Source organism: Crocodylus siamensis, chromosome 1, assembly GCF_052110815.1.
Source record: "Crocodylus siamensis isolate JL-2025a chromosome 1, ASM5211081v1, whole genome shotgun sequence".
In the NCBI taxonomy this organism is placed as follows: Eukaryota; Metazoa; Chordata; order Crocodylia; family Crocodylidae; genus Crocodylus; species Crocodylus siamensis.
In genome coordinates this window covers 42631295-42703383 of record NC_143395.1, presented here as the reverse complement: position 1 = coordinate 42703383, position 72089 = coordinate 42631295, and the positions used below count along the sequence as shown (strand labels likewise).

The 72089-nt window shown below is 46.8% G+C and overlaps 1 long non-coding RNA gene, 1 other non-coding gene and 1 pseudogene across 2 annotated transcripts; 2 read left to right on the top strand and 1 right to left on the bottom strand.

The window, feature by feature from the left end:
• Positions 1–28147: 28147 nt before the first annotated feature.
• TRNAS-CGA (transfer RNA serine (anticodon CGA)) lies at positions 28148–28229 on the bottom strand. The gene has a single exon. It is a non-coding gene; the product is annotated as a tRNA-Ser (tRNA).
• A 2077-nt stretch (positions 28230–30306) lies between these two features.
• Positions 30307–42685, top strand: LOC149872740 (uncharacterized). Its single transcript, XR_016439798.1, has 4 exons — positions 30307–31298; positions 31390–31545; positions 31718–31876; positions 41171–42685. It is a non-coding gene; the product is annotated as an uncharacterized LOC149872740 (long non-coding RNA).
• Positions 42686–44009: 1324 nt separating this feature from the next.
• LOC149872739 (uncharacterized) lies at positions 44010–47599 on the top strand (annotated as a pseudogene).
• Positions 47600–72089: the final 24490 nt, after the last annotated feature.

The window sequence follows — 72089 nt, the reverse complement described above, 5'->3', positions numbered from 1 at the left end:
TGTAGGGGGTGCACAAATGTGCATGTTCACCCCTGGAGCATGGCAGTGCACGCCCTGCAAAAAGGTACCGCTGACAGTGTTGGTGGCACCTGCAGGTGGTCACCACTTGCCACCCTGCTACTAACACCGCCAGTGGCATCTGTGGGCAGTCCACGGTTCCCGCTGACCAATGCCAACGCTGCCAGTGGCGCCTGTGAGTGGTCACCGACTCTTGATGGGTGCTTGCCACCCCCCCACTGCCGACAACGCTGACAGCAGCTGCGGGAGTTCCCCCACTTACCGCTGCTGGGCTCCTGCCGCTGTTGTCGTGCTCCTGCTGCTGCCATGCTCCCCCCCACCAGAGGCATGCACTGTTCATGACCAAAAGGATCATAAAAGATGCACATGTAAAAGAAATGATGTTCTAACAGCATGCATGGACGTATAGGGCTTGTTTACTCTTCCTGCTTTTGGAACAAGGGAGTGTTATAACCCTCTGACACAGGGTTATAAAAGGATTTCAGTGTCTGAGGCTAAGGGAAAGGCAGAAGGAACCCTCCATAAGGAAATAAAATAAAACAGGAACAGCAAAATTCAGGATACACCTTAAGGTGAGGTTAAAAACTCACTGTTTCAATGTAGAGGCTTCTATCACTGTTATGGTGAGAAGCCTGATCCATTTTTTTTCTTTTTTGCAGAGCCTGCCCGCATCTCCCACAGCTGGGGGTGAGCTGCCAGCAGGCTGAGTGGCCCCTGAGCTGCAGGCGGCCCTGGTCCTTCCCTCCGCATTGGCAGAGGGCTGCTAGCAGGCCAAATGCTGCCTAGCTCAGGCTCAGGCAAGGGTTGGAATGGGATGGGTGCTGCCTCCAAGCTGGGGCAACACCCACCTGCTAGTCACCAGCTCAGGTGGCTCCAGGGGGTGTTGTCACCACTGCAGAGGAAAGGACCAGTGCCCCTCTGCAGCTCAGGGCCCATCAGCAGCTCATTCCCCCTCTGTGGGACAAGTGGGCAGTGTTTCATGTGACCCTGTATAGGTAATCAAGGGACAACTCCCTACTTAATATAAACAATGTCTTTATTATAACAGTTACTTACAGAGCTGTTACAGGGCCGACTGTTCTCTCTCAGCCTTCCTAGCTCTCTCGTTTTTCCTGTCTTCTCTCCCTCACTTCCTGGTCCTCCTTCAGACTCCTCCTTTCTGTTGCTGCTGGTTTTGCCTCTGAGATCCATACATATTGTTACAGCCATGCTCCATGAAAAAATAAAATAAAAAAAGGATCAGTCCCCTCGTTACTTTTTTTTTTTTCTGGCAGAACCTGCCCACGTGAGCTATCAGCAGGCCATGCAGCCCCTGAATTGTGAGGGGACCTGGTCTTTCCCTCCACAGTGGTGGCGCCCCCCGGGGCCATCCAGGCAGGGTGCAAATGAGCTGGGTGCTGCCCCAACTCTGGGCAGCAGTGCCCGTGGGCTTCCAGCAGGTGGGCCCAGGGAACAGTTGGATCCAGCAGGGTACTGCCTCCGAGCTGGGGCAGCCCCCCAACCTGGGCAGCCCCAGGGGGTGCCACCACCACTGAGGCAAGTACTGGGGGCTCCCCACAGCTCACGAGCTGCGCCACCCACCAGCAGCTCACGCAGGCAAGCTCCGCTGGAAAAATAAAAAAAATAGTGAGGGGCCCGATTCTCTTTTGCTGTTGTTACAAAGGCTGCCCATACCTCTCCTGTGGCTAGGGGGTGCGCTGCTGGCAGAGTGGATAAAAATCAATGATTTTGTAAAAAAAAATAAAAAAAATTAAAACTTTGGATTTTTTTATTTAATCAGATTTTTAATTTTTTTGAAAAAACCATCATTAAAATACTAAATTTCTCTCTCATTTAAAAATGACAGTTACAATTAAATGTCATCACAAACATGCTAAACCTACACTTACAGTCTTATAAAAGGGAATTAATGGCTCTGTCACACTCGCACATGTTGAGTTACCTACCAATCAAACATGGGCATTCATTTCAGTTTTTCATCCCATGAAAATGGCTGTAGTCTGTCTGTCCAGCTGTTATTGCTTGAAAGCTCTGGGCTTTCAGTTTCTGTTTCTTAGCAGACTAAAGTCACACGTGCAAAGACCCAGGCTGAATAGGACTGTTGTTGTTCTGTGCTTATGTGGTGGTGGAGCTGGGCCAAACAAGACAGAGGAGTTAGTTAAGACCCTGTCTTAAAGACAGAGAGACAGTATAGGAAATGACAGAGGCAGAGTAGAAAGGAGCAGTGAAGTGGACTGGAAAGAAAATGGGAAGACATTATTCAGAGTTACACACACAGCTTCCTGTATTCCCCCACACTTTTGCCACAGAAAAATGATGGCTTCTGGGTGCAAGAGAGACCCTGTGTAGAAATATTTTGAAGAAATTCCTTCCCTGGGTAAAAAGGGAAAACATATCAAGCGTAAGAAGTGCAAGAAGAAGTTGCAGGCCCTAGTTGCAACAATGAAACATCATAAAGAAAACTGCCTATTGGGAGAAAATGATGTGGACGAAGATGTAGATATGTCTGAAGAACAATGTGGATCAACTGGTTTGTAAATTAAATAATTCGCTTTGCAATGCATCATGCTTCAAGACTCTCTTTATGCCTTTTAGTATAAGTATGAGTTAACAAGTAAGTTCCCAAGCTGTTTGCTATGTTGGATGTTGCTAGAAAAAAAGTTTAGTTTAGCTAATCCTTATGGCTTGTTTAATTAGGTAACTAGGTTTAGAATCTGTCACCCAAGTTTATGGTATAGGAGTTGCAGTAAGAGAAATCTAGAGTTGCCAATTGCCACTGGGTGTCATTTTCTTATTTTATATTATATAATGCATGTCCCTTATTTTGGAACATCATGGCCCCAGACCATAATGGTGATGCCATAAATCTATTCCCTATTTTACTTCAGCATAACTCAGCTTTCCTAAGGGATCCCTGTCCCATACTTGTTTTCTCAAAAAAACAGAAGTGCCAGTGAGTTCAGTGGGGCTTACTTCAAAATTAAGTGCACTTTAAGTACAGTCAGTTTTAGCTTTTTTGTTAATTTGGAATCAGATATGAAGTCTTGCTGAAAAAAATGTAAATGATTGATTGAATAATAGAGTGAGAAGAATGGAGAAGAATGATTATTCAAAAATCATTTTGTTTCAGATTCCCATTTAAGCGTAAGAGACTTTGACTGTCTATCTGCAAGAACTTCAGAGTCATCCCTTGGTACTTTTAGTAGTAGTGCTGCAACTAAATGTATTTCAGACAACACAGTATCAGTATCAAGCAAAAGATTTCAATCACCATGTAAAACCACCACCATGGATGGGTTTGTAGTAAGGACCAGCAAATACCAACAAGACACCATAGATGAAAAAATTGCTTGGTTCACTTATATAAAAAATTCTCCTTTTCGCATTGTTAACAATAAACACTGCATTGATATGGTCAAGTCTTTACGCCCAGGCTACACTCCACCTGGTAGAGCAGACATTGACGGAAGGTTGCTAGATACAACAGTGTATGAGAAGGAACTTGAACAGTGTGCAAGAAATACTGAGGGGCAGTTTGCCAGTTTAAGCCTTGATGGGTGGAGCAATGTACACAAAGATCCAGTAATATGTGCCTGTGTGACAACAGAAGATGGGGTTGAATCTCTTTCAGAAACAGTAGATCCACTGGGAAATGCCCACACAGCAAAATATTTAAAAGGAATGGCAGTGAAAGCTGTAATAAACTGTGAAAAAAAATTCAATTGTCACAGGTGCAGTCTTGTCACAGACAATGCTGCAAACATGGCAAAGATGAGAAGATACTTAGAAGATGAAACAGAAGGATGCTCCTTAATAACATGGCTGCAGTGCCCAGTTGTTCCATAACAACTTCCATGACAACCATTTTGCTTCCGCTTCACTGAAGAGAGCAAGAGGATCCAAACTAATTCTCCCTCAAGATGCTCGATGGAATTCTGTGGTTGATGGTTTTGAACAATTTATTAAGAATTGGCCTATTCTCATACAAATTTGTGAAGAAAACCATGATAAAATAGACGGAAGTATTTCATTCAAAGTATCTAACATTGGATTAAAGAGGAATGTAGAGGATATGCTCAGTATACTGAAACCTATATCCATAGCCTTAAACAAACTTCAGATAGATTGTTGCTGCATTGCTCATGCTGTTGAAATTTGGAAGGCACTTCAAGAGACACTGGAGAAAGAAATATATAATCAGAAAGTTAAACTGCAGGCAATAAAAAAGTGAATGAATCAAGCACTAACTCCACCTCATTTTCTTGAGAACATTTTCAACCCCAGAAATAAAGGTAGATGCCTAACTTCTGAAGATGATGCTGCCATGGCAGGAGCATCTCAAAATCACTCCTCAGTTATGCTAGTCATAATAAATTTCAGGGCTGGCAGGGAACCATTTAAACAGTACATGTTTACTGATAATGTTTTGAACAAAGTCACTCCTCTGAATTGGTGGAAATCATTAGCCAGGCACCTTGAAACAGAGCTCCTTCAGTTGCTGAGTCAACTGTTCACAGCAGTAGCTTCCTCTGCAGGTACAGAGAGAATATTTTCATCATTTGATATTACTCAAAGCTAGGAAATCAACCAGAATTTGAAAAAGCAGGAAAACTCATTTCTGTTTCAGTCTATGAATAAAAATGACAGGGGGAGTGAGGAAAATGAGATCTAGTTGTAAAGATTTTAAGGACAGTGTACCTTTAGTGTTGTGACGACTTGTCTGTTATAGTTAATAACATTTGAAATTTAAAAAAAAAGAGTTTAAGGACAGAAGTTATGAAATGCTGTATTGAGTTGTAAATTAACATGTTTTAGTGATCAGATTTATGCCATGGTTTAAGAAATATGTGAAGAAGTATCAGTAGGAAACTTGATTTAAATCAGGGTTTTCTCTTTGTGGTTTAAATCAATGATTTAAATCACCTTGATTTGAATCGATCCACCCTGGCTGCTGGCAGGCCTTGAGCTGCAGGAGGCCCCAGTTCTTTCCTTTGCAGTGGTGGTGCCTCCCAGGGACATCTGGGCATGTGGCTAGTGTGTGGGTGTTGGGGCAGGAGTGGGCGGGTGCTGGGTGCAGCTTGGAGGCAGCACCCAGCCCAATCCAGCTGTTCTCCAAGCCCAAGCTGAGGCAGCATCTGGCCAGCTAGCAACCTACCCGGGCAGCCCCAGGGAGCAGCGCTGCCACAGAGAGAAAGACCGGGGCCCCCCACAGCTCAGGATCCACCTGGCCTGCCAGCAGCTTGCCCCCCAGCTGCAGGAGATGCGGGCAGTCTCCATGGGGAAAAAAAAAGAAAAAGGATCGAGCCCCTCACCACTTCTGCCTTCAGCCTGCCTCTCAAGTGGAGAGAGGAGGGGCGAGCTGTCAAAAGGCTGCAACCTTACAAATAGCTACATTGCAAACCAAACTACAGATGTGGTTTAGTTTGCAAGGTAACAAACTCATTTATATTGTAAGAAAACCCTGCATATGTATACCATGACACAGTTAAACCACAAGTGGGCAGTTTTTGTTATGTGTACAAGTGCCCTATGATCATCATAACTCTGAGTATGATGTTATGATTCTCAAAATCAAATCTCAGTATTCACTTAAAATTTTGTGGCAACAGCAGTGATAAAATATAGCACTTTCTCCAGAAGCAGTTTTCTGTTATTTGGACTCAATCATCTATTAGCAATATAGGGCTGAGAATTCTGTCTCTCATTTCTTTTCAGTAGATGGTATGTAGCAAATGGTTTCGTAACAATATGCAATACAGTAGCCCTTTCAGTAAAATTAGTTGTTCTTACCATTTTCTCACCCCCATCTTCTAAAAGAAGAAGAAAAAAAATGAGGACTTCCGTCACATTCAGCTACAAGGAAAGAGCGGAGAATCATAAACCTATTCCTGGATTTGCCTATGATTTACCTACAAGGGCTACAGCCCCCAGAAATATAAACCCCTTCTGTAGGTTATTACTACGGCAAAAGATTTTGCCTGATTGGTAAACAGTTCCATATCCAAAAAAAAAGGAAGGAGCAGAATAATCATAGTAATTCTCCCAGTAAGCTTTAGAATAACTAAATTAAGTTTTGCAAATTAAATTAAATCTACAATATCAGAAAAAGAAACAATGCAGAAGCTCATCTTTACATAAAGCTGATCACTGCTACTGGTACAAAGAGAAAATGAGGAGTGTCATTTATCTTAGAGGCAGATCAACTACAAAATGCTTCAGGGAAAGTAGTTCCTTCATTTTTTAGCCATTCTTACATAACTTTTCAATCTAGATTGAATTTAGAAAGTCACCTAGAAGCTTAAAAGGAAACATAGCTAGTAATTGTTTTCAGTGGTTTTCGTTATGCTATAGGGATCTTGCTCTTGCTCTTCTGCTCTGAAAGTAAGCTATCTGACCAACAGAGATAAAGCTCTTGTTTAGTAAATTCAGGGTGACCAAAATAACGGAAGTGACCAAAGTGTTTTTTTTTTTAATTTTTGAATATAAACAGGTGCAAAAAGGTTGGGAGGATATAAACTTTACTATTTTTACCAGCTGAGTGTAAGCAGAGTAAAACTAAACAATATATTTTCAGGATGTAAGATTCTGCTGCTCTCAAGTTTGTCTTAGTAAATCTTATTTGCTTACCTTCTAGAGGTGTTGTGACAGTTAATTAGTTAACACTGCTGCAGTGCTTTTCCTAGGCTGCCCTTATATCCTTTCATATGAAAGGTAAACATTTTAGCTCTAGTTTCATTGTTTCATGATGCTGTAATTTATTGTGAAAAAATGGTGCAGCTCTGTACCTTTGACCAGGAGGTCAGCTGTAACTGAAGTAAACAGGATGGAATTGTACATCGTCTTTAAGGAGGAAGAGCTTTCCTCTTATACCAATGCAATTTGCAACAAGGGAAGAGGAAATGGAGAAAGAGCGAGCTGGTTTCGGAAGAGTGGAAGAGCAGTAGGAAAGGAGCATGGCTGAGGTCCAGGCAAGTTTTGTAGCAAGGAAGTCAGTCTCTGGAAATGACTGTTAGATACCAAACTTGTTAAAAAACATTTAACTTTTGAAAAAACAATTATAACCACTTGTAAACTCTTCCTTTCCCCCGTCCCCAACACACCCACCTAAAAGCAAAAAGGCATGTTACTCACTAATTGCATTTATTAGAATAGCTAATTTGTACTCAGAAGTAAAGAAGCACTTATTGACCTCTTATTTAAGTTCTGGCAAGTCACCTTTCAGGAAAAAAAATGAACATTGCTGGTGCCAGCAATGAAGAATATAAAAGGTTGTTTACCAGCACAGTGTCCTAAATGCTTTTGACCCAGCCATGACATCCTGTTCACCTATCATGGAAGCAGACATAGTTTCATAGTTTGTAGGGTCAGAAGGGACCTGAGCAGATCATGTTTGTGTCTACACATTACAATAGTTGTTGTTGTGTCTTGCTTGTCTTTTACATAAATCAAAATATATAAATAGCTGCAATCCAAACAAATAGAACGTAAGCAAGAACCATATAAATGGAGCCACATTTTGTACGTTATAGCACAATAAAAAGTTAGTGGGGATGTCCTTCACCTTACTCCCCCTTCTGGCCCCTCTGCTCTTTCCTTTGCTCTTCCTCTTTCCATTTTCCTTTTGATATCCCTTGGAGTCCTTTCCTTGTTTTTCCCCCCTCACGAAAGCTGGTGGGAGGCTGCCTTCAGAGGCAGGAGCAGCCTCTTTGGAGAAATCCTCTCCAGATTCTCTCCCTTCTATCCCTACCCAGCAGGCTTCTCTGCTAAGACAGTAAGGCTAAGTACAGATATTCAAAAAGCCTGAGGCTGAATTGATTCAACCTTTGCAGGTTAGACTAACTTGCATAGATTGAACCGACAAGCAAGTGAATAGACATTCATTTAGACACATGCCTGCAGTAGCTCAGGCTAGAAGCTGAGGGGTGTAGAGTGAACCTTCTCTTCCCTTCAGGCTGGAGTGTAGCTGAGCTGGGAGGGGTGGGAGGTGGGGGGTAGCCGAGCCCCAGCAGGCTGAGTATAACTGGGGAGGTGGTTTAAACACCCACCCTGGCTTTCAGGGCCGCCAGCTGGGGTCTTCCTGGCTTTTCCCCCTGCTTGTGACTTAGCATGGCCTGGGACTCCCAGGGTCGCCCTCCCAGCCAGAAGATGATCCCACTGTGCCTTTCCAGCCATCAGAGTTTTACTTGAGGCAACCCAGGAGCAAAGGCCATATTGGTGGGAGGGAGAGCAAAATGGCCCCAAGCCAAGGTGGGGACATGCACAGAGGGATCACATGGGTGGCAGCTACATCCTGGATGTGAGCCAGGATGTGGCTGGGGTGGTGGCTACATCCAGGACATTAGCTGGGATGTGAGCCTCACTGAGCAGAGGGACCCAGGCTGGGGAGAGGGGCAGAGAAGGGGCTCAAGTGTGTCTGTGCTAGCCCAAGGCAGAGCCAAGACAAGCTGAGCATGCAGCTGGGGGAGGAACTTCTGCTCAGTGGCCCCTTCTACCCAGTGGAGAGCGGCGGCAGCCCCGGCCCCCACAGCAGCATGCACAGTGCAGACTTGCCACCTTAGCCCTGAGAACTACTACCTGCATTCCCCAGTCCACCAGGCACTGAGCTGAGTGTGCCCTGCTCACTCTTTCCCCACCCAGTGGTGGTGGTGGTACAGCATGGCTCTGTGTATCAGGCACCAGGCTGTACCCCTACAGCTTCCCCACTGCAACCACCATCAAGGGGGCATGCCTTGGCCATACTGGTTGGTGCCACTCATGCTGCTGAACTGTTGACCACCAGGCGGCTAAACAGTGGTGGTGGCAATGGCAGGGAAGCCAGAGGGGTGTTTATGCCTGGCACCTGGTACACAGGGCTATGCTGTGCCACTGCTGCTGAGAGGGGAAGAGTGAGCAGAGCATGCCTAGCTTGGCACCCAGCAGCCCAGGGGACACAGGTAATAGTGCTCAAGGCTGAGGGGGCGAGCCCACACTGTGCACCACTGTGGGTGCTGGGGCCAACCCAGGTGCCACTCTCCACAGGGTAGAAGGTGCTGCTGGGCAGGAGTTGCTCTCCTCAACGGCATGCTTGGCTTAGCTCTACCCTGGGATAGCACAGACACACTCAAGTTCCTTCTCTGCCTGCCTCCCCCAGCTTGAGTCCTTCTGCTCGGTGGGGCTCATGTCCAGGATGGAGCCTCCACCACATCAATCTCTGTGCATGTCCCCACCTGCACTTGGGGCTGTTTCTCTCCCCTCCCTCCCCCGATCTGATCTTTGCTCCTGGACTGCCCCAAATGTAACTCCAGTCTTGGCAGCTGGGAAGGTGTAGTGGGATCACCTTGTGGCTGGGAGCAGGGCTCTGGGAGTCCCAGACAGTGCTGGGCCATGAGTAGGGGGGAAAGCCTGGGCAGACCCTGGCTGGGGTCTCTGCCAGTGGGAGAGGTGAGAGAGCAGGGTTTAATCCCCATCTGCCTGAGCCTGTTGTCCAGCACCCCTGCCCCCTCCACTCCAGTGGGGAAAAGTTTCGCAGATACTGCTGAGCCTCTACAAGGCAGACTGAGCTGTGTCCCCGGCACACCCACCCCCTTGTCAGCCAGTTGCCCCTGCTCCAGCTAGAGAACAGAGGGGTGGGGCCACCTCTGCTCTGCTTCAGCAGACAGCACAGCCCAGCCCAGTGCTGCAAAGCATCCTGGGATGCTGGGGGACTGTTGTTTAACTTGAACCAGGAAGGGGGCTGGGTCAGAAATTCCATAAACTAGTTTGACCTAAATCAGTAAAGTCTGATGCTATGTTCAACCAGGTTTATCTTAAACTGGTTTTGGCCATTTTGAAGCTGGTTTATGGGCACTGAACTTGTGTTCTGTTGCGGGTTTAAATTAGTTTCCAATCACTTAAACTGGTTTATGTTTAACTTCTGTCCCTAGCCCAGAGAAAGAAGCAAGGAGAAACAAGTCCCCTTTGGCTCCACCTCCACCTCTGCAGCTGTGGTCCTATATCATAAACCCACATGAAATGGCAGTGTTAGCGCCTTCTTTTCAAAGCCTGGTGTAATCCTAGTATGGACAGATCCAGGATTTCAGAAAGAGGTTTGAGGGAGCAGCTTAGCCCACATATTGCTTGCCCTTCCCCTGCTTGTTGCTACCATTGGCACTCTCCCCAGCTGACCTGGGGACAGGAAGGAGGCTCTAAAGCCACCTGTGTCCGCCTGTGGAACCAGGCTCAGAGACAGTAGCAGCAGGTATGTTCCCTTCCTCCATGACTGCTTCTGGGCTGGCAGGAAACACAGGGAAGGGGGAACCTGTCCTCCATTGCCACTGTCCCTGGCTGAACCCAACTCCCCACTACCCCTCCCCCCACCGCTACCCCCAAGACAGCTGGAGACAATGGCAGTGGTGAATGAGTGGGGGTGGGGAGGAAAAGGAAGAGTTGGGAATGTGCCACTGAACATGGAGGTGAAGGGAGGGGGAATTCTTATTTGCTTTGGGGAGCTTAAAAAAAATCCTGTCTGCTGCTCCTGTGGCATGGTCAACTGAAAAGGGGGTGCATTCACAGCGCTGCACCCTGCTGGACCCACCCCTGAATCCTAGCCCTATGCTATAACACTAGTAAACTCAATTAATCGCACCTGTAAGTACAGACACATCGGTGCAGGTGTCCCACATGTCTGCAGGCACCCATATAGATGCCATAGCATCTTTTACATTTGATTCAAGCTTTTGTTCACAAACCTGAGGGATAGAGAAAAAGTTGAAATTATGGTTTTCATCATGTGAACCCTGGAGCTGGGACTCTGGGATGGCTGATACCTTTAGACAAAGTATCACTCAACACTCTTTATATACTATATGCACTGACATCAACAGACACGCTTTTCCCTTTCCTAAACAGTGCTCAAAGTTGTTCACCCCAGCACCAGTAGGCCTTGCCTGGGCCTGTTCTAATGGAAAGATATATACAGCTTTACCTGCCACCCTTAGCGCTGTACAATGTTTTCTTGCATCACTTTTATTCTGCCCACCTTTAAAAGCATCCACTGCCAACCCACCGAGCCTTTCTATAAAACACAGAGAAACTAGATCACATGCGCCAGTATGGAGTTCCCTAACTCATGGAGAAAAAGTAACTCAAGCTCTTAGTTGGGCCACCGAAAGTCTATTTGTTTGGGGAGTCGGTATAACAAAAACCCGCATTGCCCTAGCACAATTGGCTGAAGAAGTAGAATTATTAGCGAACCGCACAGCTGATAGTCTTTCCCTCTTTAATCAACAGTTACAAGCCACCTCCCAAATGACTATCCAAAACCGCCTTGCGTTAGATGCCTTATTACTCCAACATGGTGGCCTATGTCAATACCTCAACCTATCTAATGACCTATGTTACATTGCAGTTCCAAATGTTTCCATTCCACTTAACCAACAGGTTAATAGTATTCACGAAATAGCTACCCGTGGCAACGGCATTGCTGGCATTGGCAACAGTCTACTTTCTCAAGTCTTTAATGCGCTAGGTTTTAATATTTCATCTTGGCTATCTAACCTACTTTCAGCACTCCTCTTAGTATTTGTACCTATTATTATTTTCTTTTGTGTTTGTTCTTGTGTTATGAAGTACATCCAAAATCGTATAAACTCTGTAAGTGCCTTTGTCTATACCAAACTGTCTAATGAACCTAACGAAGAAAGGGACTATTCACCATCAACCTGTTTTTAAATGAAACCACCACATAAATATTTCACTGCCCCACGGCACGGGGGCATGTAACTATCTTATAGTTTTTTGCAAAGACTTTATATTATTTTCCCTTTTCTGTATAACTGCCGCATGCCACTCTCACATTTATGTAACCTTGAAGTCTTGACTGTTAATCAAAATGAACGCTTTGTACTTTTCTCCACTGGCATTAAGCTACACATGCGCATTCTGTAAATTTCATTTCTTATCTAGAAGTGTCGTTTCTGCAGAAATGAAACTTACGTAGAAAATCTGCCTAACAATAATTATGTAAAAGAAAATTATCCTATCTCTATATATTATAGTTAGTGTCATAGAGGCAGTCCAACAAACATCTATAAAAGAGGCAAAAAAGCAGGAAGCAGCAGAGACGACAACTGGAAAACTCTGTGGGCCCGATCACCCCACAGACCGGTTCTCAGCCTCCCCGCCTGGGCGTATCCCAGCGAAGACAAAGGCCTCGAAAATCCAACAACTGACAATGATTCACCGTGTTACAGTATTGCATTGTATTTCCCATTCATGAGCCATTGACCAGTTCTGGGACTTAAGGAGCTGGCAGCCGCACCTAGCTTTGGACTAGCTCCACTGTTGGAACGCAAGGGCTGGCTCTGGAACCTCGTGAACCAACGGACACCCTATAGAATATCCCAGAATTGACCAGTTCTGGGACTACGGAGCCGGCAACTGCTAGCTCTGGAACCCCGTGAACCAACAGACCCCTTTAGTATCCAGCATACTGTACTGAAGAAACATCGGAGACTCCACTTCTCGACTACCTCTCATCATAGCTTAGACAGCATACCTACGTTCGCTATACTTGTATTTACTGCAACTTCATTCCAACCGGCCTCCCCTCTTACTCGTAAGAGGGTGAGGCCAGGTGAGTGAATAAAATCTTTTTATTTTACTCTATATCTACTCTGTAATTACTTTTACTACTAACATTCCATCTCAATGAGCCGTTGACTAGTTCTGGGACTTAAGGAGTCGGCAGCTGCACCTAGCTTTGGACTAGCTCCACTGTTGGAATGCAAGGGCTGGCTCTGGAACCTCGTGAACCAACGGACACCCTATAGATTAAGAGACACTAACTACTCTAAGTCATCTACTTGTGCCAACTCGGCGAACCTCGAGGGCGGCTAGAAAGCTACCTCAATTCCGCCCCACAAGCCGCGCGCTCGCACAACTCCACAAAGCCTGCGGCTCCCCTAAGCAGTGCCGGAACTGCTAGCCCGGCATTTTGCCACAAGTGTATGTGCAGGGAATGTGCTATTTAGTGGTTCTCAACCTTTTTTGTACCAGGACCCATTTGTAAACATTGATGGCAATTTCTGACCCACAGCCCCCTGGCCCTGTCGGTGCCCTCATTCAGGACCCACAGCCCTCCAGTCCTGTCAGTGCCCCTCCCAAGCTACTGTTCCTTGCCTGCCCCCCTATCCCCAGGCCATGCTGGTGGCCATCACTCCCAACCCATAGCCCCCTGTCCCTAAGCCCTACCAGAGGGGGGCCCGAGCTACCCCAATCCTGTGCATTCCAGAGCGCAGTGGCTGCTCATGTGGGCAGTAGTGGAGCAAGTCTGGCCCCAGCATAGGCTGGAGGGAGGAGGAGGGGAGGCTTGAGGCACCTCCAATCCTGGGCTGGGGTTCCTGCGCCATGCCAGGCAGCATGGTCATGACTCTACCAGCCCTCTGAGCAGCATCTCCTGGGCACCCTGTCCCTGCAAGTATGGGCACTGGCCCCAGTGCTACCAGCTCAGCCATGCAGCAGCACCCTTTCCCTGCTGAAGGGGCAGGTGCCTTCCCCCCCATCCACTATCCCCCCCTGCACTGATGCGGCCTCAATGCTCAGCCACCTTTCCCCAGTGCCAGCAGGCACTTGCCCCACTGTCCCATGCACCCATCCCCTCCACGCCTACACCCCTGGACAGTCCCCAAGCCCTGGACCTCCAAACCCCACTCCACATACACTTACCCCACAACCTCCCACAACCCTGCCTAGCTGCATGCTGGCCACATATGTGTGTGTACGTGCAGATGCATGTGCACCCACTGCCTCTAGAAACCCCAAGCAGCTCCTTGCAGGCTGAAATCCTGCCAGCCTGCAGGGGGAAACCCATACTTTCCCATGTTTTTCTGGGACTTGCTCATCACCCTTTCAAATATTCTTGCGATCCACTTTTGGGTTGTGACCCACAGGTTGAGAAACACTGATTTAGATAGCTGCCTGCTCCTGTTTTCTGCCACGCCACCCACTGGCTGTTGCTCTGGTCCTGATGGCAGCTACTTTGCAGGATATCACCAGGTTTGGCAACCTAATGGAACATTTCATCAGGCAACCTCAAAAGGCTTCAAAACCAATGTACCACAACATATGATCCAACGGGGAGGTCTGGTCAGTAACATTCTTGAGGTCCCCTCAAGAAGTAGGGAGTCAGTGGTTTCATTTAGAGGTTATCTGTATCTACTGAGATTGTTATGATATATGACATTGCTGGGTATGGTACGGCTGTTAGCTTGGAAAGCTGCCAACCACTGTTTTAAATCTGACACGCAAGTTTCACTTCCAAGGGGGTAACCATCTTATCTTGCTGTTGAAGAATTCATTTTATTATCCTTTACTGGATCTTTTTTTAACTACTTCGGGGTAAAGGTCTTTGTATAAGAAGCTTAACAGATGTTAGTTCTATGGTTTTTGTTGTCCTGCCCATGTTTTTGTGGTCATATAAAACATTGTGAAGTGTGTCACAATATTCTAACTTTGCTAAACATGAATTCATCAGACATTTTATATAAAGTTATTAGTACTGACCCCGCTGACTTTTCTGTTAACCTTTTTGACCGTGCAGATGTCAATTCCTTGACATTGTGTACTTGAAAAGATGTATCAAAGAGGAGAGATTAAAATGACTCTTTCATGAGCTGTGGGCTGTTATTTGGTATTATTTACCTGTAACCCCATGGTGACCAAACTTCTACTTACAATGCATTATCACATTGTTATTCATGTGTTGTGCAACAGCTAATTTGCAAAACAACCTATGTAGCAGTCCACTAATGAAAGGTAATCTTTCTCATTTAATTTAAAAGATTCTGCACTATGAACCAAGGATCATTAGGGAAATGTTGGTTCAGTGGTTCTTTTTCAATTCCTCTCCTGTATTTATTACAAATTTTATGTCTAGAAACATTTATTTGTAAGGGCAATATTAACATCTTACCAGAATGGTCTATCTCAAGTTGTGTTCTTAACCTTTTCAATAGCCAAATATGCACTGTGGAAGTGGTAATTGCATCAATTCCCCCTTCCTCTCTCTCTCTCTCTGGATCATGGCATCCTGGTGCATGCTTTCTTCTTTCAAACCCCATAACCCCTACCTACCATTTGTGATCCCCAGAGAAACAACATTCAAGAAAAACAGCGATTTTTCTCTTCTCATTAACCTCAATCAATACAACATGTTTTCTTGGCTTGTAAGTATCTTTAAGCTCATTGTCATAACAGCCTTTAACTTTATAAAGAGCTGTGAGGACCATTAATAATTTTTTTAACTTAAGCATTACAATTTGTAGCAGTACTTTTGCTTTCAAATTTTCCTGGCCTTTATGAACCATTATAGACTACAAGCTCAGTTAGACTGTTTTGGCTTGAAAACTTTAAAGTACAGTCCTTTGTATGATTGTCTACCTTTGGTCTATTTGGACTCTGTTGTCACTGAGAATGTGTTCTGCCAGTGCATAACTGAATGTATGCACTGGGAGCCCTGAATGTATAAGGGATCCCTTATTCAGGGCAGCTCTGTAAATTCAAAGAGTTGAGACATGTGTTCCACAAAACTCATTCTCAAAATGAAATCATTGTAGTTCTGTTGTGTTCATACTTAAACATCCCCACAAATGCAAGCAGAAACATACTTTAATGAGTGCAAAGGATAGTTTTGCTTAAATGTTATCCCTAGAGTTATCATGATTGTTAGTACCTCTGTGTCTTTAACAGAAGTGAGATGTGATCATCAAGAATGTTTTTAAAAGCAAAACTGAAGTATGAAGAGGATAGCAGTTTTGGTGTGTAAACAACTAGATGGTGCTACTCTGCTTTGAAAATTTTGAGAACTGCAGGACAGGTGAACCACAGAAAGGAAACACAGTCTGTGGAAATAAACATATAACAGGCATCATCCAGTGCACAACATATGCTAAATAGTCACCCAGCAACATTTGCTAAGTTATAAGCATTTAGGAGGAATAGATCAGTAGCTTTGCAAAATACTGCAGTCTTTTCATAGTGTAAATTTTGTGTTTGACAGGCTAATTGTTCTCATGTCTGACAGATGACTAGTGGTATTGTGATATTTCTATATTAATGGTTTGCATTCTATTGTATGGCCTGTGCACAGAGAAGGAAAGGGTTTGGCCTGTGCACAGAGAAGGAGTGGGTATGTGCTAGGGTGGGAGAAGATCCAATGGACTTTTAGCATCAGCAGGGCCTTGAATGGCTTTGTTGACATATCAACAAAGGTGAAATTCTGGACACACAAGTCGCCAGAGCAGATTGTAGTGGGTTTGGCACTGGGATGGCAAAATCACACCTTGGCATTTGCCTGGACCCCATTTTGCTTGCCTCCTCTGGCCTCTCATGGTCCCACCCTATTGTCTTTCATGCCATGCTTTGATGTTTTGCAAGACAATAGGGTGCCCTTAGAGGGCCGGGAGTGTTAGGTCCTTGTCTGGGCTGAGACCCCCTGGCTTTGGCCCACTTTACTCTAGCTGTGCCCTTCTGCTTGAGGTCCACTGTCTCAGGACTGTAAGCTCCCAAGCCCCAGCTCCAGCCCCACCCTTATGAGGTCTGAGCCCCCTCAGCCCCTTGTTTTGCTTTCAAGGGCTCTGAGCCCCTCGGCCCCATGTCTCGCTCTTGTGGGCTTTAAGCCCCTCAGCGCCTGGTCTCACCTTCGCGGACTCTGGGTTTGTGCCCCATTTTCGCTGTCTGGCACCATAGCCCTTCCACTGACAGCAGTGCTAGACCCTGCCCAGTCAGACCCTATTCCTCTTTAGAGTTCTGCTTCTTGCAGCCTGCAGCCATACTGCTTACTAGGCTTTAGGTCAGGGGTGGGAAATTATTTTTGGCGGAGTGCCGCTTTCCCAGTTTTGGCCAGCTGTCGAGGGCTGCATGGGTAGCCCCGCCACTTGACAGATGCCCCACCCCTTGACAGGTGCCTTGCCCCCTAGTCACCATCTTGGGACCAATGTCCCAATGTCTTGGGACCAATGTCCCAGGGCCAGCACCGGTGGGGCCCAGAGCGCAGCACAGGCCAGCAGGGGTCTGTGGAGCTGGGCTGGGCTGCACCAGCAGAAAGAGTGGAGAGCTGGCTCAGCTCCATAGAGCCCCTGTCAACTGGGACCCTGTGCTCCTGCCACCCTGCTCTGGGCCCCACCAGCACTGGCCCTGGGACACCAGTGGCTCCCCACCCACTCACACCCAGTGCCCCCAAGCCCCATGGTACAGGCAGGGAGCAGCGCACAGCCCTGAACCCTTGCTCGCTAGTAGGGAAGAAGCTGGTGCTGAGTGCGGGGAAAAGTGGGCCCTTGCTGCCCCATGGCCAGTGCCCCACGCTGCAGGCACTTGCAGCCCATGTGGGACTGTCCAGAGCAGGCACAGGCAGCCCAAGGCAGGCTGCAAGTGGCTGCAGTGTGGGGCAGTGGTCATGGAATGGGCGACAGACTGCTTTTCCCTGTGCACAGCACCAGCTTGTAACCCACCCCACTGCCAGCCTGGCTGTGGGGCCAGGTTACAAGCTGGTGCTGAGTGCAGGGGAGGGAAGAAAGCAGCCCTTTTCTGCCCCATGGCTGGCTGGACAGCCCTGCATGGGCTGCGAGTACCTGCAGCATTGAGCGCTGGCCATGGGGCGGGTGAGGGGCCGCTTTTCTCCACGCAGGGAAGGAGCCTAGGGAAGAGCTGAGCGCAGTGGTGAAGTGGCCCCTCCCCCACTCCACACGTGGTGCCCCAAGCTGCAGGTGCTTGTAGCCCACATGGGCTCCTTCCCTGCCCGGGGTCCACCATGCCTCCACTTACCTGAGCTTCCTGCACCGCGGCAGCCATGTGCTCCCAGCCCAGAAGCCCCAGCTGGGGCTTCTGGCTGGGGGGGGGGGGGCAGGTGGCCCCACTGTTGTTGGAGCCTGCCGGGCTTCCCCTGGGTCCTACTGCCCTTGGTTCCTATCACTTAGATATATCATTTAGAGGTATCAATAAAACATTGCCCAACTGAATGCTGTCTCTGTGTCTTGGGGCAGAGGGATTGAGGGGTAGGCAGGGGTGGGTCTGGGAAAGGAAGGGATCGGGGTCCTTGGGGGAGTAGGCAGATGATAAGGCCAGGCAGGGCAGGGATGGGAGACCAGGGGAGTGGGCAGGGTCCCCCCATAGTCCCCTTCCCCCTCCTCCAGCCCCCGCAACCCCTTACTTACTGGCACTGGAGCCCTGGTGCTGAAGCAGCTGCCTGGCAGGCTGTGTGTTTCAGCAGCAGGGCGAGGGGCCCACAGAGACTCTCTGGCGGCCAGAGCGTGTCTGTGGAGGACCCAGCCTCTGGTTTCCACAGGGCATGGTCCGGGACCGTTCTCTGCCCCACTTCTTTAAACTCTGTTCTTTTTAGACCCCTGGATATCTAAGGATCTAATTTTCTCCCTGCGCTGCAAACTTGCAGTGCAGGGAACATTTTTTCATTCCTGCACATGCACACTCATCTAGACGTGCCCTATGAGTGCAATAACAGCTCCCACAAACTCCACTCCCAAATTCTAGTCCTTCCCTCTTGCTTATAGTATATTTCAAAAGATTTAATAGCAATTCAGTTTGGCATTTGACCCTCTTAATTTACTGAGCACTGGTATATTCAGAATTTCTCTTAACCCTCTATGTCTTCTTTATTCAGTGTCCTCTATTGTTGATATTCTGACTTCCATTTATTCAGAAATAGGAATTACTTCAGACGGACCAAAATTACCATCTGGTTCTATTATAAAAAATGTCTATAGGTGCGTACAAATATGTGCCACATGTGGTCTGTGGTCATACAACTTTAAGCCATGTGACTGTAGACTGGGAATGATATGTATAAATGTTTTCCAGTTCTGGAAGCCATGCAGTGAACCAGATATAATTAACTTGGGAGGGGAGGAGTGTTTGGCAGGTCTGCAGAGGGGTTGGCACGTTTGCAGGGGGGGGTTAGTAGGTTCATGGGGGGGTGTTATATGTTTGGGCTGGGGGGGTAAAAATAGCCTAGTCAGGGTAGTGGGGGGGTGGAGGTGGGATGAACTGCTAATTTAGGTGAACTAACTTTCAACTTGATTGAGAACCCCTGAATGACTATACAGATGGTCATTTAGACCGGGGGCTAATTGGTCTATTATTGCCAGGGGCAATTATTTTGGGTGAAAGGCCACTCAAGTTTTGGTGAGCTGTCGGGGACTGCATAGGTAGCCCCACCCCTTGACAGTTTCCCTGCCCCCTGGTCAGCACATTGGGACTAGAAGTCTTGCCCGGTAACCCCGACCTTTACCACTGGAAGTCCCTCCCCTTGCTGCCCCCCCCCCCTTTTGGGAGGCAGGGTTGCCATCTTAGAACTAGAAAAAAAACAAATTATACACTGGAAATCAAACACCTACTATAACATTTTTTCAGGTTTCTCTCGCTTTGTGTGGTACATGCATTTCTGGGAAACTGTGCATAACTCAAATTTGCATAAAGGGAACCCAGTTTATCAGGTAACAAATAGGGATAAGTTCCCATGGCAGTAAGGGAGGGAGGCAGTGACTAGGCTAGAGAAGGGGTGGTGGGAGAGGCATGGCACAGCCCAGTGGCTGCAAGCACGTAGCATTGTCCATGCCAAGGGCTGCAGCAGGGAGCAAAGTGGGTTAGTGGGTATTGGGCATGCACCCCCCAGAGGTCTGCAGGCTGGGGGCTATTCTGGCCTCTTCCCAAGGGGCATGTGCCCCTGGATCTGGACACAGGATGAGGGCAGGCTGCCACTGTGAGCTGGGGCCAGTGGCAGCACCAGGCTCTTGCTGGTGCTTGGGGAAGGTGGTGGCAGTGCTGGGAGGGCAGGTTGGGGGGGGTTACAGTGAATTTTGGGGTGGCTGCAGCTCCCCTCCTAGCATCACCACCACTCTCCCTGAGGGCCAGGAAGACCCTGGTACTGCCACCAGCCCCAGCCCACAGTGGAGCCTGGTCTCATCCCACATGTAGATCTGGGGCCACGTGCCCCAAGGAAGAGCCCAGTCCAACCCACAGCCCTCCCAGGGTGCATGTAGCAGCAAGAGCCATGCTGCTCTGCACCCCACACCCACTAACAGTTCCCACTGCTTTGCTCCCTGCTGCAGCCCTGGGAGCAGCTGATGCCACCTGCCTGCAGTCACTGGGCTGCACTGTGCCTCTCCACCCGCTCCTTTCCCTACAGATATTCCTCACATATTATGAATTTTTGGATGTAAAAAGGGTCATCGCAGAAGAGCAAATTCACATATACACAACCTGCATAAAGCGAGAGAAACCTGTATTATAAAAAATATTTGTCATGACTTGTGATTGTGTACTGTATATAGAAGGGATTGCATAATAACTCAAAAATAAAGTGTCACTCTTTTATATTGTGTGTGTATGTTAGGGTGTGGGAGTGTGTGGTGAGGTCATAAGAACGTGTGGCTGTGTAGGGGGCATAGGGTATTTTGGGGTATATGTACATGTCGAAGAGTGCTCTGTGGTCAGAGTGTGGAGGTGTTCAAGAGAGTGGGGGTGGTGCTCCCTGCTGTGCAGTTCGCTGCACTCCGCCAGGAGTGGAAGGAGCCCCGCTCCTGCTTCCCTGTGGAGTCCAGCATGGGGCTTCCCCGCTGTGAGTGTGGAGCTGCTGGCACACAGTGTGGAGCTCCTGTGACAGAGGCAGCCACCACTGCACTGGAGGTGAGAAGCACACTCCCATGTAGCCTGCCTAGTAGCCTCTATCACAGGGGCTCAGCGCAGTGTGCCTGCAGCTCCGCACTCACAGTAGGGAAACGGGGTGGAGTGTGGGGACCTGCACAGGAGGGAGCAGGGGAGGTAAAAGGCTCCAGTGTGGGGCTTTCTTCACTGCAAGTGCTGCAGGTGTGGGGCATGGAGCTCTGGTGATAGAGGCAATTGGGCAGGCTTCCCTTCCCCCACATAGTGCTAGCCATTGGGCACCTGTGTTGGGCATGAGCGCCCTGAGCTACTTGCCTGCTGCTGGTGTGAGTAGCTGGGGCTGCACACCATGGGTGGAGAGTATGGGGGTTCCTTACACCTCACATTCACACCCTGCCCAGCTGAGCTCCACACTCTTGCTGCCCCTCTGGGTGCAGGCTCTGGGCTGTGCTCCCACTTCCATTCCACTGCAACTCCACCCCCATCTGCTGCCCCGAGCAAGCAGGTTCCAGCTGCAGCAGTAGCACCACCAAGAAGCTGCTGGCGGGGCAGAGCCCTTCCATGCAAGAGGGTGGGAGCCCAGTAGGATATGTTGGAGGGTTGTACACATGGGTGCCCTGCTCCTACACACCCTCGTGGGTGGAAAGGCTGGATAGGGTGCAGTTCATTGTGGGACACAGCAGGACAGATGAAAATGCCTGGCAGGCTAGATCCAGCCCGTGGACTGTATTTTGCCCACCCCTGATTCAGACTGACCCCTAGTTTGGCTGCTCTAAATGTAGCATCTGCACATACCCTATGTAAAAATGGCATCTTCTTACTCAACACATATGAGCCCCCTGTGTACTGAGTCATATCTACTCAATTCAAAGACAAGCGTAGTTTTGCTTGTTTGTTTGTCCTTTTTCATGTTTGTCATCCTTGCAGAGCTGACCCAGATTTAGGAAAGGAATACCTAGCTGTGTTCCAAAAGAATTGCCAAACTTTGCTCTTAGTTGCATGTGTCTAACTCTGGGAAACTATTATTTTGCATAAATGTAATTGAGGGCATTACAGCAAAGCAGTAGGCTTTAATAGGCGCAAGTGGAAGACAACATGGGTGTGTACACATGCAAGCATGTGCACTTGCAGCCGCTCAAATAGAAGTGGTGCAAATTTGAGTTCGGGGGGGTTTCCCTCAGCAGATGTGCCCGGACATGAACTTTGGGATGGGGCAAATTGTACCACTTGGGGCAAAATAACCCTGCCTGGATCCTCCTGGATCTGCAGCCAGGGGGAGCTAGAACCCAGGCCAGCACCTGTGCTGTCCTCAGCTATATAAAAAACTGCCCTGTCTTGGCCCTAGCAGTACAAAAAACTGCCCTGTCAAGTAACTCAGGGCTACATATGCTCAGGAACTTCTGGAGCCTAGCCAGTTGGTGCCTGGGGGGACTACCCCTTGTGTTAGCTGGATTGCTGAAGCAGCCCTGAGAGTTCCCTGCACCCTTTACCCACTGCAGCAATCTGGCAGTGGGGGCTGCTGCCTGGCTATGACCTGCTGTGCACCTTCCAGAACCACATGGGGACTGCACAGCCAGTAGAGGCATCTGCCTGCCCCTCTGGGCCAGCTGCCAGTGGGCTGTGGCTACAGATTTGGCCTTTGTGTGGTACTACTGCCATGTGTGTATCTGCCCGGCCATCTGAGCAGCTGTTGCCTAGAAGATGTTCCCAATGTGGTGGCTTGCTTTGAAATGTCAAAGCAAGTCCTCCTGGCCCCAACTGGCCAAACAGTCAGCCACCTCCAGCTGGGTCCAAGGTACTAGCTCTGAGTAGGCTCCTCTGCCTGGGTCCTGCCACTTGCTTTCTAGCAGGAATTCTGGTGTTCCCTATTGGAAAACTGAAAAATCCCTGATAAAAAAAGCCCAAAGTCACTTTGTAAAATACCCCAACATCCATGTTCCACTTCAGCTAAAACAAAAGACCACTATAGATAGAGAGAGTGAGAGACAGAGAGACAGCAATCAGTTGGGCAATGTTTTACTGATACATCTACAATATTAAAGCAATTTGGAAGCCTACCAATGTCACTACCATCATAATAAAATAAATTCTAAATACCTATGTGTTTCGCTGTTTGCCTTTGGCTTTCTTACCATAGAGAAGTTAAGGATCTCCCTGACCCCTTCACTAACCAGGATGTGGGGACAGCTGTCTCTGCAGCCACACCTTCTGCCAGCAGGTCTCATTGTGTCTGGCAGCTGGGCACACAGGGTGTGTGCTGGGGGGATGTGGGGTTTGCAGGAGAGGGGTGGGAAGAGAGGTAGGAGGGTATGGGGGGTTGTGGAGGGATATGGGAGCTTGTGGGGTGTGTGGGTGGATTGTGGGGAGGACTGTGGGAAGGGGGCTGGTCAGGAAGGATGGGTCCCCTGCCCCGCACGACGCAGTCCTCCTGCACAGCTCATAACCTTGCTTGCACCCCCAGCTGCCCCAATGGCTGCCTTGCCCATCCCCAGCCTCCTGGCACTTAAAAAAAAAGACCGACATTCAACAGCTGTAGCAGTGGCTGTGGGGGCTCTGGGTCCATGTGGCAGAGCCCCCCCATGCAGCCCTCACTCTCCGATTGCTCCCCATGCCCTGCCCCTGATGCCCCCCCCCACCACCTGGCCCCATCAGTCCAGGACTAGAAAGAAAAAAAAAAGCCCCACACTCACTGGCAGCAGCAGCTGCTGTCGTTGTCACTAGGGCCTTGTGGCAGAGGTCCCTGTGCAGCACAGGGCAGAGAGGCATGGCCCCGGCCATCTGCGCTGCCACTTCCCCATAGCATGAGTGCAGCCAGGGTCGGCAGGGCACTGCATGGCTCTGAGCACTGTCAGGCAGCTGGGGCCTCTGAGGGTCTCACCTAGGTCCCATGCTGCATGAGAGGGCTCTGCCATGAGGCCCCAGTGACCCCAAAGGCAGCTGCTACTGCCGTTAAGTGCAGGGCTTTTTTTTTTTTAATTGCCAGGATGCTGGGGCCAGGCGGGGCAGCGATCAGCAGGTTCGGGGGGCAGATGGGATGAGGCTGGGTGGGGCAGCGACTGGGGGCTCAAGAGGCAGGTGGGGTTGGGGCCAGGGGTAGTGACTGGGGGCTCAGGGGAGCAGCGATTGGGGGGCTGGGGGAGTGGATAGGGATGACAGGGTCCTGCCATGGCCCCCGTCCCCCTCCTCCAGCCCCCTGCACCCTCTACTTACCAGCACAGAGCTTGGGTCCAGCTCCCTACAGGTGACATGCCGCCTGCCTTGCACGGGCAGGCAGCATGCTTCAGCAGTGGGGCGAGGGCCAGCCATAGAGATGCTCTGGCTGGCTACCAGAGTGTCTCTGTGGAGGACTGATCCTCCAGTTGCCTCAGGGCATGATCTAGGACCATACCCTGCCCTGCTTTTTTCCCCCACAGCTGTTTTTGACCCCTGAATATCTAGGGGCTTAATTTTGCCCCTGCGCTGAAAATTTGCAGAACAAGGAACGTTTTTTCATTCCTGTACATGCCTCTTGAAGTGTCTCAAACCACTTGAGTGCTTCTGTGGACATGCCCCTTCTGGGCAGAATTTGGCCCACCAACTGAATCATGTTATTGACAATGGTGAGCAAGAGTGCTTAATTTTCAGACCTCTTCAATTACAGAATTGGCTGTGCAGGGCTGGTGACTTGTGACTGATTCCTGTAAATAAGAAACAACAACATATCCAAAATAATGTTTGGAATTTTCTATAAATCAGCAATAACATTTACTGATTTTTCTCTTTGTTGGTTTGTAAACTAAATGAAAGGTCTTATTCACTGTCATACATTTACTGTTATTTAATTTATGTGTGATTTGTATATGCCATATGTCTGTTGGGTTTTATCTGATATTTATTTATTTATTTTTGGTAACATGAATTACTTTAGGATTGTCTTTAATTTCTTTTGATCATGGCTTATCAAGACCTTTCTCTCTTTTGATTACAAAGAGAAATGTGAAAAAACACATCTGTGAAATGCTTTTTAAGTAAGGATAAAACAAGCACATATCCAAAATATCTTCCCATCAATATGAAGAGTGCAAAGGGAATGCATTCTCCCTTTCAAATTTAACCTCCTATATATTCAAGTCATGTAAACAGGGGAAAAGAATGGAGTAAGCAAAAAAAAAAGAAAGAAATCTTTAAATTGTTGTCTAAAAGACCTTCAAAGTGATATAAAATTATTCAGACTGGCTGTTGTGATATGCTTTGGAAGCATTTGCATAACATCTATAACATTTTTATTATATTGCTGTGAAAACAGGTTTTATAAAACAGCTGTTCAAATGCCCTAAATTGTATGCTAATCCTTGTTACGGCCTTAGATCTAGCATGAAATAATTCTTTCTGGTTTTCATTTTGTCTTACAATACTCAGACAGAATATCAGGGAATAAGTACGCTGTAACCCATGTATAAATTGTGCCTCCTATAACATATGTATAAAACGTAGCTTACAAAAACAGAATGATTCATTGATAGAAAGTGGGGGAAAGCTAAGATGAAAGACCCACGTTTCTTTAAAATAAGAAAATGACAATTTGGACACTACAGCTAGAGGGTTTTTTTTCTTGTTAATTAGTCTACAAATCAAACTAGGAAAGGACTGTTATTGGTTAAATAAAAAGGAATATAGGCTTTCCTTTTATCTCTGCATCTTTCCAGTTATAGGCATTCTTCTTTCCAATTTAGTTTAATATCAGAATGTCTCTCATTAAACTTCAAAATTCAAATCTACACCAAATAAACCTCTCACATATCTACAAGTAATACTTTTGCAATATTTTTATGCCAGTCCTGTTATTTGATCTAATTTTAAATAAAGAAACAACACAAAGCAAGGAGTTATGACCAGAATGTTCAAACTTAGATGGCTCAAATTTAATTCCTAAATCCAAACGTTGGTGCATTATAAAAGCAATTTCATTTTTCAAGAGTGTTAAGTGCTGCTCAGACCTTGATATTTGTAGATAATCATCCCTCCTAAAGAGCAAATCGCTTTGATATAGGTGCCAATATACAGATTTAGGGAGCTAATTATAATGTTTCATAAATCTAACTATGATTTTAGAAGATCTCATCTTTAATATATAAAGATCAACATGATAATGTTAGCTATTACTGCACTAGTTAATTGCACAAAGACTTTTAGTTTAAAACAGGCTTTACAAAGTTTTCACTTTCTGGTCTGGTCCTGTGCAGTTCTCTATGCAAAGGTAATCTTTTAGGACATGTTTGAATCCAGTAGCTTTCCTTTTTCTAGTACAAAGAGAATGAAAAAATAAACTACAATTATAAATACTAGTTATAGTATTAAAAGAGTATGGATAAACTGTTGTTATAGATGCAATGGAAATAGATCTCGCTAAGGAGATATGCTTTTGAAAGTTTCAGTGAAATCATATTCTCATATTTTTTTAAACAATAAACATTTGGAAATTCACATTCTGTGCATGTATAACACATTTTAAAATAGTATTAAGCTTATAACTTGTGTGCCTTACAAGGAAAACCATATTATATTCACATGGCTAACAATACATTAAAAGTAACAGACCTTTTTCTATCTTTGTACAGTTGTGTCAGCAGAAAGGATATGGATACCTGGCTTAAATAGCCCTTTGGGATTACTATTGCATAGGGGTAACATAACTGGTTCCTCACTAACCCTTGACCTAGGTGCGCCTCCCCTGGGATCCAAGGGGGGCCCAGAGCGGGTGGCTGTTCCGGTCCCTGTTTAGGAAAATGGAGGCAAAGAAATCGTTAAGTATGTTGGCTTTGTCGTCCGGTGTGACGACCAAATTGCCTAGCATGTCCTGCAGGTGCCCCACATTGCCCGGAACCTTCTTTTTAGCCGCTATGTATTTAAAAAAGGAGTTCTTAGTGTCCTTAATCCGGGAAGCTAGTCCCAGTTCCATCTCCGCCTTGGCCTTCCTGACTGCCCCCCTGCATCGCCGAGCAACTGCAGTGTAGTCCTCCCTGGTGATGGCCTCTCCCATCCGTACATTGGGTGTACGCCTCCCTTTTGGCCAGGAGACATTCCCGGATGCTTTTGGTGAGCCATGGGGGCTTATGTGCTCTCCCGCTCCCTTTGATCCGTGTTAGGATATCCTCCCTTTGGGCTTGGAGGATTGTCTCCTTAAGGAGCGACCACTCTCCTTGGACACCTGGCTCCCCTCCCCTCCCCTCCCCTCCCCTCCCCTCTGGGACCTCAGTGCTTCCCCGACTGTTCTCCTGAGCTCATTGAAGTCCACCCTCCTGAAATCTAGGGCTGCTGCCTTTCTGTAGGCCTTTGTCACCTTGCGCTGGATGCTGAATTCCAGCAGGCAATGATCACTGTCGCTCAGGTGGTCAAGCACCCGCAGCCCCCTCACCGGGCCGTCGCCCGTGGCCAGCACCAGGTCCAACAAGGCGTCTCCCTTGGGGGGGCTGTGCAGCTCCTGGGTTAGATGGAGGTCCTGCATTCTGGCTAGGAACTTACATGAGGGGTCAGACTTGGCTGACTGCTCTTCCCAGGAGATGCCCAGGAAGTTCAGGTCCCCCATGACGACCCCATTCCTTTGACTTCACTACCTCCGTGAGCTGACTTAAGAATTCCTGGTCGAGCTCTTCCCCTTGGTTGGGAGGTCTGTAGTAGACCCCCAGCGTTAAGTCTCTTTCCCCTTGACTGACTTGCATTCTAACCCAAAGCACTTCAGAGTCCCCCTCCTCTGAGTCTTTGTTAATTGACGAGGATGTGTATCCCTTCTTAATATAGCGTGGCACGCCCCCACCTTTCCTTCCTATCCTGTCCTTCCTGTACAGCCTATAGCCCTTGGCATTCACCACCCTGTCATGCGTTGAGTCCCACCACGTTTCAGTGATGCCCACTATGTCTGGGTTGGTGTCAGCTAGCAGGAGCGCAAGTTCCTCCTGCTTGTTTCCCATACTACGAGCGTTTGTGTAGAGGCATTTGAGGCCTCCTGTGGATGTGTGCACTGGCCTCCTAATGTCAGCGTTGTCCTGGCCCCTGTCGCTTAGCCGTGTATATGTTCCGCTCGTCGGTCTAGGCTGGGCTGTACTTGTGGCTGTTGCTTGGTCTGGCAGTCTGATGTTTCCTCCACCCTCGTCTTCCCCTTGCCCCAACAAGCCTAGTGTAAAGCCCGCCGAAGGAGATCCGCCAACCTGGAAGAAAACACACGCTTACCTTTAGGGGAAAGGTGGAGCACCTCTCTTGTTGTGATGTGCCAGTCATTGTCGAGGAAGCCAAAGCCCGCCTCTAGACACCATTCCCAAAGCTGCCAGTTGGTCTCCGCTGTTGCACATTGCATGCCGTCTTCCACGGCCACTCACTGGTAGGACAGAAGACAAAACCAGCTCTTTACCTCTCTCCTTTAGCACATACCCCAGAGCCTGGTAATCAGGGCTTCTCTTGGCCACATCCTTAGTACTCGCATGGATTAGTAATCGGGGGGGCGGGGACCCCCAAAAGCCAGAAGCGTAGTCGGCAGGATTCAAACCTGCGCGGGGAGACCCCAATGGATTTCGAGTCCATCACCTTAACCACTCGGTCACGACTACACCCCGCTGGCAGGCAGCTGTTAGACTTAACGGATTTGGCTCAAAGTAGTTTATGCAATGTCTGTCCCAGACCCCTTGCTGGTTTAAAATAAGCCAGACTCCCACAGCATCCTGGCATGCTCTCGGGGCTGGGCAGGGCTTGCTGCTCCACAGCAGGCCTGGCCCCTCCGCCTCTTGGCATTAGCTAGCATACAACATACCCCTCTTCTCCCTGGCCGGAGGTCTGGCAGAGACTGCAGGGACAGCAGGGTCTCCATGGCTTCCCCTTCCCCTACCCTACCCTACGCTACCCCCCCTCACTGCTCGCTGCTCAAGCAGGGATCCCCCATCTCCCACAGCTTGGACCCCAGTCCCACGGACCCACAGATGCTGTGGGAAATGGGGGATCCCTGCTTGAGCAGCGAGCAGTAGGGGAGGTAGGGTAGGGGGAAGCCATGCAGATCCTCCTGTCCCTGTAGTCTCTGCCAGACCCCCGGCCAGGGAGAGGACTATGTCCACTGCTACCCCTGCAGCTAATGATTTGGTGATCTGGTCATTGAAGGCCAGCGGGTTGGTCTGACAGGACCTGCTGGTAACGAACCCGTGTTGGTTGCCCCTAAGCATAATCTCTCCTGCCGGCCCCTCGTGGCTACGCGCCAGAAGAATTTTCTCAAAAAGCTTGCCCAAGATCGAGGTAAGACCAACTGGCCTATAGTTTCCCAGGGCCTCCTGGGAAGATGGGGACCACATTGGCCCTTTTCCAGTCTTCTGGCACCACACCAGAGCACCACGAGTGCTCGTAAAGCCGTGCCTGGGGTCCTGCAATGACCTCAGCCAATTTCCTCAGAACTCTAGGGTGGAGATCGTCCTGACCAGCTGATTTGAATACATCCAGTCCTTTCAGAAGTTCCCTAACTGGTTCCTCACTAACCCTTGACCTAGGTGCGCCTCCCCTGGGATCCAAGGGGGGCCCAGAGCGGGTGGCTGTTCCGGTCCCTGTTTAGGAAAATGGAGGCAAAGAAATCGTTAAGTATGTTGGCTTTGTCGTCCGGTGTGACGACCAAATTGCCTAGCATGTCCTGCAGGTGCCCCACATTGCCCGGAACCTTCTTTTTAGCCGCTATGTATTTAAAAAAGGAGTTCTTAGTGTCCTTAATCCGGGAAGCTAGTTCCAGTTCCATCTCCGCCTTGGCCTTCCTGACTGCCCCCCTGCATCGCCGAGCAACTGCAGTATAGTCCTCCCTGGTGATGGCCTCTCCCATCCGTACATTGGGTGTACGCCTCCCTTTTGGCCAGGAGACATTCCCGGATGCTTTTGGTGAGCCATGGGGGCTTATGTGCTCTCCCGCTCCCTTTGATCCGTGTTAGGATATCCTCCCTTTGGGCTTGGAGGATTGTCTCCTTAAGGAGCGACCACTCTCCTTGGACACCTGGCTCCCCTCCCCTCCCCTCCCCTCCCCTCCCCTCTGGGACCTCAGTGCTTCCCCGACTGTTCTCCTGAGCTCATTGAAGTCCGCCCTCCTGAAATCTAGGGCTGCTGCCTTTCTGTAGGCCTTTGTCACCTTGCGCTGGATGCTGAATTCCAGCAGGCAATGATCACTGTCGCTCAGGTGGTCGAGCACCCGCAGCCCCCTCACCGGGCCGTCGCCCGTGGCCAGCACCAGGTCCAACAAGGCGTCTCCCTTGGGGGGGCTGTGCAGCTCCTGGGTTAGATGGAGGTCCTGCATTCTGGCTAGGAACTTACATGAGGGGTCAGACTTGGCTGACTGCTCTTCCCAGGAGATGCCCAGGAAGTTCAGGTCCCCCATGACGACCCCATTCCTTTGACTTCACTACCTCCGTGAGCTGACTTAAGAATTCCTGGTCGAGCTCTTCCCCTTGGTTGGGAGGTCTGTAGTAGACCCCCAGCGTTAAGTCTCTTTCCCCTTGACTGACTTGCATTCTAACCCAAAGCACTTCAGAGTCCCCCTCCTCTGAGTCTTTGTTAATTGACGAGGATGTGTATCCCTTCTTAATATAGAGTGGCACGCCCCCACCTTTCCTTCCTATCCTGTCCTTCCTGTACAGCCTATAGCCCTTGGCATTCACCACCCTGTCATGCGTTGATTCATAGATTCATAGATTCATAGATTCATAGCAGGGGAGCGTAGGGGGCGGAACTGCCGGCAGGCACTTCCGGGTAGACCGAGGCGCCTGATTGGCCGTTAGAGCGGGGGCGGGAAATTCAAACCACAGGTTCAAAGCCGCAGGGTGACGTAGTTCCCTCACTCAGGAAGCAGCAGTGGGAAGGAGAGGAGTTAGGCACACGTGTGTCCCGCACGCACGTGTGCCCCATAACTAACTTTTGACCCGAGGCAGCGGCGGCGGCGGCAGCAGCAGCAGCAGAGGAATCGGCAGCGGGGGCAGCAGCAGCTGATCCCCCGAAGGTAAGTGGGGCGGAGGGCCTCAGCACAGCTGAGCCGGATCCGGAGGGGAAGCCCTCCGGGTCCCATATAGCTGAGCCGGTAGGGAGCCGCGCTCCCGAGCCGCGCAGCGCGAACAGAGCGCGCCGGCGTTTGCGCAGGCGTTCGCGCCGGCGGGCGGGCTGGGAGGGCCAGGAGTGGGACTCCTATACGGGTAGGACGTAGACACCACACAGGTCTACAAACAGCAGCTTAGAATGGTGTCTACGAGGAGTGCTGCTAGGGCCTCTGCCCAGGGGGACAAGGCTAACCGGGGCTGGTCTGAGGCCTCCACCCAGACCGAGCTCATGGGGAAGCTGATGTCCCCCTACCTCCCGGCCTGCGGGGGATCCCCAGCAGGGCCGGGGGGGGCAGAGATTGGGAGCCCCCACACCTGTCCGGCAGGTGCCCGGCTTAGGGCTCTGGAGGCACAGGTGAGGGAGCTCCGGGAGGAGGTTAGCAGGCTGAGGGGGATCAGGGAGGCGGAGGAGGAAATTGACAGTTATTTCCTTTCCCTGCAGGACCAGGCACCCAAGGAAGAAGCAGCCCAGGGAAGGACCTCCACGGCAGAGTGGCAGACGGTCACAGCCAGGACCAGAGCGGCTCGCAGCGAGCAGGTACAAGCTTCTCCAGTCCGACTGGAGAACAGGTACGAGGCCTTGGCGACTCTGCATGAGATGGAAAGGGAGGAGGAAACCCTTGGGCAGGAAGAAATGCCACATTCTTCACATTCCAAACAGATCAAGAGATCTGAGAGGACCCAGAAGAGGAGGAGACGCGTGCTCGTCATAGGCAATTCCATCCTGAGAGGTATGGAGGGGCCCATTTGTCGCCAGGACCCTTCAGCACGAGAGGTCTACTGCCTGCCTGGAGCTAAGATTCAGGATGTGATGGAGGTAATCCAGGCCAGGATCAAGCCCACCGATTACTACCCCATGGTCCTTGTCCATGTGGGTACTAATGATGCGGCCAGGAGAACCCCCGATCACCTGATGGCGGACTACCAGGCTCTCGGCAGCGTGCTGAGGGAATTTGGTGCACAGGTGGTATTCTCTTCCATCCTACCAGTGAACGGACGTGGAAGACGGCATGAGAACTGCATCCAAGAGACCAACTGGTGGCTTCGGCAGTGGTGTCTCGAGGCAGGCTTCGGCTTCCTGGACAATGACCCACACATTACAACGAGGGACATGCTCAGCTGGGATGGGCTTCACCTGTCCCCCAAAGGTAAGCGTGTGTTTTCTTCCAGGTTGGCGGATCTCCTCCGGCGGGCTTTAAACTAGGCTCGTCGGGGGGAGGGGAAGATGAGGGTGGGGGAGGCTGTGGACCACCAAACCAGGTGGCACCCACAAGGACAGCCCAGCCTGAAGAAAGAGAGCTTTGGGAACGTGAAAAGCAGGGGGTGGACAGCAATACGGCACAGGTAAGGAACGGGAAGGTTAGGGACAAAAAGCCCTTTAGGACTTGGAGCGAGGGGGTAGCAAAAGCACCAGTCACAGGGCTCAAGTGCCTATATACTAATGCTAGGAGCATGGGGAACAAGCAGGATGAACTAGCGCTCCTGGTTGCACTAAACGACTACGACTTAGTGGGGCTGACGGAAACCTGGTGGGATCCATCCCACGACTGGGCGGTACATATTGAGGGCTATAGATTGTACAGAAAGGACAGAGTGGGGAAAAGGGGGGGAGGGGTTGCGCTCTATGTTAAGGAGCAATATACATCAACCCTCATCAAGACAGAATCAAAGGATGAGGAAGTAGAAGGACTGTGGGTTAGGCTACATGGGGGGCAAGGAGAAAAGGATTTGGTGGTAGGGGTCTGCTACAGACCCCCACATCAAGGGGAAGAAATAGATTTGGGGCTCCTGAGGCAACTCTCAGAGACCATAAAAGCTAAAGAGGCGGTGGTCATGGGGGACCTAAACTACCCGGACATCTGCTGGGAGACACAGACAGCGAAGTCCCACCGCTCACGCAGGTTTCTAACCTGTGTACAGGACCTCCACTAGGGGGAATGCCTTACTGGATCTGGTATTGGCAACGGGGGATGACATAGTAGGGGACCTACAGATCGGTAGCCATCTGGGGGACAGTGATCACCTAAAAGTACAATTCAACATAAGGCGTCGAGTGGGTAAGGTAACCAGTAGGGTGAACGTGCTGGACTTTAGGAAAGCTGATTTCAGCAAACTCAGGCGATTAGTGAAGGATGCACTGCAGAGTAGTAGTTTTGAAATGATGGGAGCCCAAGAAGGGTGGCTGTGCCTTAAGGAAGCTATCCTTCTCGCACAAAGCGAGACGATCCCCGTGCGAGGTAAAAGAGGGAAAGGGGCCAGGAGGCTTCCCTGGCTGACCAGAGAAATCCTGGGCAAACTAAGGGCCAAAAGGGGAGCACATAAAAAGTGGAAACAGGGAGAGATTACCAAAGAGGAATATACCTCTTCTGCTCGTGCTTGTAGGGAGGCAGTTAGACAGGCCAAAGCTACCATGGAGCTGAGGATGGCAACCCAAGTAAAAGACAATAAGAAATTGTTTTTTAGATATATAGGGAGTAAAAGGAAGGCCCAGGGAGGAATAGGACCCCTGCTAAATGGGCAGAAACAATTGGTGACGGACAGAGGGGACAAGGCTGAACTCCTCAACGAGTTCTTCGCCTCAGTGTTCCTAAGCGAGAGGCAGGACAAGTCTCTCACTGGGAGTGTAGGGAGGCAGCAGCAAGGCACCAGACTTCCATGCGTGGACCCTGAGGTGGTGCAGGGTCACTTGGAGGAACTGGATGCCTTTAAGTCGGCAGGCCCGGATGAGCTCCATCCGAGGGTACTGAAGGCACTGGCCGACATCATTGCAGAGCCACTGGCGGGAATATTTCAACGCTCGTGGCGCACGGGTCAAGTCCCGGAGGACTGGAAAAGGGCCAATGTGGTTCCCATTTTCAAGAAGGGGAGGAAGGAGGACCCGGGTAACTATAGGCCAGTCAGTCTCACCTCCATCCTTGGCAAAATCTTTGAGAAAATCATCAAGGCTCACATTTGTGAGAGCCCGGCAGGACAAATTATGCTGAGGGGAAACCAGCACGGGTTCGTGGCAGGTAGATCGTGCCTGACCAATCTAGTCTCTTTTTATGACCAGGTCACAAAACGCCTCGACGCAGGAGGAGGGGTGGATGTCATATACTTGGACTTCAGGAAGGCCTTTGACACGGTATCCCACCCCATACTGGTGAACAAGTTAAGGGGCTGTGACTTGGATGACTGCACAGTCCAGTGGGTGGAGAATTGGCTGGAGGGTCGCACCCAGAGAGTTGTGGTGGATGGGTCGGTTTCGACCTGGAAGAGTGTGGGCAGTGGGGTCCCGCAGGGCTCGGTGCTTGGACCGATACTCTTTAATGTCTTCATCAGCGACTTGGACGAGGGGGTGAAATGTACTCTGTCCAAGTTTGCAGATGACACTAAGCTATGGGGCGAAGTGGACACGCCGGAGGGCAGGGAACAGCTGCAAGCAGACCTGGACAGGTTAGACAAGTGGGCAGAAAACAACAGAATGCAGTTCAACAAGGAGAAATGCAAAGTGCTGCATCTAGGGAGGAAAAATGTCCAGCACACCTACAGCCTAGGAAATGACCTGCTGGGTGGCACGGAAGTGGAAAGGGATCTTGGAGTCCTAGTAGACTCCAAGATGAACATGAGTCGGCAGTGTGATGAAACCATCAGAAAAGCCAATGGCACTTTATCGTGCATCAGCAGATGCATGACAAATAAGTCCAAGGAGGTGATACTTCCCCTCTATCGGGCGCTGGTCAGACCGCAGCTGGAGTACTGCGTGCAATTCTGGGCGCCGCACTTCAAGAAAGATGCGGATAATCTGGAGAGGGTCCAGAGAAGGGCCACTCGTATGGTTAAGGGCCTGCAGGCCAAGCCCTATGAGGAGAGATTAGAGAAACTGGACCTTTTCAGCCTCCGCAAGAGAAGGTTGAGAGGCGACCTGGTGGCTGCCTATAAGTTCGTCAGGGGGGCACAGAAGGGAATTGGTGAGTATTTATTCACCAAGGCGCCCCCGGGGGTTACAAGAAATAATGGCCACAAGCTGGAGGAGAGCAGATTTAGATTAGATATTAGGAGGAACTTCTTCACAGTTCGAGTGGCCAAGCTCTGGAACGGGCTCCCAAGGGAGGTGGTGCTCTCCCCTACCCTGGGGGTATTCAAGAGAAGGTTGGATGTGTATCTAGCTGGGGTAATGTAGGCCCAGCACTCTTTCCTGCTTATGCAGGGGGTCGGACTCGATGATCTATTGAGGTCCCTTCCGACCCTAGCATCTATGAATCTATGAATCTATGAACATAAACCTACCCTCTGCCAGTTTGTGACCGTTATTCCTGGTCACTCCTGCCGGTGCTCGGGGGAACAGTGACTCCCCCAATGTCTGCTGATCCCCCCTGACTAGTTTATAACAGGCCACGAGATCCCCCTCAGCCTTCTCTTTTGGAGGCTGAACAGGTTCAGGTCCTGTAGCCTCTCCTCATAGGGCCTGCCCTGCTGCCCCCTAATCATATGAGTGGCCCTCCTCTGGACCCTCTCCATGTTGTCCACATCCCTCTTGAAGTGCGGCGCCCAGAACCGGACGCAGTACTCCAACTGCAGCCTGACCAGTGCTGCATAGAGGGGGAGGATCACCTCTTTGGACCTGCTCGAGATGCATCTGTGGATGCATGACAAGGTACAGTTGGCCTTCCTGACTGCCTCCCCACACTGCCGGTCCATGTTCATCTTGGAGTCAATGATGACCCCAAGGTCCTTTTCTGCCTCCGTGCTGACATGAGGGGAGTTCTCTAACCTGTAGGTATGGTGCCGGTTGTTCCTCCCAAGGTGCATCACCTTGCACTTGTCTGTGTTGAAACCCATCCAATTCTCGTCCGCCCACCCTTGTAACCTGTCTAGGTCTGATTGTAGCCTGTTGCATCCTTCCAGTGTGCCCATGGCCCCCCACATCCTTAGTGTCATCAGAAAATTTGAACAGGGTGCTTTTTACCCCCTCATCCAAATCGCTGATGAAGATGTTGAACAGCGCGGGCCCGAGGACCAAGTGCTGTGGAACCCCACTGCCCACGTCCTTCCAGGTTGAGAAGGACCCATCCACCACCACCATCTGGGTGCGGCCCTCCAGCCAGTTGGCAACCCATTTGACTCTGTGGGTGTCTACATCACAGCCCCCCAGTTCCTTAATGAGAATGGGGTGAGAGACAGTGTCAAAAGCCTTCCGGAAGTCCAGGAAGACTATATCCGCTGCTACCCCTGCATCTAATGATCTGGTGATCTGATCGTAAAAGGCCACCAGGTTGGTCTGACAGGACCTGCCACTGATGAACCCATGTTGCTTGCCCCTAAGCATGCAATCCCCTGCTGGATCCTCCCGGATGTGTGCCAGCATAATTTTCCTCAAACAGCTTGCCTAGGATCAAGGTAAGACTAACCGGCCTATAGTTTCCCGGGTCCTCCTTCCTGCCTTTTCTGAAGATAGGAACCACATTGGCCCTCTTCCAGTCCTCCGGTACCTCACCAGAGCACCACGAGTGCTTGTAAAGCCGTGCCAGGGGTCTTGCAATGACCTCAGCCAATTCCTTTAGAACTCTAGGGTGGAGATCACCTGGACCAGCTGACTTGAATACATCCAGCCCCTCCAGTAGCTCCCTAACTAAGTCCTTGTTAACCCTTGGCCCAGGTGTGCCTCCCCCGGGGCCTGAGGGGGGCCCAGCAGGGAGATGGCTGTTCTGGTCCGTACTTAGGAAGATGGAGGCAAAGAAATCGTTAAACATGTTAGCTTTGCCGTCTGGTGTGACAACCAAATTTCCCAACGTGTCCTGCAAGGGCCCCACATTACCCAGGACCTTCTTTTTACCCCCTATGTATTTAAAAAAGGACTTCTTATTGTCCTTAATCTGGGAAACTAGTCCCAGTTCCATCTCTGCCTTGGCCTTCCTAACTACCCCCCTATATCCCCGAGCAGCTGCTGAATAGTCCTCCCTGGTGATGACCCCTTCTTTCCATTAGGTATAAGCCTCCTTTTTAGCAAGGAGACTTTCCCGGATGCTTTTGGTGAGCCATGGAGGCTTGTGTGGTCTCCTGCTCCCTTTGATCCTGGTTGGGATTACCTTCCTGTGGGCTTGGAGAATTGTCTCCTTAAGAAGCGACCACTCTCCCTGGACACCTGGCTCCCCCCGCCTCCGGGACCTCAGCGCTTCTCCAACTATCCTCCTTAGCTCACTGAAGTTTACCCTCCTAAAATCTAGGGCCGCTGCCTTACTGCATGCCTTTGCCACCTTGCGCTGGATGGTGAATTCCAGCAGGCGATGATCGAGCACCCACAGCCCCCTCACCAGGTCATCACCCGTGGCCAGCACTAGGTCCAACAAGGTGTCTCCCCTGGTGGGGGTGTGCACCTCCTGGGTTAGATGGAGGTCCTGCACTCTGTCTAAGAATCTATGTGAGTGGTCAGACTTGGTTGACTGCTCTTCCCAGCAGATGTCCGGGAAGTTCAGGTCCCCCATGACTACCACATCCTTAGCCTTCACTACCTCAGTGAGCTGACCCAAGAATTCCTGGTCAAGCTCTTCTCCCTGGTTGGGAGATCTGTAGTGACTCCCACCGTTAAGTCTCTTTCCCGACTGTCTTGTACTCTAACCCAAAGCACTTCAGAATGCCCCTCCCCTGACTCCTTGCTAATTGACGAGGATGTGTATTCCTCCTTAATGTAGAGTGCCACGCCCCCACCTCTCTTTCCTATCCTGTCCCTCCTGTACAGCCTATAGCCCTTGACATTCACCGCCCAATCATGTGTTGAGTCCCACCATGTTTCCGTGATCCCCACTATGTCCAGGCTGGTGTCAGCCAGCAGGAGGGTGAGTTCCTCCTGCTTGTTGCCCATACTACGAGCGTTTATGTAGAGGCATTTGAGGCCTCCCATGGATCTGTGTACTGACCCCCTAGTCCCAGCATTACCTGGCCCCTATCTCTTACCTGTTTATTCGCTTTGCTCGTTGGAAACTTGACACATTTCGGTACAATATTCCTTCCTAAAACCTTCCAACGTCATAAGAAATGTTTATTTTTTATGGGTTTGGCTAAGCGTTATTATAAGTGGGAGGGCATTTGCTGCTCTTCATTTTGGATAGAAGTAAGAAATAATTAGAGTTTCATAGATGTTAAGGTCAGCACCACCTCCCTTGGAAGCGTATTCCATATTTTGGCAACCCTCACCATAAAGAATTTTTTCCTGATGTCCAGTCTGAATTTGTTTTTTTCTAGTCTGTGGTTATTATTTCTAGTTACCCTGACAGGCACTCTGGTAAACATTAATTCCCCTGTTTCTTGCTGATGCTCCCAATGAGCTTGTGGCCACAAGATCACCTCTCAGCCTCTTCTTGCAGAGGCTGAAGAGGTTCAGGTCTCCCAATTGGTCCACGTAGGGTTTTTTCTGCAGGCCTTTAACCAGACAAGTGGCCCTCCTCTGAACCCTTTCCAGGCCATCCACATCCCTTCTGAAGTGCAGTGCCCAAAACTGGATGTAGTACTCCAGCTGTGGTCTGGCCAACGCCACATAGAGGGGAAGTATTACCTCCCTAGACCTATTTGTGATGCACCTACTTACGCAAGAAAGAGTACAGTTAGCTTTACTTAGTATCTCATCACATTGGTGACTCATGTTCATTTTGGAGTCAACTACGACTCCGAGATCCCTTTTTGCAGTTGTGCTAGTTAGAGTAGTACCTCCCAGGCTATAGGTGTGTTGATGATTCTTCCTCGCTAGGTGCAACACATGACACTTATCCTTGTTAAATTGCATCCTGTTCTGTTCTTCCCACTTCTCTAGCCTGTCCAAGTCAGCCTGGATTTGCTTCCTGCTCTCTAGTTTGTGTACCTCACCCCATAGTTTAGTGTCACCAGCAAACTTGGACAGAGTGATTTCTTCTCCCTCGTCCCTTGGGGGACATCCAAGTCACTAATAAAGATATTGAACAATACTGGTTCCAGGACAGAGCCTTAGGGGACTTCCTTGCCTACATTTCTCCAGGTAGAAACCTACCTATCCACCACCACTCTCTGGGTGTGTCCCATAAGCCAATTTTCTACCCACCGGACTGTGTAATAATCTGCGTTGCAACGGTTTAGTTTATTTATAAGAATTGGGTTTGATACTGTGTCAAAGGCCTTTTTAACATCTAAGTAAATAATATCTACCTCTTTTCCTTCAACCAATCATTTTGTGACCTGGTTGTAAAAAGAAACCAGGTTAGTCAGGCAGGATCTGCCCGCTATGAACCCAAGCTGATTGCTTCTTGGCATTATTTTACCTGCTGGTCCCCCACAAATGTGATCCTTTACAATTTTCTCAAAGGTTTTTTAAAATCCTTTAAATCCTAAAATTTAAAATCCTTTCCATGGCTGAAACAAAAATGGTCTCCACTGTTTTAAATGTTACTGCTCAAAACAATTGTATACAAGTTATATGTGGATAGAAGGATTTTACTAGCTACAGCTGTTCAAAGCTTAGTGTGTCTGTGAGAAAACAAGAGAAGACCAGAGAAAGTGAGAGAAGGCAGCAAAAGAAGACCAGACCAAATACTGGAAACATGGCTCTTAGAAAATCCCACAGAGGGCTTTTTGGGCTGAACACTCCCAGAAAGTGCCTTAGTGCTGCAAACAAAACTAATTCTTGCTCTGTTTGGGGGAAAGGTTTTAGTACATTTTTTTGGTAAGAAAAAGGACTGCATCAAAGAAACACCTGATAACATTATCCAGTGGAAACAACCTGCAAGGCCACAAACTTAGCTAAACACTCAGGGCAAAATAAAGCAATAGTATATATTTATGTGGACTGAATAATACATGAATCTATTCCTCTCCAAGTGTGATATTGTATTCCTTATAATGTCATTCATTAATCTATATGGCACAAACAGTGGGAACAGGTCGATATGGTTAAAGATAATTAACAATTGATTAGCACCTGAGAAGCTAAATGAAAAGACACATTTTCCCCAATGGTTGGAGCTACCAAATAAATTGATAAAAGTAAGGAAATTTCTTTGAGTTCAAATTATGTTGCTCCTGACTATTATTGAGATAATTTCCGTATTAGTGTTGGCATATATTTGCCAAAACACTAATTTGAGAGAAGAGAAGAATAACTTCTCATTACCAACTATAATGCATTTCATTAAAAGGAATTGTCATGAGAAACACAAAGCACACTGTAAGACTGCTTCAGATATCAAACAGTAGAGACTTGGTGTCTTGAAATTCATCCTAATACAATATTCTAGGCACATATGTTAATTTCAAGAGTATTAACATTTGATAAGAATTATTCCTTTGAATGCAAGTCCCAGAGACCCTCTTCAATGATAATTTCTTTCCATGACTAGGTTTAGGTGTATAGACTGACCTTGAAAACAAAATGTTGGTACCCTTTGCTCCTAAGCGAAACTGGGTCCTGCCCACCGTGATTACACAACTGTGCAGAGAGCTGACATAAAGATTTTGGGGAAGGATTAGTGAGAGAATTTTTTTAGCTATACCCATATTTACTTGACCCATTTTACATTAGGTTTGTCCTTCCTTCTTCCTACTCACTTCCCTTTGATCTCCAGCTAGGAAATAGAGCTGTTACTTGTTCCATTCTTTGGGTCTCATTTTCCTAGTCTTACTTCATGTTGAGTAGCTCTGTACACCCCATGCTGTCCCATTGAAATAAATGGAACAGCTCACAGCGTGATGTGTGACTCTGTAAAAGTGGCAGAATAGAGCTCTTAGGGATCAGTTTATATCAGATTACTTTTGCTAAGAGAAATGCTAGAGACTTACTTGTAAACGAAGAAAGAAATCGTAGGTTCTCCTTTATATTTCTAATTCTCCGGTTCTACCCTTGTTGGCAGAAATTTGGCTGGCATACAACAGCTGCTATAACACAGCTGCCAGACTGCATGCATGTCCACAAGCTTCTGGCAGCTCCATGCAACCCCACTGCATGGTACTGGATGGTGGCAGAAGGTTTATTTTGGTTGGTAGAGCTGTGTGACTTTGCCAGTAGATAAGAGGGTTCTGCCACTGCAAGAGAGCACAATTTTGTAGCATAGACCAGGCCTAGGATTCTTCTAATAGAATCTTAATGGGGTCTGTATTTGTTTGTGATATGGATCTTGAATAGTAATGAAAGGTGTTAAAATGGCAGCCTTCAAACAGTTCTCTTTTTATTCACAGGATAAGTATAACAGAGGCAACGGTGCTACAGTAGGGTTGCCAATTCTGTTTGGATCTATTACAGGAGGTTTCTGGAATGCCATCATGCCCGCGACACACTGAGAATGTTCCCGTGTGCTTGCGGTTATCAATTACAGATTATGGTGCATAGACTTTACGTCAGGAAGACAAATGCACATTACTATTATGTTTTAAAAACCCACTGTATAAATTGGATTCAACATTTAATATTTATTTTAATGAATGTCCTATCATTTATTTCGCAGGTGACTCTCAGCAGTCTCTCCTGGAGATTTATATCTAATTCCTGGAGACTCCAGTCCAATCCTGAAGGGTTGGCAATCCCATGCTACAGGCTTCCCCACAATGACTGGCCCTGCGCCTTTGGAAAGGATCATATGTGGAATCAGAAGGTAATGCCTGTGCCTATTTACAGTGTCTTCTGAGACTCCCAAAAAATGTTGGCAGCTTGGAATGAGACTATAGATTCATTTCATATAAACCTAAGAACAGTAAAACAACAAGCTCTTCTGTCAATAACATTTTAGCACTAATGACTTCAGCTTTGTATAGTCTTGGGATGATATGAACTATAGAACTGCTCAGAATCGCTTCAGTGGTTTTTGCTGAGGCCATGTCTCACTTCTGACATCATGAATACTTTAGGGTATGTGGGGTGTCTTCAGGCTTTGAGGCAGTTTCTGCACCAGAGGGATTCGTCTTCTGCCAGATACAGGTTCTTTCCAGCACATTTACATTACTTTGGCCCTTTTACACAGCAAGGAACAAGAGCTAGAACAGGTATCAGAATAACCATCTTTCAGCTGGCTTTGGAATAACGTTAGCACATTTGTAAATTTCTTTTAAAATCAGATTATATCTGAAGTGTTTTTATTTGTATTGGAACAAAACTCATTTTTTCAGTTACTAATGTTTCTGAAGTTTTTGGTTAAGTAAATATAATAAGAATATTGCAGCTGATCTGTCAGCATGTATTTGTTAAATAAATAGTCTGATAATATTATTTGCCATGGCTAAGGAAAGCTATATTTTTTCTAAGTTTTATAATAAAGACTATCAGTCTTATTTTAATTAGTTATATAGCTGTTTTCTGAAGTTGATGGGACAGTCATGTTCTGCCTCCTTGCCAATTAAAACATAAAGAATAATGGTCTTACAGGTGGCATATATCCCCAGAGAAGCAACAAGTTTTTTTTAGTCATATAACAAATGATCCTACCCTTTATAATGCATCTAAAATTTGAAAGGCACCACTGGCTTTATATCAAAGCCTATATATATGCTGCTTTATATTTTGGGGGACACAAAACATATATATTCTGTGGGACACAACACATGATATGATGTCATCCATGTGATAAGCAGAGCACCATGGGATACTCATTTAATCATTCACAGTTGACAGTTTCCACTACACTTCCACTAATCAAATCCGCTTGGATTATTTCTGATATTGTAAACTACTGATGAACTTCAAAAAATGTCAAATGATGGACATTTTCCCCAAAAAATAAAGGGGAAAAAAAACCTAAGCCACTATAGGCATCTTTCAGCCCTTCTATTTCCATGAGAAATTTTGAATTTCCTTCATTTTGAACTAAAATTTAGAGTGCATCATATTTAGTAATATGCCAGTAACTGAATTAAGAGCTAATATATTGTGCCCTATATGTATTAGAAATGGGAGCTATATGCCATCGGCAAGATAGACGGCTGGAAATACAAGTATAGTATTTTCTATTGAGTGTGTAGTTCTTGAAATAGCAGACGTTTTCTCTGTATTATTATGTGTATAATTAAAAAATTAATTTAAATGGTTTTATTGTATTTCTAAAACATTACATTTCCTTCTCCCTCAGAGGTCTGTCCTTCCTGAAACTCATGGTACTAGAGGGCTTATTTTGCAGAATGAGAAAGATAGTGGCACTAATAAAAATATTTCTTAAAAACACATCAGAATATTTCAAAAATATTTTTTCTATGAAATCTGTTACATAAACAGAATGCATCATAAGGTCCCATAGAGACCGTATTGCTGTTCATTTAGTATTCATAGAATTTAAGCCCAGAAGGGACTATTAGATCATCTAGACTGATGTCCTGTATATCACAGGTTATTAAATTTCACCCTGTCATCCCTAATTGAGCCCAATAACTCATGTATGACTAAAGCACATCTTCCCAGAAGGAATCCAGCCTGATCTTGAAAACATCAAGAGCTAGAGAATGTACTGTTTTCTTTAGTACTTTGACTCAATGGTTAATCATCCTCACTTTAAAATGTGCACCTTATCTCTCATTTGAGTTTGTCTGGCTTCATTTCATAGATTCATAGACTGTTAGGGGGTGGAAGGGACCTCGCAGATCATCGGGGCCAGCCCCCCTGCTCTCAGGAAGACAACTGGGGTCAAGTGACCCAAGCAGAGTGACTATCCAGTCTCCTCTTGAAAACCAGCAGGGAAGGTGACTGCACCACCTCTGGGAGGAGTTTATTCCACAGTGTGGACACCCTAACTGTGAAGGAGTTTTTCCTGGTATTAAGCCCAAAGCAACCTTCCAGGAGTTTGTATCCAGTGGTCCTGGTCTTCCCCGGGGGTGCCCTAACGAACAGTTATTCTCCAAGCTCCTGACGCACTCCTCTGATATAGCGATAAACCGCTATCAAGTCCTCTCTCAATCTTTTCTTCCTTAGGCTAGAGGCCCAGGTCCCCCAGCCCCTCCTCTTACAGCCTGCCCTTCAAGTCCCCGATTTCCAACCATTTGTTCTTCCTTTGCCTTTATCTAGCATGTAAAGGCAAAACTTTTTGGCAGGTATGTGGACACGTCCAGTTGTTCAGCGTCCGGCGTATGTTTGGTCGCTATTCTCCCTTTGATGTCACTCTCACTCGGGTCGCGCGCGTCAGAAAACTGCCTGCCACGACTTGGATGTTCACCTGGTTCAGTGTTTCATTTTTCTGCGGCATGCACGTCCAATAGTGAAACCGACTGTCCGCCCCACTGCGGGGCCCTTGAGGGCTCCTTCCTCCCCTACACCCTCGCCCGGACCTCCAAATTAAGTCCTGGTCCCAGTCTCTCCCCTAACGAATGGCGGGGGAAGACTACTCCAGCGATACACCAGGCGGAGCTAGCGCTGGTAAGCCTCTTGACCGCCCTACCCAGTCACCCGGGTCTGGGTCTCGGTCCGTCTATTCGAGCCAAGTCCACGGCTTCTATCTCTGCGTCTTTGCCTCTTGGGGAAAGTTTCCTCACTCTCCCACAGAGCCCTCGAGGCAAATGCCGGCAGCCCCTTTCCTCAGGATTGCCCCCTTTAGTAGTTCCCCGCGGGGCTACGTGCCCACGGTCGTCCGAATCCGCCTGTTTATCTTCGGGGACTATGTTCCCCAGCGGTTCGCCCTTCCAGGTTCTTACCCCTGCCCCAGAACGTGCTTGCTCCCCGCATGCTGGTGGGTGTCCCTGTCTCCAGCTTCCCGCCGGCGATCCGCTTCCACCTTGGACCTTCTGGTCCCCCTCCTCTCTGTTCCGGTGCGGCTTTTGTGCCCGCTGGCACCACCACACACCTGGGAGGGGTAAGTGAGTATCCCACCCTCAGTGCCCGCGGGGGACTCGCACCCATAGCTGGGCCCGCTTGGCGGCTCGCATGCTGTGCTAGCCCCGCCGCACCTGCACCATGCCCCGCATTCCTTGGCCGCCGGCAATTTATTGCCGCCACGGCTCCCGCTTCGCTGCTCCCGGGGTGTATCGGGGCTGGGGCTCTCTCACAAGGTATCCACAAGTTAGCTCTGCACCATCCCTGGGTGCCAGTCTGATCCCCTCTCCTTGCCTAATCTGCTGCTCTACTTTCTATTTCCTGCCCCTATATGCCTCTGTATGCCTCCCCTCCCTGATCTGCTGCCTAATTAACTGGTTGGCTTCCTAGTTGGCTGCTGGAAGCACCACCTACTCATTTATTCCCAGCTGTGGCCACAGACTCCAGGCCAGTCAACAGTTCTGACCCAGGTCTGCTTTAGTAAGCTTCCTGATGTCTGAGCCTGGGTTGCTTTGTTCTTACCAAACTCTGGCTTGTGGATTGTCCCTTGGATCTGGTCACCTGACATCTGATTCCTGGACCCTGACCAAGACCCATGTTTTGGATTCTGCCTCTGGATTTTCCTCTGGACCTGTTAATTTGGCTCCCAAACCCTGACTCAGCCCCCTGGCCCTGCCTTCCCTCAGTGGACTAACCATTAGGCCGACTGCCTACAGTCTGGTCCCTTACACTGTGCCACTTGTGGCATGCATGCTACAAGTTGGCCACCCTCATATATCACATTAAAAAGTCCTTTAAGAATCTGACATTTTCTGTCTTTGTACTTATTTATTGTAAGCAAGACCCCACTTCATCTTTTTAATAAATTAACAGACGGAGCTCTTCAAATCTTTCGGTACAAGACATTTCTTCAGTCCTCAGATAATTTCAGTGGCCTTTTCCTGAATCATCTGTAATTCTTCAACATTATTTTAAAATTGTGGATACCCAAATTGGGTATAATATTCCAGCATTGATCTCATCAATATTGTATAGAGAAAAAATTACCTGCCTACTACTGCTTACTTGTTTATACCTCCAAACATTAACCCCAGCATCAGTCATTTGTCCACTATGATGCTTTTCATTGTCTCTGTTTTCCAGGATACAGTTCCCCATTCTGTAGGTATGGACTGCATTCCGTTTCTGTAGCTGTATACCTTAGTGCTAGCTGTATTAAAATTAACTTTTGGAATGGATGCAAATTACCAAACAAACCAGATTCCTCTTCACGACTTCCCATTCCCCTCATCATCTTCCATCTTGCCAGTATTTGCAATGTACACATTTTATCAGCAGACACTTAATGTCTCCTTCCCCATCACTAATGAAAATACTGAATAGTGTGTGTCTGGTACAAGCCCTATACAATCCCATGATAAACACCTACTTTTCAATGACAAGTCCCTGCAGATAGTTACATTCAGAGGTATGTCAATCAGGTCTTACTGCACTTCACATGTGCCTTATTGATGCTATATTGTACTAATTTTAAAATCAGAATGAAGCGCTGTACTAAATCAAATGCTTTGCAAACATCTATGTGGTTCCTCTTAGCAGCACAACCTCTAGTCTCATCAAAGAAAAAAAATCAGTTGTTTGACAAGACCTATATTCCATAAAACCAGGTTACCTGACATTAATTATATTCCTGTCCTTTAATTGTCAATTGACTGTCAGCTGCTGCTTTATTTTCTATTATTTTGGCTGGAATTGATGTCTGACTAGCTAGATGATAGTTATCTGGATCCATGTCACTTGCTCCTTTAAAACTGTTACAACATTAGCACTATTCCAGTCTTCTAAAGACTATTCCAGTCTTCTAAAGGCCTAAATATCTGTCCAGAAAAATACCCTAAAAAAATACTTCCATGTGGAGAACTAGAAGAATTCTTCTAATGCCTCCACCTCAAGGAATATTTCCACAACCAAAATTAATCCACTTCTAACAACAACTCATTCTCTGATAACATTGAGGAAAAGATCGCCCCCCAAGAAACCCCAAAAACAATCAGATTGGACACCTCACAGTGGACAAAACCATCACCTTGACTGCTACATTGACTGCTTCAGGGAAAGAAAGAGCAATGAAATAATTAACAGCACATGCCACCATAACAACCTCTCTCTACCAGAGAGAAAGGCCATAGAATCTCTAAGATATAATCACCAAATAGTAATAAAACCAGCAGATAAAGAAGCCATAGTCATCGTAAACCATGAAGATTACATAAAGGAAGCCAAGAGACAACTCTCTGACATGAGCTACTACAAAGAACTACAAGAAGATCCTACTCCTCTTTTCACCATGAAACTCAGTAATACCACCAAATCAATTCCATCAGGACTACAAGAAAAACTACAGACCTTGATCCCCCCACTGCCTAACCCAGGGACTTTTTACATGCTCCCTAAAATCCACAAACAAGGAAACCCTGGCAGACCTATCATATCCAACCATGGGACCCTAACTGAGGAAATATCACATTTCGTTGAATCAATCCTGAAATCGCTTGTCACCCAAAGAGCAAGTTTTATTCAAGACACTACAGACTTTCTACGGAAACTTAAAAACATAGACCACCTTCCCAGCAACACTGTCTTGGCCATTGTGGACGTTACTAGCCTATATACCAACATCCCACATCAGGCATCCAAGCCTACCTTGCATATCTGCAAGAACAAGATTACAACTCAGAATACAGACCCAAAGATATTACTGACCTTCATCCTCACACACAACAATTTCACTTTTAATAACCAACACTTCCTCCAGATCATGGGCACAGCTGTGGGCACCAAAATGGCCCCACAGTATGCCAACCATATTATGAACCACCTGGAAGAAGAATTCCTCAAGGACTGCACTATCAAACCCTTGCTATACTTAAGATATATCAATGACATCTTCATCATTTGGACTGAAAACCTGCAATCTCTGATTGAGTTCCATCAGAAATTCAGCAATCACCATCCCTCCATCTGACTATCTGTTGAAAACTCCAGCACCTACATCTCCTCTTTAGACACAATGACCAGAAGCCATAATGACAAAATACAGACTGCACACTTGAAAGAACCACCCAGATACCATGTGAAGAATTGCTGAAGTACAGAAGAACCCCCCCCACAAATTGCACACTGCTGGTTATAACATATCAACCCTCCCTTGAACCCCAGGAAAATCCTCAAACAATTGCAACCCATACTAGAAAGAAACCCTATTCTTAAAGAGATCTTCCCAGAGCCACTCATCCTAGCCTAAAACAAGGACTGAACCTCACTAACCTCATCAGCAGAAGCAAACTTCCTCAGGCCCAGAACACACCGAATGGATCCAGACCATGCCATGACAAGAAATGCAAAATCTGCCAACATATCTGCACCACTCCCACAATTACTACACCCCACAACAGAGCCATCAGCATTCCTGAATCTTACACCTGCACCTCTAGAAATGTCATGTCTCATCTAGTGCACCAAATGCCCTGATGGAAAATATGTAGAAAAACCAAACAACAATTGTGCTCCCGAATGAACACATACCTGAAATATATTAAAGACAAGAATACCCAATTATCTGTGGGGGCACATTTCTCACAAGGAAACCACTTTCTTTCTAATCTCTCAGTTCTAATTCTCAAAGGAAACTTACAAAACAATTCTCAAAAACGAGCCTACGAACTTCACTTCATCAACCTCCTAGATACAAAAAATCATGGACTAAATATAGACATTGGATTTATGACACACTATAACCTGCCTGACATCTGACTTCCCAGGTACCTCTCCACTATTCATCCCCCCTCTCCTCCGCACCCAGCCTGTCTCTCACCCACTGACTCCTCAGTTTACATCTTCACTGACTGCCTATCTTGTATGCATTCCAGCCCTGCCTCTGGCTGCTTTACTTTTCATTCTGTCCAGGAAGAGCACACACCAACTGCAGAAACATTCTCAGCCCAACAAAGGGTTTTTAAACCCAAAAGCTTGCTTTAAAAAATGTTTTTTCCAACTATTTAAGTTGGTCTAAAAAAGAGATCAGATTCACACAAAGAACCTTGTATTCCAGTCTTCTGAAATTTCTCCAGATTTATTAAACATTTTTATAATTGGAGCAGTTTTTCTTAGTCATCTTGTACTCCAAAATCCTAAACAAGTTTTCCAGACCTCCTAATTTAAAAAGTGCGTATCTTTAATAGATGGTTGGGTTTTTCTTAATAATGGGTATGTAGACTATAAACTATCTGAACTTCATGAAAGTGTTTGATAGACTGCCATATGGCAAATTGTTAATTACGCTGAAGAAAATATAAATTAGTACAGAAACTGTAAGGTGGGTAAGAAGCTGTCTAAAGAAGTGATGGGGATGGAAAAACCATCAGTTTAGACAGAGGTTAGTTGATGCTGTCTTCAAGGATTAGTCTGGGGGACTTATTAAATATTTTCATTGATTACATTGTCTAATAAAAGATACTGGATTTACCCAAACTAAAAGAGTTGGAAAAATCCTTCTTTGCAAGCTTTCGTGTACAAACACCCTTTGTCAGGCTGATGAAGCATCTGCAGTTGGTCTGTGCTCTTCCTGGATGGAATAGAAAAGAAGCCAGAGGCCAGTATGCATGGTGAGAAAGCCAGTCAGTGAAAATGCAGATTGAGGTAGTCAGTGGGTGAGAGACAGGTTGAAGGAGCTGGAATGTAGACCTGGTGATAAGAATATAGCCTGTAAGTAGTAGAGAGGTTATCTCAGGTGTCAAATGTTAGGCAGGTTATGATGCGTCATAAATCCAATAACTATATTTAGTCCATGATTTGTTGCATCCAGTAGGTTGATAAAGTGAAGTTCGTAGGCATGTCTGTGAAAGGTGTTTTGTAAATTCCCTTTGAGGACTAGAACTGAAAGACTGGAGAGAGAGTAGTTTGCTTGTGAGAAATGTGCCCCCACAGATAATTGGGTATTCTTGTCTTTAATATATTTCAGGTATGTGTTCATTCGGGAGCACAATTGTTGTTTGGTTTTTCTACATATTTTCCATCAGGGCATTTGGTGCACTAGATGAGACATGACATTTCTAGAGGTGCAGGTGTAAGATTCGGGAATGCTGATGGCTCTGTTGTGGGGTGTAGTAATTGTGGGAGTGGTGCAGATATGTTGGCAGGTTTTACATTTCTTGTCATGGCATTGTCTGGATCCATTCAGTGTGTTTTGGGCCATAGGAAGTTTGCTTCTGGTGATGAGGTTGGTGAGGTTTGGTGTGTGTTTAAAGGCTAGGATGGGTGGTTCTGGGAAGATCTCTTTAAGAATTGGGTCTTCTTCTAGTATGGGTTGCAATTGTTTCAGAATTTTCTGTATAGATTCAAGGGATGGGTGATATGTCATAACTAGTGGTGTGGGATTCATGGCTGTTTTCTTTCTGTGCTGTAGCAATTTATCACATGGTATCCTGCTGGCTCTTTCAAGTGCAATCTCTCTCTCTGGAGGAGTGTCGTTGCTGAGTGAAAGCCCTTTGGAAATTTGTGAGGTGACAATCATGAGTATTCTCCTCAGTGCAAATTCACTGAAAACTGGGGAGGAAACTGTGTTTGTCCAAGGAAGGGAAGACTGAAAGGAAACATAGTAACAGTTTACAAACATGTAAAAGGTTGTTATAAAAGCAAGGTAAGAAATTGTTCTTCACGTCCACTGGGTGTAGGGGAAAAAAAGTAATGGGCCTAATGGGAGATTAAAACAAGAGATTTGGTTTAACTTCTAAGAAATGCTTTCTAACTATACGGATAATTAAACATTAGAATAGATTACGTAAGCGTAAGCAGGTGTCAAAATCTCCATTACTGGAGAACAAGTTCTAAAAATATCTGTCAGGACTGATTTAGGTATAAGCCAATTGTAACAGTTTTGGCATGACAATTCCAGTGAGGTGACAGCTACCTTTTCTGAGGTGATCAGTGGTTTGATTGGTGTGGTTGACAGCACTTCTGTGAGGATGATTGGTCGAAAGTATGATTGGCAGAGGGGTGTGATTGAAGGTTATAAAGGGACCAGATCTGAGAGATCTGGGTCTCCTGCAGAATGAATGTGTTCCCTTTGTGTGGGTGCTGGTGAATGCATGTTTGGAATGCTGCAGCTGAAGTGCCGGGGAGGCCAAAGGCCGGTGCAGTCCAGCATGTGATTGCACCTCATACATTTGGTGAGAGAGAGGCAGGAGATCATCAGCTGGTTGAGTCAGAATGACTCTGAGGAGGGTGTCTGTGGGTGCATCTGCACGAGACACTTACTACACATTGGCCTAATAACACTGTACAGTAGCGTGTCATGGCAAAAATCATGCTAATAGCCTACTGCACAGTGTTATTAAGCTAATGCACAGTAAGCGGAACTAAATAACCATGCGCTTGCACTACTGTGCAGTTACTCTAGGTATTGCACATTTAGTTAGTACTTTATTAAGGTAGTACTAAATTAAATGCTCATTATCTAAGGTGCATTAATGAACATGTAGACATGCCTTGTACATATGTAAGTGTCTGTCTAAGGCTGGAGGGCCTGGGAGGCCAATGGTCCAAGGACACAGCATGAGTGACAACCCCACAGGAGTGTGTCCTCATTCACACTCCTGTAGGGTTGTCACTCATGCTGTGTCCTTGGACTATTGGCCTCTTTGTGGGCTTGAGGTTGTGTATATAGGGCGAGGGTGCAGGGGACTGATATTCCTGTGGTGTTGTGGTGGCTGGAGGAGGAGCCAGGGTCAAATGGATTTGTGTGCGAGTGGTGCTGCTGCAGCTACTGCTGGCTGCATGTGAGAGACTACTTACGGTCTGTAGCACTCTCTCTTGCTGTTTATATTGGATTGTTGTTGTTTATATTGTTGTGGTCATTGAAAATAGTTGCTGATTTGTGCGTCTGTCAGTTTATTGCCAATTATTATATTTTGCTAACTAGAGTTGGGCTGCAGGCTTACAGTTGATCAGAGATGAGGTTTTACCCTTTTCACTGAGGGGTCCTTGCAAGGGTTAGCAACCCAATTGCTTACTTAAGGATTTTCCCATTCAACAGGTAGATCAACTAGTTCAGTGTAGGACAACTTTTTTGGTGGGTGCCATAGATTAGCCCCACAACTTCCTCAAGTGCCACCCAATTCCAGCCCTCTGCCCAATCGGCTGCCCTGCTTTCTGCTTCCTTCCCAATCTGCCATTGTGCTGCCTGTCCTCTCCCCGGTCTGCTGCATGCCACACACAGAGGTTGGTCATGCCACTTGTACACATACTACAGATTGACCACCCCTGGACTAGATGACCTCTTGAAGATTGTTTTAGCACTATTTTTAAAAAATATTTTCATGTTTACTGATTTGGACAATCCTATATTGGACTACACTGAATTAAATCAGTTCATGATCACTGGCCCCTAGAAAACTATCTTCTTATAGTGATGCCATTAATTTATCTTTATGTGTTTTGAGGGACTATGGGAACTCTCACCTGCCTTTCCCATTCACAACCTCTCTGGTTCCTGCCACTGAGTGTGCAGTTCTACAAATATTTTACCTTTGTACAGGCTTCAAACTGTAGACACTTTACCGTTATTTGTCTGACTTTCATAAGCATTTATCACACTTGTCGGCTGTTATATGAGAAGTACTCAGCACTGTCCTAACTTTCCTCCAATACAAATTCCCATTGGCTTCAAAGGGAGCAGAGTTAGGCTGATATTGAGTGTGTTTGAAAAGCCCATTTGTATAGTTTACTTTTTAAGGAGTCTCATGGAAACCAGTAAGTAGCCATGCACATAGGAGTAATTGTTTTCAGAAGCTGATCCATAAATCATATAAACATTTATAATCAGCCGTTCTATGCAACCTTAAAGCCAATACAAGATTGCAGAAATTTCAGAAGAGTAATGGCTCTGTATATGGCTGATACATTCTGTAAATCTAACCACCAACCAAAATAAACCAAGTTTATCTGCCCCTGTGTTTTGATAATGTGCAAGATTAGGATCACTATGAATTCACATTTTTTCATTTAGCCATTTAAAAAAAAAAAATCACCTAAATAAAAGGTTTTTGGAGACAGTCAAGGGCAAAAGAACCTCAAACTGTGGAGTGAGGACAAGGAAAGAGGAATTTCCAAAGCCTGGAAATCAGATGGCGATGTCATGTGGAGTAGACATCTGGCTCCATGTCAGAAAGTCTGAAAAACAGAAAAGCTTGGAAAACAGGAAACCTCCTTGCTCAAGTACAGATTGTTAGGGTGTCCAAGGTCTAAACCTATGGCCTCCAACCTTTTTAAGTCAAAGATCACTACATTTGGCATTTAAAAGCAACCTCAGGTAAGTCTGTGGGGTGGGAAAGGAGGGGCGGGGCCAACTGAGGCAAAGGGAGAAAAAATTATTTGGGGGCATGCCTTCCCAGCAGGTAAGTCCCACCAAGCTGGATAAACTCCAAGAGGCTCTGAGATTTACCAGTAGATTGAGATCAACTGGTTGATGACTACTGGTCTAAACTGTGAAGCTGAGAGACAACACCTCCAGGCTTCGCAGGCAGAGGTTCTTCATGCTCCTAGTTCTGTGGGCAGTCCTCAGAATGGTCTCCTAGGGCCCCAGAACTAGAGGTCATGGGCCCCTGATTCCTAGGCAGCCAATATGACAGGATCTCAAGCAACTATTAGGTGAGCTTGCAGGAAACCAAGCAGGTTTTTGATAGAAAATTGGCTGTATTCTGGTAAATTTTGAAAAAGCAAAGGTGTTGCATCAAAACATTTTCTTTTCAATAAATCAGCATTTTGTCACAAAACTCTGTTTCATCAAAAAATTTCTAAACAGCTAAATAACCAGCTAGCCAACAACATGGAGGCTTTTGCACAGTTGGGTCCTCAGTTCAGCTTGGAAAATAGAAAACTTAATCTTACCTCACATTACATGATAGCAGTGTCACTATCATTTGATGCCACATCATGCCGTGTCAATGTGTTATCACATCATGGCAGCCCTGTTTTATTTCACATAACAGAACTGCAAAGGTGGCAACTGCAACCACAGCCACAGTTCAACTGGTTCCAGTGGGAGGGTGGCAGTCCTCACATATGTCTTTATGGCTGAGCCAGCAGGTAATTTTATCACTCACTTACAGCTGCATATTGGATTTTTCAGCTGGGGATTACTTCATTTCGCATGCTAGACTAAGATTTTTGTGCAATTGTGCATGAGAGTATGGGTTGAACAGCATCTCTTTTGAAGGAACAAAATAAAATAAAATACTAGTCAGGGTATGGTCAGTCTTCATAACTGCTCAAAGGTTTTGCATTTTCAATAGCATGTTTTTAATTTCCTACTTTGAAAAATGCTGTTTTTAACAGGAGTCCCTCTAATACTTATCACTGAATGCCTGCCTCTTCATTATATATTATATTCTTTTTCCCTGCTTTCTCTGCTCACTAATTCCTCTTTCCTTGTAAATTCATAATGTACAGGGAAGTGATAGACAGGTGAGAGTAATAGTTAATGCGAACCTTGTGTATGTGATTACAGTAGCTTTTTTTTATATGATGCCATTAGTATCTGAGAGCAAAATGTGCTAGAAAAATTTGATATTCTAGTGCTTAAAGCTAAAAATATCTTTGCAATTTTGAAATATCCCCAGATGATTCAGCTACAGCTACAATACACATAACTAAGCAATGAGAAAATAATGCAAAAATGAAATCAATACAAGAATTTTTTTAAACACTGATTCTTTGATCTTGAAAGTTCCCTGATGTAATATACACTTAAACTGAAATATCAGTTAGGATAGCATGTAGTCACTGAGCAGCCTAATCACTGAGAAAACATAGTGTTGTGGTTTTTTTTTTTGTAAGAGTCTAAATTATCTCCTCCTGTTCCATGCAATCCTAAAGGTTTAGACATCAGCAGGGATCCTGGTTTTCTTTGAGTGAAAAAAAATCCCCAATTTGCAGTTAAAGTAACCCCAAATCCACATTTTTCCATGATTAAAATGAAACACCACTCTATATATACCACATTAACGGTGACTAATATAGGTAGCTATATATTAGTAGTGGTTCAATTTTATCATGAAAAAATGGATTTTGGGTTACTTGTTTTAAACTGAAAATTGGGGATTTTTTTTTCTTTTACTCAGAGAAAACCAGGATCCCTGGACATCAGCTTTATTATACTTGGATTTTAGCTGGGTCTGTAGCTATAAACAAAACAAGATTCAAGCCTACTTCTTGAATTGGGGATGGGCAATTATTTCAGCTGGAGGGCCACGTAATGAATTTTGATGAGCGGTTGAGGGCCACAAGGGTAGCCCCACCCTTTGAGGTGCCCTGCCCCCGTTGCTGTCTTGGAACCAGAAGTCCCACCCCTAACTCCTGACCTTTGCCACCAGAAGTCCCTCCCCTTGCCCATAGAAATATTCCTTTTGGGAGATGGGGGTTGCCCTCTTGGAACTACAAAAAACCCCCCAACAAATTATATACTAAAAGTCAAGTACCTACATATTTTAATTTTATTACAAAATATTTTTGTCATGATTTGTGTTTGTGAACTATATATAGAAGTTATTGCGTAATAATTAAAACAATGTCTTACTCTTTTATATTGTGTATGGGGGAGTATGTGGGGTGTGGTTGGGAGTAAGTATGTGGGAGAGTGTGAGAGGGTGTGGCTCTGTGTGGGGGGACATAGGGTATGTTGCAGGCGTATGTGTATATGCAGGGAGCTTGAGGGGGCAAAGTGTGAGTGTATGGGGTTTGTGGGGTGTGAGGAAGGGTTGGGGGTGTGGGGGTGTGCCCCCATCATGGCACACAACACCTGCTGTCAATGGCAGTAGCAGGCCCAGGGGGCATTCATAGGCCTGGCTACGCTCCTTACCAGCATGTGGAGCTGTGATTGGAACTGGGCAGCAGTGCCTGCATGGATGATGAGCACCCTGAAGGCCCACTGCCTGTTGCTGCTGTTGCCAGTGGGGACTGTATGCCATGGGGAGGAAGTGTGTGGTGGAGTTCCCACATACCCACATTCTCCCTTACACCCACAGCGTGCCCACCAGAGCTCTATGCTCCCACTAATCCCTAAGCATGGACTCCATGCTCCCACCAGCCCCATGTACCCTGCTACCTCCCAGCTGCAGCTACCCCACCACCACCACCACCACCCCACCACCACAGCTCCTCCTGCCACTATTCTCCCTGCTACCCAAAGCTGAGCAGGTTCCTCAGTGGCTGCAGCAGCAGCCCCTCCTGGAAGCTGTGCACTGGCTGGGCTGGGTCCTTCCACAAATAAAGGCGGGAGCGAGTCATGTGGGCTGGGTGAGGTACAATTAATTTATGGGTGTCCATGGACCAGATGAAATTGCCTGAGAGGCCTGATCTGGCCCCTGGGCTGTATTTTGCCTGCCCCTGATTTATAGTCACATAGAAATTCTATTATATATGTAACAGGGGGCCTACCGGGGCCGATCTCTATGTGGCCCTCCCACCTGTTCTTGGGCTAACCGTCCACCTTCTTGCCCGCCATGCCTTGGTCTTAATTGATTAATTAATAGACGTAATTAGGCGGGAGGCTGCCCATTTTCTGCCCCGCTGCTAGGGGTGGTATCTGTAGCTCCATTCCTCCCCTACACCGCAGCCCAAGCCTTGCTGATGACATCATGATGTTCTCATACGCACCAGTCCCCCATGATGGGGCCCAGAATCCTACTGTAGGACCCCACCTGGGTTCGTCCCTTCAGGCGGACTCTGCCGCTGTCATACCAGGCCATATATCGCCCTCCCATCGGTTCCCCTTTAGGTGTGGTCTCCTCACTGGGACCTTCGGATCACACTAGCCCCAGCCCACCTCCAGGCCAGTCGGGACCCCCAGGCCCCTGGCTCTTGGGTGTCCCTCTCAGTGGGCCTCCTTGCCCTTCTGACCCTCCTGGTTCTGGCCCCCACCTGGGCCAGTCAGGGGAAGCTCTGGCAGGCCCTGATGTATGACCCATACTCTTATCCCAGGGTCCCCCTCTCTGGCTCCTCCTTTACTGATGTGGGGAGCTGGGGTTACCTCACACCATGACTGGTGCCTCAGGGTCTCACAGGGGACTCTCATTCCCCGCCCAGGCAGCAGGTCGTGGTGCTATGACCAGTGTTATCTTTGACCCACACTCTGCCTCCCAACAGTGGAGGACTTATCAGGGTCAGGACTCATCTCTCTCTCTCTCTGGCTGAGCCCCCATTCTCCCTTCACTGGGCTCCACATTGCCCTCTTGCTGGGGCTTCTGATCAGTCCCCCTTGCTGTGGTTCCACAGTGCTGGCCCCCTCACCCTGGGGGCTCCACACACATCCCCTCTCACCCTGGGGGCTCCACATCTCTGCTCCCCCACACCCTGGTGGCTCCACATTGCTCGTAACACCCCCTTTACTTGGGGTCTCGGGGCTTCCCTCCACAGGTGGGCTCAGATGGCCGTAGCTGTGCCTGGCCCCAACTCTCCTCCTCAGGGTCTCAAACCCCCACACCTACCTCAAGTGTACCACGACCCACCCTAAGGTGAGGGCTAGGGGTTAAGGCGCCCCGATCTGCCTTTCAGTGAGGTGATCACTGGCCTGGCATTTCCTGGGGACTCCCACACCCATAGGCAGCCCTGAGCCCAAAATGGTTGCCCTCATCAGGCACCTGGAGGCTGCCAGCTCCATGGCCTTAAAGTGGCAGGCACACTTAGTATCCTGCCACATTATACTTTGAATCTACCAAATGTACCCACTTTGGTAAAAGGGGAGCTTAGTTTTCTCTTGTGTCAGGATTTCCTCTCCTCTTTGGCCCATAAGATATGGGTAGCAATGCTGGCGTAGGGTAGAGAGCAAGGTAGAGGTGTGGCCACACATGGAGAACATCATTCCTATTGGCTTGTAGAGTTCAGAGTAATAACAGGCACATTTTAAGTGAGGCATCTTCCTTTTCAAAGCTCTGAGAGGCAAATTCTGTTTAGGAAGGAAGGGACTGGTAGCACAGCCTGTGAGACAGCAGTGTGCATGAAACTTCCACTGAAAGGAGCAGGGCTAATATGAGGCATAGGAAGTCTCTGGCTAGGATAGAAATTCAAAAAGCCTGAGCCTGAATTCATAGTTTCATAATTTCTAGGGTTGGAAGGGACCTGAGAAGATCATCGAGTCCGGCCCCCTACCATGGCAGGAAAGAGTACTGGGGTCAAATGACCCTCCAGCAAGGTGTATATCTAGCCTCCTCTTAAAGACCTCCAGGGTAGGAACCAGCACCACTTCTCTTGGAAGTTGGTTCCAGACCCTAGCCACCCTGACCGTGAAGTAGCACCTCCTGATATCTAGCCTAACTCTACCCTCTGCCAGCTTGTGACCATTATTACTGGCTACTGCTGGTAGTGCTTGAGGGACAAGGGCCAGTGCCACCAGATCACCAGTGCCCCAGATCCCCCCTCAGCCTTCTCTTTTGGAGGCTGAACAGGTTCAGGTCCCATAGCCTCTCCTCATAGGGCCTGCCCTGCTGCCCCCTGATCATACGAGTGGCCCTCCTCTGGACCCTCTCCATGTTGTCCACATCCCTCTTGAAGTGCAGCACCCAGAACTGGATGCAGTACTCCAGCTGTGGCCTGACCAGTGCCGCATAGACGGGGAGTATTTCCTCCTTGGACCTGCTTGAGATGGATCTGTGGATGCATGACAAGGTGCAGTTGGCCTTCCTGACTGCATCCCCACACTGTTGGCCCATGTTCATCTTGGAGTCAGTGATCCTTGACAATGGTCCAAGATCCTTTTCTGCCTCTGTACTGAAAAGAATGGAGTTCCCCAACCTGTAGGTATGGTGCCAGTTGTTCCTCCCCCGGTGCATCACTTTGCACTTGTTGGTGTTGAATCCCCTCCTATTCTCATCCACCCACCCCTGTAATCTGTCTAGTTCTGATTGAAGCCTATTCCTGCCTTCCAGCATGCCCACATCCCCCCACATCTTAGTGTCATCAGCAAATTTGAACAGGGTGCTTTTTACCCCTCGTCCAAGTTACTGATGAAGATGTTGAACGGGCCCGAGGACCGAGCCCTGCAGAACCTCAGTGCCCACATCCCTCCAAGTCGAAAATGACCCATCCACCACCACTTTCTGGGTGCAGCCCTCCAGCCAGTTGGCGAGCCAGTTGACTGTGTGACTGTCAACACCACAGCCCCCCAGTTTCTTAATGAGAATGGGGTAAGAGACAGTGTTGAAGGCCTTCCAAGTCCAGGAAGACTACTATGTCCACTGCTACCCCTGCATCTAGGGATTTGGTGATCTGGTCATAGAAGGCCACCACATTGGTCTGACAGGACCTGCCGCTAATGAGCCCATGTTGGTTGCCCCTAAGCCTAATCTACCCTGCTTGCCCCTTGTGGATATGTGCCAGAATAATTTTCTCAAAAAGCTTGCCTAGGATCGACATAAGACTAACTAACCTATAGTTTCCCCGAGTCCTCCTTCTTTCCCTTTTTGAAGATGGGAACTACATTGGCCCTCTTCCAGTCCTCTGGCACCACACCAGAGCACCACGAGTACTCATAAAGCTGTGCCAAGGGTCCCACAATGACCTCAGCCAATTCCCTCAGTAGTCTAAGGTGGAGATCATCCAGACCAGCCGATTTGAATACATCCAGTCCTTCCAGAAGTTCCCTAACTAGTTCCTCACTAACCCTTGGCCTAGGTGCGCCTCCCCTGGGATCTAAGGGGGGCCCAGTGGGGGGGGGTGAGTGTTCCGGTCCCTGCTTAGGAAAATGGCGGCAAAGAAATCATTAAATATGTTGGCTTTGTCATCTGGTGTGACAACCAAATTTCCTAACATGTTCTGCAGGGACCTCACATTACCCAGAACCTTCTTTTTGCCCCCTATGTAGACCTTCTTGTTGTCCTTGATCAGGAAAGCTAGTCCACCTTGGCCTTCCTGACTGCCCCCCTGCATCTCCGAGCAACTGCAGTATGGTCCTCCCTGGTGATGGCCCCTCCGTTCCATTGGGCGTACGCCTCCCTTTTTGCTAGGAGATCTTCCCGGATGCTTTTGGTGAGCCTTGGGGGCTTATGTGCCCTCCTGCTTCCTTTGATCCATGTTTGGATTACCTTCCTTTGGGCTTGGAAGATCACCTTCTTAAGGAGAAACCACTCTCCTTGGAGACACAGCTCCCCTCCCCTCTGGGACCTGAGTGCTACCCTGACTACTCTCCTTAGCTCATCAAAGTCTGCCATCCTGAAATCTAGGGCTGCCTCCTTGCTGCAGGCCTTTGCCACCTTGCGCTGGATGGTGAATTCCAGCAGGCGATGATCACTGTTGCCCAGGTGGTCAAGCACCCACAGCCCCCTCACCAGGTCATCTAACCTGGCTTTGCAGGTTAGTCTAACCTGGCTAGGCTGAACTCGTTTCCAACTATACAGACAATCCCTCTGAACTGAGGAAATTTAGGCACATACCTGCAGTGGCTCAGGCTGGAAGCTGGTGGGCACTAGAGCATCCCTCCCTGCCTTTCTACAGAGCTAAACTGAGGGGGCTGTAGCCAGGGTACTAAGGCTCTGATTAGGGAGGGGTGTGAACCCCCACCTTGCCTGCAGTCCCATGGTTTTCCCCACTCAAGGAATGGGGGTGTTGTCAGCCTGTAGGCCTGAGCTAGCACTCTGCAGCAAGTGAGGGTGTACAGTGCATGCATCTGTTGATGATACAGAGCTTTTCACTCTCCCTCCCTGCTTCTGTATACTGTCTGCAAGGGAAGTCAAAGCTGTTGCTGGGACAGGAGCTGCTCAGAGACTGAAGACCTGTGTTATACAGCAAGGTTAAAGTGCTGGAGGAGTCCCTTCCCTGGAGGGAAGGGGCTTGGGGTCAGCTGACCTTGATTAGCAGTAACTGGATCAGCCAACTTAACCAGGGCTGCAGGACAATAACCTGTCTGAGCCTTACAGAGCTTACCCAAAATCCTTACAATTTGCAGATGGCTTTAACCTATTCCTGATTCCTTAAGGGTCATAAAAATCCCAACAAATCTTTGGGATTTGTGAGGTGATCTCATAACTTTTTACATGGGAAAAAAACCTCAGTAACATCATCGAGATTTCTTCCTTTTTAGTCCTTTCCATTGAATTCTCCCTTGAAGATGGGCCATCAGGCCTGTCACAGGCCAACTGGGCACTGTGAGTATCTCAGTTTAGTTGCAGACTGACTGAGCACTGCAACTTTTTTAGCCACTGGGCTTTTTGGTTTGGGATTGAGGTGATGTTGGAAAGGAAAGAAATGACAAGTTTCACTTACAAAAAGGAATGAATTTTACTTATGACAACAAAAGATATAGTTTGCATATATAATAGTTAATTAAAAGGTTAAGCTAATAAGCAGACAACATAACAATACAGATTAAAATTGACAGTGATAATAAAACAGGTAAAGAAATTAACTAAGAGTTCCCACTTGGTTAGTAACTTATCAATAGTCCCTTGGTTAGAAGATGCATGTCAAGCTGAATCAGCAAAGTCAGATGTCTCTGAACTGGGCTGCCCAAAGGATACCGATGGAAGCCCCTCAGGCAGGATCTGGTCCTCACTCTCACAGGGAGAGAGAGAGATCCGTGGGGGTATGGGACAGTGATGACCCTTCTGTTCCGTCCTTCCCAAGGGTTACCAGGACGTGTGTGTTCTTTTATATTCTAATTATGCTAATTTTTAGTTATATAGCCATTCATAATATTGCTTTATAGCTGTTAACCTATGGGGTTAAAAGGTGTTAGAAATTATTATAATAAGTTACTGCCCAAGCTTGGGTTTATTCAATAAGCAAATTGCAACACAACATCTCCAAGTTTAAAATTAATATTACCCCGCCTAAATCCAGCCCCTTCAAAACTCTGACTGTGCTTTTTTAAGATGTCCTTTCTTGAAATGTACTGGATAACCTGGGCAGTTGAATCCAGTTTTTATCATCATCAAGGCTAAATTCTGAGCAAGAAAGAACTGTTAGGTCAGCTAATTTCACAGCTATAGCTTTGTCTTTGAGGCCTAGTTCCACGAACAGTTACAAGTTACATTTGCGGGTTACAAAAATACAAGCTTCATATTAGACAATAGTTCCAAATGCCTCCAAAAAGCACATATTTATTCCTTATTAATTTCTTTGGTTCTGGCCATCACACAGGCCCATGACTTATAAAAGATATTATATAATGATCCCTATTTTCCTATATACTATGCATCAGAGATTCCACATTTACAGTACTTGATTTCTGTTTGAAAACTTTCTCTTCTACTGCCCTGATCCAGGTAGTATTTAATCTGTGATTTTTCTTTTTTTATTATTATTATAAAAAAAATCTGTGAACAATGAACTATGTTCATCATCACTGGAGTTAAAACAGACGAATTTTGTTCACCAAGTACTCTTTACAATATCTATTCATCTAAAAAGGTTGTAAAGGGAAGGCTGTAGTTATGTGATTAAATAATAAATGTATTGTAAAAACCTGAAAATATAATAGTGATAAACAGGAATCCTGGTTTCCTCTGACAAAAAAAGCCCAATTTTTGGTTTAAAAAAAGTAACCTAAAATCCACATTTTCCAGCAATTTCTATATACACACTGGTGTTTCATTTTAAATCATGGAAAAACATGGATTTTGGGTTAGTTAAAAAAAAAAAAAGGAAAAATTGAGGCTTTTTTTTTTCCCTTCAAATCAGAGAAAACCAGGATTGCTAGTGAGAAATATAGAATGATTAAGCAATGTAGATGAACTAGATTTGGCTGCTTCTCCATGATGTTAAAAAATTAAGAGGTATACATTAACTCTATTTCCTCTCTTTTTTGCTTTTATAGTTTATAAGATGCCTGTTAATTGTTTCTGTTGATATGATAACTATTACAAAGCTATCCTTTTGTCCCAATTTAAAATACTGTATGTTCTAGGATTTCTATGAACTGAAGAGAAAAAGAGGTCTTTTGGGTGAAGGTTTTGATACAACACATGCATGGATGCAAACATCTCTGGTGATTTCAGTACCTGTTCATAACAACATTTTGAGTAAGGTCTCAGTTCTGCTCAACATCTATAGGACTGCTCACGGTGTCTAAGATTAAGCATATACATAAATGAAGAATATGCATGAGATTAAGCATATCCTATGTAGTGTGCAGGATTATAGTTTATTAAATAGATAGGCTTCTTTCCTGAGTTTAACCTTCATTTGTGCCAACCCGACAAACCTGGAAACTGGCACAAGAATTGGGGGAAGTTCCCACTTTTATTTAGAAAATTACAGGGGTTAGGGCAGGAGTGGGCAAAATGGTGGATTGGGGAAGCAGCCAGACTCCATTTCCTAGCAGCCCCTGGCTGCATTGCTGCTGCCAATATACACTGAGACCCCAGCAACGGTGGGGCTGTGACAGCATGGAGCCAGGGTTTCCATGGAGACCAGGCCCAGCAACATTGGCAGGGCATGCTGGTAGTGGATTCCAGTTCTGCCCTGGTGCCAGACCACACTGTCACTGCCTCAAGATCCCTGTCCAATTGTGCACCCTGCCAGCTCTTCTGGGGCCAGTCTCCATGGAAACCCTGGCTCCATGTGGGCAGGGGCTGCTGGGAAATGGAGTCCGCTATGGGCCCAATGTCACCTGTGGGCTGGACTTTGCCCACCCCTGGGTTAGGGTCACAAGCCAAAGGGTAAAAGAAGCGAACAGTTGTGCTATATATAACATACGCTCAGTATCTTCATTTCCCCCTACCCCCAACATATCCGGAGGTGTCCCCAACCAACCTTAGTCCCAAATAATTCAAACAGCAGCCTGCAGTTATCAAGTCTTAAGTCCAATTCCTTCAGTGCTCATAGTCCTGGCTGCCCAAGCTAGTGGGATCTCCATGTATGTGCTCCTATGTAGAGCTTGACAGCTTGAACACTGCAAAATCCCTCTTTTCCTTTAATTTCTTGGCATTTTGGCCAAGATCATGCATGTTTGGGGGCATCCAAATTTGAAGGCCTCTGACCCCAGGATTTGCATGTAGAATACTTGCCTGGATATCGGAAGCATCTGAATCCCCTGACTGATAGGCTTGGGAAGGAAGATACTTGCCCAATTGTAGAACCCTATAGACTTGTCTGGTGAGCCTTGCTCAGCTGAGTTTTGGAACTGATTTGGGCCTTAAAATATAAACAACAACAACAAAATCTCAGTTTGGTGGCAACTTCATCTCCTGTTTGCTTCCTCATTCTTTTAACCCCTGCCTCCTCTCCCACCCAGTTCCTGGGGGTTTCTTGGAGTTGCAGTCCAAGTTAGCAAATCTTCATGGCACTGCAGATTACACTCTGGTTCCATCTACTGTTATGTACATTACTTATTACACAGTTGCAGTCCCTATTGATGACCATCTGTGCAAACTGACCTGGAATACATTGGTTACAAATTTGCAAATTAACCTACCCATCCAGTAAAGAAAAGTTAACATCACCTTAGGAAAAGTTTAAGCCAGTAGTTGCAAGATTGTAGTGTGCTATTTAAACAGCTGCTAGATGGAAAGAAGAGGGAAAAATGTCAAGCTAAGGTAACAAGGGACACAAGCAGCAAGAATGAAAGATTTTCTGTTTTCAGACTTGACTGGTTGTTTTGACCAGAAAATAATTACAGATCTTCTAACCCTTAAGGAGATGTTGCTGCAGCCTCATGCATCATAAACACTGCTCATAGAATGCAGTATCTCAGAAGCAATAAGATTTGGGTAGCGCAGTTCCTATTCTTTTGGTCTCCTGGTGTTTGTACTAATCTTCTCCACTATTATCACTGTGTTCTTCATGGTTCTTCCCAAATGAACCAAATGAAGGATGCGTTTTGTATCATCCAAAAAACTAGTGAGATTATTTTAAACACACAGGGCTATTTTATTAAATGCAGTACATTTCCAGGGAAGTACTTTTCTTAACTTGCATTAAGTTTTACTGGTGATGAACTTCAATTATATAATTTTGCATATCCAAAAGTATGTCTGGGGATGGGAGGAGGGAGGAGTGGATATGGCTCCAGACAGCATGCATGCACCCCAAGACTTCTGGGTGGGATTATATGGCTCACTGAAACTGCAGGACAAACTCCAAAGGAAGACAGATTGATTAATGCCTACAGCTGGCCCAACCATACAGCTTGACTGGAGCAGAGGACCATCAAAAGAAAGATGAAGAAAAGCCAAGCCTACCTTCCAGCAGAAAATTGCAAACCTCAACCCTAGCCCAAAACTATCAGGATTAGAAACTCCCAGGTTTCAACCCGGTTTAAACTGCCAGGCCTCATTCCAAGCCAGCAAACCCAAGGAATCAATACCTTCCTTTGTATCAATCCCTTAAACCCTTAGAAAATGGGGGAAGAAAAAGAGGAGAGAGGAATTCCCAGACACTGGGACAGTTCTGCCTCTCTCTGTCCTCCACCTAAATTTCCCCTTTCACTGTCTACAAATTCCTGCTCCCTTGGAAGAGACTTTACTCTTCAGCAGCCCCTAGCAGCATCTCCCTCCTCCCCAAACCAGTTCACGTGATATCCCTCTGCATGACACCAATGAGGCTAGAGGGTTTTACAGGGTTCATCTTTACAGGACACCACTTTGAAACACATTTCTTCAAAATGTATTTTCCCAAATAAATAACATTAAGTAGTCTTGTTGTTGAATTTATGAAGAAGGTTCACTTCTTCAGAGACTACAAACGAACAAACAAACAAACAAACAAACCTCAGGTTGTTTGCAGACTCAAACCTACCTTAAATTTTAGGAAGTTCTGTTTAGTTTTTGCCAGATTTCCATCTTGGTGAGTGACAAAAAGTGCCTCTGGAGCACAGCTGTGGCACTCTAGCAGGTACTCCAACCCTGTTATGGCCCATCTGGGTACACAGGCTACCACCTTATGCTCACTGTTGTTACATTTTGATACTTAGTATAAATATGAGCAGCTGTCCTCAGAGACTAGAGAAAACCTTGTGTGCTTTACTCTGCCTCGCTCGTCACTGGGGGGCCATGTTCTGGCCCCAGTCCCTGCTTGCACAATGTGTTGCTCCTTTTCTCAGCCCCAGGGTCACTGGCCCTGCCTTTACTGTGTCTTGTGGGCACCAATTATGGTCCTACTAGCCCTAATCATGGCTTCCAGACCTCTCATAGCCATATTCATGCCTCACAGATCTTCTATTCTCTTCACCAGGCCCTCCATCTCTGTACTGGTCTCAGCCCCTTGGGCCTCCAGGCCCCTATAGTGCTGCTGTCTTCAGTCCACTGGCCCTGCTAGCCCTTGCAGGGTTTAAAGGAACAAGTACCTTCCAGGCAACTCTGTAGCCACACCATGACCTCCAGTCTTTTTTTTTTCCTCTTTATCTGTCAGGGCTCCTACCCCTCAACTCACTTGTCTTTGCTTATCTCAAACGGGGTGCCTTTTTGGGACACCTATTTGTATTCTTCCTACTACATTGGTCCCCCAGTCCTGTCTTGCTTAGGCCCTTGGATTACAGCCCTACATTAGCATCTACCCTGACAGTACCTTTCCTAGGGCACCCCTTCATGGGATATACCTTCTCCCCTATAGCCACCCCAAACCTTGCAGTAAGAATGTAAAGTCAACAAAGAAACACCTATAACACAAAACTCATATATTTTCCCAGGATGCTCAACAGAGCTCCTTCCTCTTTCAGGGCCAGGCTTATATAGACCTGGTTCCACCCCTTTTTGTCACCTGACCTTGATACTGCTGCTAAGCCCAGGTGTTTGCTATTTGACTGGTTATCAGGCTTGCTGCTGTGGCCCGCCTCCTAACAGCCTACATCTGCCTTGAGTCTTTTTTGCTAAGAGTTTCATAATTTTGTAGCTAGACTCTATGCAAGCTATACTTGCTTTGTGGGCTATTTCAATAGCAAGCAACAGGGATTCTGCTGCCTGCCATTTGCACCTGCACTACTGAAATAACAGGGGTTAGGATTCCCTATGATAAATGACACAAGAATGACTATTTGTATTAATCTTTTGGAAGTTGTTATATTGGCAGGAGAAGATTTCTTATTCTAGCCTGAATAAAATAGGGTGAGATTATACATTACAGTTAGCTGGTGCTAATTCTAAGGAATGTTAGTTTCGGTTAAGGTTAACTCCTGCTAGTGATCAGTAACATGTTTTGGGTTAATATTCTCTCTAATGTGCGCTGCTCATGCCTGGCACTGCAGAGCTGGTGAGCAGCAGCAAGGCTAGGGGCTCCAAGTCTGCTCCATAGCTGCCCTACTTGCTGACTCTCTAGACTCAGTATAGGCCAGGAAGGAGGGGGAAGTATGGCATCCTAGGTGGGGGTCCTGGTCCCAGTCCCCTCCCTGCCTGTTTCTGGGTTCCCATGCTACCTCCATGGACCCCAAGCCGGTCCCCATCAGGCCCTGCAGCTCACTGGCACCATTTTTCCCTCCCTGTCTTCTTTTCCTCTTCAGTTGCAGGGCCTGGTGTGGGCTGGATCTGTGTGTGATGGGGTGGTGTGGGCTGCAGGGAATCTAGGAGCAGAAAGAGAGGGAAACCCATCTCCTAGCACCTCTGCCCCTCTCAGGGCTGATTGGGACAGCAGGGTAGTGATCTGGGGATGGAGGGGCCTATGGAGGTCATAAGGGGCAATTGGGGTGGCAGGGGAATGATCTGAGGGTGAAACTATTTAAGTGCAAACTTTACTTAGGTTTAGCTTTAGATATTTATGATAATTGACATCTTTAGATATGATAATTATGATAGCTTTAGATAATTCTGTAAATAATTAGACATTCATAGAAAATAAGGGTTGGAAGAGACCTCAGGAAGATCTAATCTACCAGTATATCTACCAGTCTAATCTAACCTCAGGAAGGTCTAATCTAATCCAACTCCCTGCTCAAAGCAGGACCATCCCCAACTAGATCATCCCAGCCAAGTCTTTGTCTTGCTGGGTCTTAAAAACCTCCAAGGATGGAGAGTCCACCACCTCTCAGGGTAGCCTATTCCAGTGTTTCACTACCCTTCTGGTGAGAAAATTCGTCCTAATATCTAACCTAAACTTCCCTTGCTGCATCTTGAAACTGTTGCTCCTTGTTCTGTCATCTGCCACCACTGAAAACAGTCTAGCACTTCCCTCTTTTGAACCCCCGCTTCAGGTAGTTGAAGACTGCTCTTAAATCCCCCCTCCATCTTTTCTTTCTTAGACTAAATAAGCACAGTTCCCTCAATCTGTCCTCAGAAGTCATGCCTCCCAGCCTCCTCACCATTTTTGTTGCCCTCCACTGGACTCTCTCTAATTTGTCCACATCCTTTCTGTAGTGGGGGACCCAAAACTGAACACAGTACTCCAAATGTGGCCTCATCAGTGCTGAATAGATGGGAATAATTACTTCCCTTGACCTAGTGGCAACACACGTATCAATGCAGCCCAGTATGCTATTAGACTTCTTGGCAACAGGGGCACACTGCTGGTCCATATGCACCTTATTGTCCACTTTAACCCCCAGGTCCTTTTTGGCAGAGCTGCTGCCCAGCCAGTCAGCCCCTAGCCTGTACTAGTACATAGGAGTGTTCCATCCTAAGTGCAGGACTTTACACTTGTCCTTATTGAACCTCATGAGATTTTTTTTGGCCCAATCCTCCAATTCATCTAGGTCACTCTGAATCCTAACACTATCCTCCAACATATCTACCAACCAACCCCCTCCCCCACCCCAGCTTGGTGTCATCTGTGAACTTCCTGAAGGTGCACTTTAAGCCATCTTCCCAGTCATAGATGAAAACATTGAGCAAAACTGGCCCCAGGACTGATCCCTGGGCCACTTCACTTGATACCAGCTGCCAACTAGACATGAAGCCATTGATTACTACTCCCTGAGCCCAATGCTCCAGCCAGTTTTCTATCCACCTTACAGTCCATTCATCCAGCCCATACTTGCTTAGCTTGCCTGGGAAAATGTTGTGGGAGACTGTATCAAAAGCCTTGCTAAAATCAAGGTGTACCGCATCCACCAGTCTCCCCACATCTACAGAGCCAGTCACCTGCAAGCACCTACTCTGGACTCCTTTAAGAGTCAATTGGACATTTATTGTGCTGGGATCCTGTGACCCCCACTGACTTCCTGCCCCTGGGGCAGGGGGCTGGACTTGATGATCGTCTGAGGTCCCTTCCAGCCCTAATGTCTATGAAAACCTCGTCATAGAAGGCAGTCAGGTTGGTCAGGCATGACTTGCCCCTGGTGAATCCATGCTGACTATTCCTAATCACCTTTTTCTCCTCCAGGTGCTTATAAATGGATTCCTTGAAGATCTTCTCCATGATTTTTCTAGACTGAGGTAAGGCTCACTGGTTTGTAGTTTCCTGGATCCTTTTTTCCATTTCTTAAATATGGCCACTATGCCCTTTTTCAGTTATCTGGGACCTCTCCTGATTGCCATGAATTTTCAAAGATGATGGCCAGTGGCTCTGCTATCTCTTCAGCCAACTCCCTCAGCACCCTTGTGTGCATCCCATCTGGTCCCATGGACTTGTATATGTCCAGCTTCTCTAAGTAGTCCTAACCTTTTCTTTTACAACTGTGTGCTGCTCACCTCCTCCCCAAACTGTGCAGGCTGGTTTAGTAGTCCAGGAGCTAACCTTGCCTGTGAAGACTGAGGCAAAAAGGGCAGTGAGCACTTCAGCTATTTCTGCATCCTCTGTCACAAGGTTGCTTCCCCCATTCAGTAAGGGACCCACACTTTCCCTGATCCTCCTCTTGCTACCAACATAGAAGCCCTTCTTGTTACCCTTCACATCCCTTGCTACCTGCAACTCCAATTGCGCTTTGGCCTTCCTGACTTAGTTACCTAACGTGGTGCTCAGGTTTTTATTTATCATGTTGTGCATGATTTTTGCATCCACCAGTATAGAATATATTTTTTAGGGAAGGATATTTAACAAGAATCTCAGTAACTGGGTTTATGGCATCTAATTCAACAATTTTTGAAAATTGTGGACATCATAAATAGCTGCATCAAGCAATCTATTTTTATTCTAAATCATTTTATATGAATATATTACCTAGTGTGACAGGAAGCCAGAAGCTCCTTTCACTTTAAACAGAGAGTTCAGCAGACCAAGACTGCTGCATGGGACCGCAACAGAGGAGCACCAACTTGCCATTGGACAAAGGGGAAACCCATGTGTGTGGTTGGGGAGCCACATGACCAAGAGGGGTGGGGCTTAGGGGTCTATAAGCCCAGGGCCTGAGGCAATAGAGGCAGTTTGGTCCTGCAGGCTGCAAGAATCAGAGCTCCAGGGGGAGTAGGGTTTGCACTAGGAGGAAGGACTCCAAGCTATAGGGAAGCTGCAGGAAATCCTGCACTGATGGGCAGTTGCAAATAAGTATTTTTGGGACTGCATACTTAACTTGTTGCTATAGCGTGGCATTAACCAAGGGTGGGGATCCTTTAACTTGAAAGTAGATGCTCATATCTTTTTGTTTGTGCTTAAATGCCGAAGGACCAGGTTGTGGCTGTAATAGCAGAAGAGGCCACTGAGCAGTGTGTCAAGGGCACCCCATGTCCTAGACCCTTGAAAGCGGGGTGTTGGTCTGCAAAGATTACAGCTGAGGGTCAATGGAGTGGCTTTGTGTGTGTTTATGGGTTCCTTCTAAGGATCAGAGACAGCATGAGACAAAGGTACTTATAAATTTAACAAAGAACAATGGAAGTGAGCTGAATGAAGGTAGGAGCTAACATCTTGATATTGAATGAGGCAAAGAAGGGCAAGGGTAAGCCAAGGTAAGGACCTTGAAAGTAAAGACAAGTAGCTTACATTTGACATGAAGGGAGCAGCCAATGAAAGGATGCAAAGCAAATGGTGATACAGATGTAGTGTTTCATATTCCTGGCCACATTTCCACTTGGGGATTTCATTCTGCTTGCTTAATGTAAATTTTCCTTTATAATTTGGATTGGATCCAGTATTTTTTCACTTCTTGTACTAAGTGGCCACATCTACATGAGACTCAGACTGTGCAGTTGTTACTGTGAAGTCATTTAGTACTTGCTTATACAAGGACCAGGCAAGCACTACATTAATGACTTTTTCATGATGCTGACTGTGCAGTTGCCAAAGACTAGTATTGCATCTTACTTTCTGCCATGTGACACTGTTGCGCTGTAGTTTTGAGCTATTGTGCAGTCAGCGTCTCATGTAGATGTGGCCAACTTTTATGTAATAGTGCTTCCTTCTTAAATGTTTGCTGAGTTCCACCCCAGCGGTAGTTGTTTCACTCCTGCTATAGTTGCTTAAGCTAGCTGCATTTTCTTCAGTCAAACTGTTTTTCCTTTATTTGTAGCTTGTAAATCAGTTCGCAAACACTGCAGCACCCAGCTAGAGCAAAGCTGTTATATATGTGCACGATCATTAGAGTTGTCATCTTCTAATCTGTTTTTATTCTTCTATGACTCTGATTCAAGGAAACGCTAAAAACATGCTTTATTTTAAACCCATGAGTGGTCTCCTTTATAATGTGAATATAACCCTAAGACTACTTAAAGTTAAGCACTTGTTACACTGAGACCTTTCCTTCAATATGGAGTCCTCAATGTTTGCATTTAACACTGCAGAGTTCCAGAAATGAAGGGAATTGGTAAAGCATAACAGTTGAAAGCTTTTTAAAAAAATCTGAAGAACCTAAAAAGAATAACTGTATCAACTGTATGAACAAATCTTAGATAGTGCCTGGTATAAGACTGCCAAGCAACAAAACATTTAATAATAAATATTTATATTTATTTAAAAGCATTTCTTTGGGATTTTGGTTTGGTTATCTGGAGAAGGAAGAGCCCTAAGGTTCCATCTTGCCTCACTTTTTTTATATAACTGCCATTACAGTAAGTCTAAAAATGGAGATGAAACTTGTATTAACTTTCCTCAAATGACCCAAGAAACATTTACAGAGAAAGACACTGTAATTGAAGATCAATGGTTCTTCCACTGGCAGAATTATTTAAAAAAAGAAAAAAAAAATTCTTTGGGACTCTCACCCTTAATATTGTCACTAGAAATTGACTTAATTTAAAGCAGCATGGTTGAAATTCTGGCCTGAATAGTAATGAGAAGCTGAAAACGAGCATAGCAAAATGGCTAATGAGGAGCAGGGTGTAATACTGTCTCCTAGTAGATTATACATTGACCAACAAGGTGTCTATTTTGTTGTCATAGGCAATTCATTGCCACAAGTGGCAACAGTGTATTTCAGGTAAAAGTGGTCTACCTGTGTCAAAAAAGTCATGTTGCCAATTTGACAAGTAATGCGTGTAGCCACCATATTGGAATCCAAGATGGCTGCCATGAATTAGTATTTTGGTCAATATTTCAGTCCTCGCTACGGTTAGAAAATTAATTCCAATGATGAAACCAATATTGTATGAACCAAGGAGATCAATCATAATCCCTCCATCATGGTAGTCATATTAGATTTCAAGATGGCTGACACATTAGCATGTATGTATTGACTCAGTGTAATTAAAAAACCTAGTAAACAATACTGTAATACTAAAACCTCACAAACTCTATTATTACAAATTTTATAGCAGGTCTACAGGACTGAAAACATTATAACTCAGGTTAACCTACTT